Here is a 60,948-nt window from a genome sequence, read left to right as displayed (position 1 = left end):
TAACAAAATTGAACTAAAAGTAGATGTAGAGCAAAAGTTGAAATCCAGGCTCACTCTATGTCCTCCTGCTCCACCCACTTACATACCACTTGATTCCCTGCTGTGTCCCTGAACAACCAGAAAATCGATTGGATCTCTTGGCTTCTGGTTTCAACACCTAGAAAGAGCATATTTCTCCAATAATCTTTCAGAATACTCTGGTGAGTCTTCAGTGCCTCCAGGGCATGGTGATACCGAAGTATGATGGAGGTCAAACTATCGACTTCTGATTAGAGTATCTTCATTTTACGGCTTTTGTTTTAGGTTCAGGAGTACAAATGAAAGTTTGTTATATATGTAAATTGGTGTCATGGGAATTTGGTATACATATTATTTCATCACTCAGGTAATAAGCATAATACCTGATAAGTACTTTGTCACTTTTCGATTGGAGTGTTTTTAAAGTTCAAACCAAACACCCATGCCAAAACTGCGCCTAACAAAATCATCATCATATTCTTAATATCATTAAATACTCAATCCATGTTTAAATTATCCCAATTGTCTTAAAGACACATTTTTTCCAGTTATTTTGAATCAAAATTAGAATGAATTTTTTTTTTTTTTTTTTTTTGAGACAGAGTTTCACTCTTGTTACCCAGTCTGGAGTGCAATGGCGTGATCTCAGCTCACCTCAACCTCCGCCTCCTGGATTCAGGCAATTCTCCTGCCTCAGCCTCCTGAGTAGCTGGGATTACAGGCACACGCCACCATGCCCAGCTAATTTTTTGTATTTTTAGTGGAGATGGGGTTTCACCTTGTTGACCACGATGGTCTCTATCTAGAATGAATTTTTTTTAATAATGTGTTTTCAGAGTAATGATACCCTAAAAACCATTAATGGTAACCACTGATTTCTTATATATTTTATTTTTTTAGTATCTAGATATAAGCATACATTAAGCTTCTAAATCAGTTGCCTCAATATTCATTTTTATGTTAAAATGTTCTAACAGTAAACCAGTAGCAGCCATTTTAAATTGCTTCTTATGTGTCTTAGAGACAATCTGATTAACTGTTGACGGTATTCTAGCTTCCTGGAACGTTGAACAGCCTGAGGGTCATCTTATATATTTTCCATCCTAGACTTCAAATTAGCCATTTCTCTAAGAAACCCTCATTCTGTTTAGAGGGAAAAGGTTTCTTTTTAGAGAAAATTTGAGGAATAAGAATGTTCACAGCAACCAGGTTATAGGTTTTAGTGGTAATTAGGAGAAAAATTTTATTTCAAAGCAAATCTCTGATTCAAATTAAGATTAAGGGATTTTTATTTACCTTTTCAAACTTTAGAACTGTAATTCTTTTCTCATATGCTGGCAAACTGTTTTAATAACATTTAAATAATTACTTATCTTTACTATCTACTGTTTGCTTCTAGCCCTTCCTATTGATTTTGTTTTGCCTTTCTTCTTTCACATATCTTACCATACTATAAAATTTTTCTGAATCTTGTCAAATAAGTAAATACAATAAGGAAATTGACATAAATCATAAAGAAGTCACAAAGAAAGCATCATAGTGCATGTAAGTCAATACAGAATAAGAAATGTGGTCTGAGTACATATGGAAAGTGTGAAGTAACAGCCAGTTCCGCAAAACCAAAAACACATGAAAAGAACATAAACAGATATTAAATTTCCTTTTATAAGTGTCAGTAAGCATCCCTTTCTTAATGCATTTTAGAGTTAGTGAGAAGATAAGACATAAAGATAAAGTAAGAGAAGATGGTTAATTCAGAAATGCTGCAATTCATAATAATACTTCTAAATGATTACGTGCACATCTTTATATATATGTATATAGCAAAGATAGAGAGAACGAGAGAGAACTGCTAATTATGTTTCAGGGATTATTCTAAGCTCCTGGTACATGATTCCAGCTTCTTTAATTAAATTTTCCTAGCGTCCTATGAAAGTAATATTTTCTTCATCTATCAGATAACATAGTATCCAAAGTTCCAACAATACTGAAAACCAAAACAACAGCAACAAAATAATGAAGAGTAAAACAAAATAAACCAAAAAAGTCAAAAATTATAAATATATACACTATATATATATGGAATATATATATGTGGAATACATATATATTATCTACATATTTCATATACATGTAATTCTACAAATTTCAATGATGGTATAATCATCAATATAGAATAAAGAAAATTTTATTTTGAAAAGAATCATAGTTTCCATAATGTATACTGAAATAAAGTGTAACCCTAGTAAGTTCTTCATTAGAAGACTTATAATGATTTTAGAGAAAACTAAACATTTCTGTCTTAACAATACTGTTTCTCATATTCATTTAAAACATTTCATATTTATTTTTTAAAAGTTGGTGGCAAATTTTGAAATGTGTTCAATCCTACTCCTTAAAATTTAAGAAGCACGAAGTGAATCAAAAAAGGCTTGCTCATAACTACTGAGTTCCTTCTTCTCTTCACTCCAACACTGCACCGCTCCTGCGAACCCCCCACCTGCCACTAACTGGGAATCCTGAATCTGCTAATAACGTCTTCCCTAGGAGTGAATTTTGGAGCCAATCACTCTCCTGAGAGCTTCTTTCACATCTGTATTCCTCAGGCTGTAGATCAGGGGGTTCAGCATGGGAATCACGACCGTGTAGAATACGGTGGCCACTTTGTCAGCATCTCCACTGTTGCCTGAGCCGGGCCTGCAATAAACTGAAAGGAGTGTTCCATGGAAGACAGTGATGGCTGTGAGGTGGGAGGCACAGGTGGAGAAGGCTTTGCGCCTGCCCTCTGCAGAGCGCATCTTCAGGATGGTGGTGAGAATTAGCAGGTAGGAGGTGAGGATAATCATGATGGTAACACTCTCATTGAAAGTGGCCATCAGGAATAGGAGCGCCTCATTTATAGTAATATCAGAGCAAGCAAGACTTAAGAGAGGAGGTAGGTCACAGAAGAAGTGGTTAACCACATTGGATCTATAGAAGGGGATCCTAAGAGCTAAGCACAAGTGAATCAGAGAACACACCATCCCACAGAAGTAGCAGAAAGATACCAGCTCTACACGCAGCTTCTGAGACATGGTGACCAGGTACAGAAGGGGATTACAGATGGCCACAAAGCGGTCATAGGCCATCACGGCCAGAAGGAAGACTTCAGTGACCACACAAGTACAAAACAAGTAGAATTGCACCGTGCACCCCAGGAAGGAGATTGCTTTATCCTTGTTAAAGATAGTAGCCAACATCTTCGGCACAATTACTGAGGAGTAGCAGAAATCCACAAAGGACAAGTGGCTGAGGAAAAAGTACATGGGGGTGTGGAGCCGAGAGCTGACCTGAATCAGTGCAATCATGCCCAGATTGGCAAACACCGTGACTCCATAGATGAGAAGAAACAGCAGGAAGAGACAGACTCTCAACTCCAGGGTGTCTGATAGTCCAAGGAGAATGAACTCAGCCACGGTGGTGCAGTTTTCTTTTCCCATGTCTCCAATTTATATGAGAGTGGAGGAAAAAAACAAACTTAAAAATTATTCTCTATTATATAGCCTAAAATTTAGTTTTGGCTCTATCCTGTAAAAAGGTATCAGAAAAAGTAGAATAGTTAATTTTATCAGCAAAGAAGTTTTTTTATCAGAAAAACATTTTTATCAGAAAAACTTTTGTGAAATTTTAAAAAGTTCTGTCATTATATAATACAAGTGCATAAAATGGACAGTTTATTTCAAAGATCAAACAAATATATTAGCATTTATATTAACTTGTATAGTTCTTTTAATTAGTCTTTCACAATTGAGAGCTTTGCACAGAATAGTTAGGAATGAGGTCAAGTTATTTAATTAGTCGCCTTACTCTTTCAAATTCAAATCCTATTTTCTTAGCCAACTCCAAATATTGGAATCCTAGAAAATAACGTTTAGAATATATAATACCTCTCTGAATTTTTCACTGCAGTGGTAAGAAATACACTTATTTAAGGTATTTACAGTCAAGTGTTCATACTTGATTAATGTATTTTAGATGAAGAAACTCACTTTGTAATCTGTATTAGTATTTTCTCTATAAAATTAGCATCGTGATTTGGTTAATTACACTCTTCAATGTCAGCCATAGTTCGGGGAATTGGTACTCTTGAGGACAACTTACTGTAACTATGACTCTTCGGTCTTAAAAAATTTGTGTGTTAAATAAATTTACTTCCTTCAATCTGTTTGAAGACCTGATCAGAAATGTGCACAGGAAATTATTAAGAAAAATTCCCACTACCACATTGCAGTATTATTTGTAATACTAAAACTTAGAAATAGAATATCAAATAAGAGAAAGATTATCACAATTGTGGTATATATAATAAAAAAGCATGCAGTTATATAAAGAATAATTTAATCATTTTATTGAAATGATAATTTAGTCATTTCAATGATGTCGGTACATGACTGTGAAAAGGGATAAAATAGTTTAAAAACAGTCAGAATGCAGAGAAAAAAATTGCATATATTATAATAATGTATAAATTAAATATATACATCTGTTCCATATACACAAGCAAGTTGAATCGTATATTTAATCCTTACAACATCCAATAACATAAATATTTATTTAAGAAAATCTATTAACTTGTCTTACTTCTCCCAAAGCATCATTATTATGGAGTGAAATGGAGAAAGAGGGTGAAATTTTTTAAATTAGGCACACACACTTTTCAGACCTTTGACACACAGCAAGTGTAAAGTGAGAGTGAAAATCCTCTCATTCTTTCACTTCCTTACCCTTGATAGATTCATACATCATTGTAGAGGCACCAATCAAGCACTTCAGAAAGAAAAAATTCTGGACTAGAGACCAACCCAACCAGCTATTTTTCCCATTCTTCAAGTGATTTCAAAGATAGACAGCATGCATATCACTAAATGACAGACCGAAAATTTAAATAACTGTCCTGATGATATTTTCTCTCTTAAAATGACCAGAAGTGAGTTACAGATCTTTCCCTGAGTTCAAACTAGTACATACTTTGAAAGCCCTTTCCTATTTTAAAATCTAAAGAAAACAATCAAGCTGTTAATTGCACATAGAGCAGTGATTGTTTGTCAAGAGTGACTTTGATTCCAATGACATATTTGTCAATGTCTGCAGACATTTTTGGTCATTACAGGAGAAAGGCAGTGCTACTGACATACAGTGGGGATGCTGCTGAACTCTGCGATGCCCTCTACAAAGCACATGGGGGTCCCTGCCTGCAGCACACACAACAAAACGTTGTCTGGACCAACATTTCAATGCTGCCTTCATTGAGAAACCTGTCATAGAGAGGCATTTCAACATGCTTTTCAATAAGCCAAAGTAATTCCTCTTCTTTCTGCTTCAGAGGTGGTTCTCATGTCCCTGTCCCTCTATGAACAGTCCTATTCCTGTTACCTCTTGCTGTCACCCTCAGCATAAAGGCGACTTTGGAGATAATCTCCATACTGTCTTCATTAGGTTCCACGGACAGAGTTAGCGTGATAGAGGGGAAAGAGAAAGGGCTAGAGAAAACAAGCGTTCATCCCAATTTGTTCACACTGCTTTTCATCTCACACTAATAGTTGTTTTAAGATACTTAGTACTTAAGATATTAAACAGGTTTCACTTCCCACCAAATTGTGCCTTAATACACAATGAGAAGAATATTTTCATTAAGGAGTGCTCCAAGCATAGCATTTTAAAAAATATTTTCTGATTAAGAAAAAATTAAAACACAGATTTTAAAAATTATCTAATACTATTTTCTTTCTTTAGAATTCCTCATTTGGCAATGTATGATTATAATAAGTTACCTCCATGAGGAACAAAAGTCAGGCTTCTAGCTCCCGGAAAATGTCACTGTGTTCATTCTCAAAAATACAAACTGTAATTCAACCAGCTAACCTATCAGATAGACATTACTTCTCCTATTTCTGAAGACACTATGGTGTAAAATGCTATGTTTTATATTTTGTGTGTGTGTGTGTGTGTGTGTGTGTGTGTGTGTGTGTGTCCCTGGGGCCCATGATTCATAATTTTCCCAAAATAATCAATGATCTCTGTGGGATATAAACAAGATATCAAGGAAACCACGATATCCTGGGACTCCAACAATTATTGAGCACTATGGCATATAAATGGGGTGAGAAAAAATCCAATTTGGTACATATTATTGTAATCTAATACAATTATATTCAGAGTTCATGATGAATTGCAGAACATTGTATACCACATCCAAGCATTGTCTCTGTGAGCCAGTAATCACATTGCCATTATGAAATACATGAATAGGTCTTATAAACTTTGTCTTGTTATACTCAAAAACTCCTTCCTACAGGGCACAGAGTCTGAAACCCCACCAGAGATTCTCCAAATACCAGAAAGGGGTGGGAATAATGAATCTCTTTTACTAAGAATAATAATGGGTTACATTTACTGAGTACTTCCCGTGCCAGGTACTATTCTAAATAGAACTGTGAACACATGTTTTCTCAGAAAAATGGTTAACATCAGTACTATTGTCATTTCCCATTAACAAAATAAGGTTATGGAGACAGAGCAGGTGTAACTTGCCCACACTCACATACAGAATCCCTGGTAGAGACAGGCCAAATGCGGCTTTTTGCTTGTGCCATCTGTGCATCTGTAAGGAAGAGCAGAGCTCCAGGATAGTACTAGTGTGGGAGACGCCCTATTCAATGCTGGTGGTCATTAAATGGGAATATCTCAAGGATCTCCCCGAGCTCTGCTTCCTTCTTGACTAATACAACAATGTCAACCTGATCGAACCGTGTTCAAATCACAGTCTGTGTGCTCCTAGAGAAACCAAACATTTCAATCATTCCATGGATGTAATGAGTTACGATATATATGTGCTTTCCAAAATTGATCTGTGAATTCTCTGAAGTGGAGGAAGCTATCTGGGTCTCCTTTTGTACCTAATATTCTCACAACTGCTTTTCTCTCACTCTTGAAAAGCAAGGACTTTCTCTAATCAAGTCTCATCTTACTTACCATGTGGCTCACTCTGATGAGAAAAACAGAAGCAAAAATGAAAAGCCTAAACCTGAAATGCTGCTATCCCTGAGGCCTGAAGTTGTCTTTAATCAAAACACTTCAAACCCATAATATGATTTATTTCTCTATGGTGTTTTAAAATTTCTTTTCATAGAAAAGAAAGGCAGTTGGCATGTGTTCTAGCCGGTATAACCTTGGCCAGGCACGATGACTAGCAACTGTAATCCCAGAACATTGGGAGGCCAAGGTGAGCAGATTGCTTGTTGACCTCTGGAGTTTGAGAACAGCCAGGGAAACATGGTGAAACCCTGTCTCTACCAAAAAACACAAAAATTAAACAGGCCTGGCGGCATGAACCTGTAGTTCCTGCTACTTGGAAGATGAGATGAGAGATAGCTTGAGTCCAGGAGTTCCAGGCTTCAGTGTGCTGTATTTGTACCACTGTGCTCCAGCCTGGGTGGCAAGAGAGATCCTGTCTCATTAAAAAAAAACAAAAAAAAAACCATTGGCTATTGAATATGAGTATATGCATAATATATGCATATTGATGTGGTTTGGCTATGTCCCCACCCAAACCTCATCTTGAATTCCCAAGTGTTGTGGGAGGGACCCAGTGGGAGGTAATTAAATCATGATAGCAGTTCTTTCTGGTTCTGTTTTCACAGTAGCAAATAAGTCTCATGAGATCTGATGGTTCTATAAGGGCGAGTTTCCTTGCACAAGCTCTCTATTTGCCTGCTGCCACCCACGCAAGATGTGACTTGCTCCTCTTTGCCTTCCACTATGACTGTGAGGCTTTGCCAGCCATGTGGACTAACTATAAGTTCATTAAACCTCTTTCTTTTGTAAATTGTCTAGTCTCAGCTATGTCTTGATTGGCAGTGTGAAAATGAACCAATACAGTAAATTGGTACCAGTAGAGTGTGGCACTGCTGAAAAGATACCCAAAATGTGGAAGCAACTTTTGAACTAGGTAACAGGCAGATGTTGGAACAGTTTGGAGGGCTCAGTTTAGACAGGAAAATGTGGGAAAGTTTGGAGCTCCCTAGAGACTTATTAAATGGATTTCTCCAAAATACTGATAATGATATGGACAATGAAATCCAGGCTGAGGTGGTCTCAGATGGAGATGAAAAATGTGTCAGGAACTGGAGCAAAGGTGACTTTTGTTACATTTTAGCAAAGATACTGGTGGCATTTTGCCCCTGCCCTAGAGATTTGTGGAACTTTGAACTTGAGAGAGATGATTTAGTGTATTGGGAAGAAGAAATTTCGAAGCAGCAAATCATTCAAGAGGTGACTTGGGTGCTGTTAAAGACTTTCATTTTCAAAAGGGAAACAGAGCATTAAAGTATGGAAAATCTGCACTCTGACAATGGAATAGAAAAGAAAATCCCATTTTCTAAGGAGAAATTCAAGCCAACTGCAGAAATTCGCATAAGTAACAAGGAGCTGAATGCCATCACCAAGATAATTGGGGAAATGTCTCTAGGGCATGTCAAAGACCTTTGTGGTAGCCCCTCCCATCACAGGCTCAGAGGTTTAGGAGGGAAAAATAGCTTCATGGGCCAGGCCCAGATTCCCTCTGCTGTGTGCAGTCTAGGGACTTCATGCCCTGAGTGCCAGTTTCACCAGCCATGACTAAAAGGCGCCAAGGTACAGCTTGGCCTGTAGCTTCACAGGGTGGAAGCCCCAAGCTTTGGCAGCATCCATATTATGTTGAGCCTGCAGGGGCACAGAAGTCAAGAATTGATATTTGGGAATCTCCACTTCAATTTCAGAGGATATATGGAAATGCCTAGATGCCCAGAGAGAAGTTTGCTGTAGGGGTGGTGCCCTCATGGAGAACCACTGCTAGGGCAGTGGGGAAGGAAAATGTGGGGTCAGAGCCTTTATACAGTGTGCCTACGGGGGCACTGCCTAGTGGAGCTGTAAGAAAAGGGCAATTGTCTCCCAGACCCCAGAATGGTAGATCCACCAACAATTTGTACTATGTTCCTGGAAAAGCCATAGACACTCAGCACCAGCCCATGTAGGTAGCCAGGAGGGGCACTATACCCTGCAAAGCCACAGGGATGGAGCTGCTCAAGACCATGGGAAAGTACCTCTTGCATCAGCATGACCTGGATGTGAGACATGGAGTCAAAGGAGATGATTTTGGAGCTTTAAGATTTGACTGCCTTGCTGGACTTTGGATGTTTCTAGGGCCTAATGCCCCTTTATTTTGCCCAATTTATCCCATTGGGAATGGCTGTCTTTACACAATGCCTATTCCACCATTGTATCTAGGAAGTAATTAACTTGCTTTTGATTTTACAGACTCATAGGCTGAAGGGATTTGCTTTTTCTTGGATGAGACTTTGGACTGTGGACTTTTGAGTGAATGCTGAATTGAGTTAAGACTTTGGGGGACTGTTGGGAAGGCATGATTGATTTTGAAATGTGAGGGCATGAGATTTGGGAGGGGCTAGGGGCAAAATGATGTGGTTTGGCTGTGTCCCCACCCAAATTTCATCTTGTATTCACACGTGTTGTGGGAGGGACCAGGTGGGTGATAATTGAATCACAAGGGCTGGTCTTTTCCATGCTGTTCTGGTGATGGTGAATAAGTTTCTTGAGATTTGATGGTTCTAGAAGGGGAATTTCCCCTGCACAAGCTCTCTTTCTGCCTGCCTCCATCTATGTAAGGTGTGACTTGCTTCTTGCTTCTCCTTGCCTTGCAACATGATTGTGAGGCCTCCCCACCATGTTGAACAGTAAGTCCATTAAACCCCTTTTGTTTTTGAATTGCCCAGTCTCTGGTACATCTTTATTAGCAGCATAAAAATGAACTAATACACATGTATAGTATACTATATACACTCAGATATATGGTGGAATGAAAACTTTTGTTAAATACTTATTCATTTTGCTCTTAGTATACTACTAAACTATTATCACAAAATGCACCTTTCTTGAGAAGGAGTCATGATAGAAAAGCTGAAAATGGATCTATAAAAAAAATCATTGGCAGTACTGCCTTATATCATATAAACAACCCACTCACAAGAAAGCTGTTTAACTTATCTATTTGCCTTATGCTTAGAGCAATAGGAGGTGTCTTTAAATGTTGATTTAAACTTAAAATAGTTGAAATTAATGTCGTGGTCACTATCCATAAATTGTCATATAAATGAGAAGCATTAAGCTTTTGATGACGCATACTTAAACAACATGAGATAATGCCATAAGAATGAAATGTAGAATTACCAAGTTTTATTACAGTCAACAATTTTAAATTTAAAACAAATTTTATTATTATTTTAAATAAGTTTCTTCAATGTGGAATAACATAAGATAGTCAATTATTACATAATTAAACTTGGGGAAGTCTACACTATGTGCAAACCCTTCTTAAATTCTGGTAACCTTCTTGAGAAGCATGAAGGAAAACATCTCTTCCAGAATATATGTGTTTATTCTTCAAGATTTACTAAATATCTAATTTTTTAAATCTTTTTACTATATGCTTTAAGTTCTGGGGTACATGTGCAGATCATGCAGGTTTGTTACATAGGTATACACGTGCCATGTTTGCTGGATCCACCCCTAAATTTTTAAAACATTGTAATCTTTTTAAATTTTCTTGAGAAAAATATAATTATTGAGTAATATATTCAGTTATGAACTGTGAGTATGTCAATTATTACATAATTAAACTTGGGGAAGTCTACACTATGTGCAAACCCTTCTTAAATTCTGGTAACCTTCTTGAGAAGCATGAAGGAAAACATCTCTTCCAGAATATATGTGTTTATTCTTCAAGATTTACTAAATATCTAATTTTTTAAATCTTTTTACTATATGCTTTAAGTTCTGGGGTACATGTGCAGATCATGCAGGTTTGTTACATAGGTATACACGTGCCATGTTTGCTGGATCCACCCCTAAATTTTTAAAACATTGTAATCTTTTTAAATTTTCTTGAGAAAAATATAATTATTGAGTAATATATTCAGTTATGAACTGTATTTTTAGTATTTATAAATATAAATGAGGTTAAGTACTTATAATTATTTTATGTAAAAAATTACATAATACCTTCAACTTTCCTTGACTATTGAAAATTCATAAACTATATTCTTGGCATAATATGATTTATTATGTAAATCCTGTAATCAGTAATATAAATCAGAATTTTCAAAATAAATTAGTTTTTGCATCATATGTTCATAGTGTGATGTTAACTATCAATAGCCCTAACACTTAACATTTGTGCCTTTATTGTTAATTCCATATAGTGCTTTACAATTTGTCTAACTCCATAACAATAACTTTGAAATGCATCTTAATTAATTTTTAGAGAGTATGCTCTTTAACTCAGGGTGTGCTAATTACCAATCCTTCTTCTTTGCCTGAGAAATAAATTAGAACAGATTGTACAGATAATCTAGTTTATTCTTTATTCTGGAAGTGACAAAGTAGAAAAAAAACGGAAATTTTGACTTTTCCATTGATAAATATATAAAGATCAATCTACCCATCCATGACTAGAGCTCTGATCCTCAGAATCCTAGCCATGTATCCCTTTACCTGACCCCAAATCTGCCCCATGATCTAAGTATAGATACTAACATATGCCCTTCATTAATAACTATATTTCCATTAATAAGCCAACAAGAGACTCTGTGTATGAGAAATAGCCCAACAATAGTTAATTGCCATAAAGATATACTAGAAAGCAGCATCAAGATGAAACACATGAGAATGGGATTTAGGAAAATCTTCTCACCCAATAATAACTATAGTAAGACTCTGACTTGCAAACTTCCCTTTTCTTCAGGGTCCTCTCTGTCTCTCTCTATCGCCATCTCTATCTTCTCTCCCTTCAAGACACATTGGATTTTAATTGTGTCCTTCTACTACCTATGAAAGAGAAGGACTAAAAGCTTGAGGTAGTGCTGCAGTGTCAAGACATTTCATGAAACATTAATAGGAAAGGAATGTACCTTTTTTTTGAGACAGAGTGTTGCTCTGTCGCCCAAGCTGGAGTGCAATGATGGTGTGATGTCGGCTCACTGCAATCTCCACCTCCTGGATTCAAGTGATTCTCTTGCCTCAGCCTCCTGAATATCTGGAATTATAGGTGCCTGCCACTACGCCTGGCTAATTTTTTTTGTATTTTTGGTAAAGAAGTGTTTTCACCATAATGGCAGGGCTGGTCTCAAACTCCTGACCTCAGATATTCCTCCCTCTCAGCCTACCAAAGTGCTGGGATTACAAGTGTGAGTCACCGGGCCCAGCCAAATTACTCTAGTTATAGTGTCCAACACCTCTCAGATCCTATCATTTCTGTAATCGCTTTCCCTATCGTAATAAACACTATCTCTATTCACAACACCCAAGAAAGTTTTAGACCATCAAGGAAGATGTCAGGTTACGTCTAAGACCAAGACACTCAATGGTCCTCTCTTCCTATACTCACGAATTTGAGTATCAAAGACAATCTCAAAAGACAGTCTATCAGAAACCCAGATATTCTATTTAGCACATTTCCCAATATGGCATTTCACTTCTCCAAAGCATCTAAAATTTTATTTTAAAATAATGTTACATTTTACACAATGAGCTTTGTGTACCAAATGCAACTATTAAATAGCTATTAAAAGTTTCAGTATTTGATTCCAGGAAATATGGCAGATGAAATCTTCTTTTATGTAGTTTCCAACCCCTCTTCAAATGTGTAATTTTTGATCTTCGGGGTGACATGCATTTCCTGTTATACAATCCTAATTAAAGCTGGTCCCTTCCCTTGTTTTTTTCACTAGAGAGTCTATTTCATCTCTATTTATTTCCATTTACATAAATACTTGTCTATTCTGCCTTGACTTTTCCTTCAAAACTTAGCAGAAGCAAGGCGATACACATTCCTAATATTCTCAAAGTTCTATTTCCCCATCCCAGGTACCAGTTTTTCATGGGGAGATTGTTCTGGAGTAGGCCTTCTAATACAATGTTTTGCAGAAAGAGAGCACCTTCTGCTCTTTCCACATTCGCACATATTTTTCAAGACCTGTTGAGTCCTCGGGGTGCATTTTCCTCCTCTGAAGTTGTTATATAGATTAAAATGCATATCAATCGATCTTCAGAATCTCAAAACAAACCTGCTGATGGCAAAGGTCGGAAGTTTCCAGGCTGTGAGTGATACATCTATTCTTACATCTGCAGTTACAACCTAGGAGACATGAACCCTAGAGACTACCTATTGCCTCAGTCTTCTGAGGTCACAAAAAAGACGATTAAAGTTAATTACCATCTCTGATGTAATTCTAATATACTACAAAACCTGCAGAAAAAAACTTATAAGAGCATTAGCAACACTCCATATAAAACAATTTATATTTAAAAGTCCCCAGCCCTCTGATAACACCTATATATTTCTATACTTCTGAGAATATATGTAATTTTAAGATAATTGTTATCAGATACTGATTGAGTGACTTCATATGTTTAAATATTGTCAGAGTGCATGGTATTGAAGAAGAACCCACTAAAAGCTAAGAGGAGTGCAGGGTGATCTCTGGATCCCCTACAGAAATTGGCTCCAACATGGGGCCATCCTTTACTGGCTGGAACATTGCTATTCGTGAACAGCTGCAGCTGAGATCTGGGACCGCTAAGGAAAGGCCTACAGAGGGCGGCTTTTTTTTCTGTCATCTCGGTGGATCTCTGCTGTAGGGGCTGGTTGAGAAGAGTGATAAGACCCTGTCTTTTTCTCGCTCTAAATTGGAATCGGCAGGAGAAAACATTTGTGAACTAACTCTTCCATAAAAAGTGACTTTTGGTGTTCTTATGAATATTCTTCATTTCTATTTGATACTTTTGATCTCAGAAATAGTCTGTTTTCTTTTGTCTTTGTCTTTTTGTGTCATTTGTCATAAGGAGAGGAACCATAAGGTAGCACACACAGATATAGGTCAGTCTGAAAAGACTGAGGAATGGAGGCACATGATTTTAAGCAGCATTTTCTTTGTCCAAACATTCCAAGCTCTCACGGTTTTTTAAACTCAACCTTGTTCCTTGGATTTGTGCTTGGAAACTCCCATCCCAGGGTTGTCTGCCCAGTGTCACAGGTTATCAGGTCAAAGATGGAAGATGTCTCACATTCAGTGAGAGAGGAGAGACATGAGAGTGAATTTTTGGATCATGGAGGCTGCGCTGGCTGCACTCGCTCCAGGAACACCCCTGTAACCCTAGTAAAGGTTTATTCTAATCCCAGACAGTTACCTCCGGGTCTCTCCATAAAAAAGCTTGTTGGATTGAGTCACTGTTGGACTATACACACCAGTGAAGATCCTAATTATCAATGGAAAAAAGGCAGACATTCTGAATTAGAGACTTCTATATTTTAAAAAAATGTAGAGAACTCTCATTTTAAACAATTGGCCTATTGGTATTTATGGGAAGATCAGATAGAATGAGGAGCTCAGAAAAGTATATGACTAGTCTAAAAAAACTTCTCTTAACAAAATAAAAGAACAAACAGCAGACCTAGAGCAAAGTTGAAATCTGCTTCCACTATAAGTCCTCCCTGTCCACCCACTTACATCCCTTTTGATTCCCAGCTCTGTCCCTAACCAAGCAGAAAATCTGCTGGATCTCTGGACCTCTGGCTTGAACACCTGGAAGCAGCATTTTTCTCCAGTGACCTTACAGTTTCCTCTCTGGTGAACCATCAGTGCCTTCAGAGCATGGTGATTCTGCAGTACAGTGGAGGCCAAGAGGCTAAACAGTCAACTTCTGATTAGAGTGTTTTAATTTTTTAACTTTTATTTTACATTCAGGGGTACATGTGCAAGTTTGTTTTAAAGGCAAATTGGTATCACAGGAATTTGGTGCACAGATTATTTTATCACCCAGTTAGTAAACCTAATACCTGGTAGGTAGTTTTTTATTCCTTGATTGGAGTGTTTTACACATGCCAAAACTGCAGCTAATAAAATCATCGTTGTATTCTTAATGTCATTAAATACCCAATCCATATTTAAATTACTCCAGTTGTCTCAACAGCATATTTTTCCAAGTTAGTTTGGATCAAAAGTCAAACAGATATGGGTGTTATAGCCAGTTTATTAGGTAACCATTCTTTGTGTGAGAGCCTGTCTGTGTCTGTGCCTGTGTGTTTGTACATGTGTACCCGCATATGTGCATGTTAGGTAATTTTTTGTGGGGGGAAAATAATGATAATGCAGCACTCTGTATTTTGCCTGATCCTTCATTTTGTGTCATTTTATTTCTATCTGTATCAATTGTTTTAAACTAATGTTGACATGAATGATATTTATTAGCTTAGGTTCATTCTTTTAGTTTCTTTCAACAAAGCAAAAATTTTTCATAGAAGGTTCTGACTACTGTTCGTTGCAGTCAGTTGAGAAGCACTTAACTGGTTGGTGATAACTGTTTGTCCAACTTTTAGTGATGATCATTCTGATCTCTGGATTCAGGTTGTGTCAACTTAATTAGTTCATTGTAAAATTACCCACAAACATTTTGCCTAATAATTTCTTGTCTGTTGAAATCATTACCTTTATTCATTTTTTAAAATGTGGAGTTCTACAATTGTGATTGTCTATTTCATCCTTATACCCTTATGTTTTTATTTCTTCTGAACGTCACCTCATTAATTGGTAGGTGATGCTGAAATGCAATTCACATAGGAGAAAAGAGAATATATATATATATATATATACACACACACACATACACACACACATAATTTAGTTATCTGTTTTTAGAGTAATGAATTAGTACCTTAATAACCATTGAATAAACCATGAATAAACAATGGTTTATTCATTTTTTCTTTTTTAGTATCTAGCTTTAAACATATATGAGGACTTTAAATCAATTGTAATCAATATTCATTTTTATGTTTAAAAAATTTTTTCTGACTACAAACCCAGCGTCAGCCATTTCAAATTTCTTCTTATGCCTCTTTGAGACAATCTGATTAGCTGCTGATAGCATTCTAGCTTTCTGGAGCATTAAACTACCCAAAGCTCATCTTGCCTATTTTCTACCCTAGACTTCAAATTAGCCATTTCTCCAAGAAGCCCTAGTTTTGTTCACAGGGAAAAGGTTTCTTTTTAGAGAAAATTTGGGGAATGTTGCTTGAATTTTTATAGTATTTGTTACCAAATATTTGTGTTTATTTGGTCATTCATATAAAAGTTAGAAAAAAATTTTTGAAATATGGTTTCTCAGTGTTCCCAGATTCAATGTTTATTTTCATTCATTTTGTATAAACTGGACTAGACAAAACTTGTAGATATTTCTGGACCCGATAATACTGGGAATGCTACATTTTGAGTAAGAGTATTCAAGTTCAATCTACACATATTGAAATTACACCATCCATTGTTCTTTCCAAAGGACACAAATAGTTTCTGTTACCTCTCCTACAAATAGCCTCAGAAGTACTTGAGAATCCCAGATTTGGAGCCAACAGAGTTAAGTTCCTGTCTTAAATTAGCCACTTCGGCCATTCTAGGCTAGTTTCCTTAAGTTTTGATGGATCATCTATGGAACAGATACAATTGTGCTTGTCCTGTTTACTTCTCAACATAAGCGAGCTGTTGTAAGAGCAAGGCGTCTTAGTCAAAGAATTCACAGAACCCAAGGAATGGAGCTGTCAGAAAAGAAGTATTCCCCTGATAAATCACACGTTATATCCACAGTATCTCCTAAAAAGGACACAGTGCTTCAGTGACACACAACACAAATCACTTCAAAGGCAAGGCATTTATTGCCAGACACATTAACAAATGAAAAAACATCTTTTTTCTGGAGAATTATTGCCATTCTTCCAGTAACTTTATTCTCCATGTGGAATAAGCTATTATGCTTTGTAGTATGTTTGAGGATTTGTTTTTAGAAAACTTGAAGAAAACAATGCTTTGTGCATCAAAATTATGCAAAATTTATCCTAGAATTAAAACTCCTTGGCTTCTTCAAAGGATTTGAATTTATCAATTCACATGTCACAATTTCATGAAAACCTCATACAAATATATGCTCTAGATTTTAGAAACATTTTAGTCTCTGTTTGGGTTTTTCATTTGGATTGAAAACAACTTTTGAGATTGGTTCGGTGAAATGGAACTTTTGTGTGTGTTAATTTCCGGAAAGCATCCTTCACGTCTTTGTTTCTTAGGCTGTAGATCAGAGGGTTTAGCATGGGGTTGACAACTGTGTAAAATACAGAGGCCACTTTGACTGTTTGCCGAGAGTTTTTGGAGTCGGGTACACAGTAAAGGGAAAGGATAGTCCCGTGGAAGATGCTGATAGCAGTCAGGTGGGAGGCACAGGTGGAAAATGCTTTGTGCCGCCCACTGGCAGAATGTATTTTTAGTACCGTCACAAAAATAAAAACATAGGAAGTGAGGATGATCAGTAGTGTACTCACCTCATTGAAGGTGGCAAAGCCAAAAAGCAGCAGGTGAGGGATGAGTGTATCAGAGCTAGAGACAGCGATGAGAGCGGTATACTCACAAAAAAAATGGTTGATCACATTAGGTCCAGAAAAGTTTAGCCGGAGAGCATAACAGAGGAGTACAAAGGGGCCAAACATGCCCCAGAGATATGACCCAGCCACCAGCAGGGCACAGAGTCTCTGTGACATGGCCACTGTATAAAGCAGAGGATTGCAGATGGCCACAAAGCGGTCATAGGCCATCACTGCCAGCAAGAAAGACTCTGTCACCACAGCAGTGCAGGACAGGAAGTATTGCATCATGCAGCTAAAGTAGAGAATGCTTTTATCTGCCATTACCAAGTTCTCAAGCAGCTTGGGAGTGACAATGGAAGAGTAACAAAAATCAACAAAAGAGAGGTGACTCAGGAAAAAGTACATAGGAGTATGAAATTTTGGGTTAATCTTGATAATTACTATCATCCCAAGGTTTCCTACTATGGTGATCATATACATGAGCAGAAACACAAGGAAGAGAGGAATCTGAAGCTCTGGGTAATCTGTGAAACCTAAGAGGGCAAAGGTGGGCTCCACGCTCAGATTTCTTAAAATCATCACCATAATTCCTTTCAATGGGAGGAATTGTTCCTGCCAAAGCAAAATATGGGGTCATAATTATGTCATGACTTTCTATGACTGAAAGAAAAAATGAGAAGTAGCAGTTATTGGTTCGAGTTTTATCCAAGAAGAACATGCCTCATGCAGGTAGCTGCTACGTCTATACCAAACCAAGCTGAGTCTTTGAAGTCTCTTTGAATTTTTATTACACTTTCTGTTTTCATATGTATATATGTATACACAAACACACATATGTGTGCATATGTGTATATGTATACAGTAGTATATCCATTCATACAATAGCTAGTAACAAGACATATGACATGGGCATAACTTATAGGAAATTATTATACATATATATTATATATATAAACTAATAAAGATTCTGTGAAAATGTAAAATGTTTAATTCAAACAACAACATATATTGATGCTGTTTGTTTATATAGACAAATTGATTAAAATATTTAGAATATGTCTCTGTTCTAAGGATAAATGAAAATGTTGAAGAAATCAAGAAAAAGAGCACACTAATTCCACTTTTTACCAACTTATATTCTCTCCTTGAGTATCTTAGTTGCTGAGGAGTTTAGAAGCACATGGCCTACTTTTGACCTCTTAGTGGAGTGGGCATTTTATTGGGGTTTATGACTTAAGGGTTAGCTCAGGTATTGCATAAGTATCTTGCAAGAGTCTCAAGATTTATCCGGTGAAGGTTGTCTCAACCCTGACTGGTTCTCAATTGCATAAAAGTTTGCATACTAATTTAATATGAATATAAAGGAAATATGGATAAATATCCATTTCTTAGTAGCAAGTTTATACTATTCATCATGAGATAATTGTCAATGGATATGAGAACAAATATTCTCATTAATGTTGACCTCATTTTTTAATGATATTGGGATCAGAATTGAATAACACAGTGATTTAACATTTAAAAAATCAAAGGCCCCAGTTACCATATAAGAAAGACACTACTTTCAGTTTCATAGAAAACCCAGATAAACTTACCTACTACATACAAAGAATCAGGCTGCCACCCTCCTGTCTCTGCAGCCTGAGTATACCTGAGGCACCAAGACTCTTACATTTAACTTTATTGCCCAGGGACTCAAACTCTGGAGAATCACTAACAACTTACTCTTCCCAAGCATCAAAACAGGCAATTAAGGCAAATGCCAAGTCTCTGATGTCATATTTAGTGACTGGAATTTTTTTGAAATTACGCACACACAAAAAAATGCAGCATGAAATTAACTATCAGGCTTTGCTTACATATAATTAAAATTAGAATAACACTTTAAGTACTGCCTCATGTATTCCAAAATTTAGTGTGCCTCTTGGATTTTGGCCAAGTTACTCCAACTTGCTTACAAAATGACCCAAATGTTTATCCATTTGGAGTGGATCCCACAAGAGAAAACTTGTAACAAACTCATTAAGCAAGCAAAGTGATGTGCTATTTGTCCCGTATGGCGCAGCAGTATTATTATCCTTGAAGCATATTTATCAGGTAGAGCTGTTCAGGACTTTGGGTAGGCCTTTGTAATGAATTACATGGATTTTAAAGAAAAGCAGTAAGTCATTCTGTGCATAGCGGAATCTTGTGCAATGGAACCATTAAGAGTTGCTTTCTCTACTCGTGGAGTTAGACTGCTTGGCGGTAACTCATCTTACTCGCTTATTTTATGTCTATTTAGGCTGTTTCCATCTTTTGGTTATTATAAGCAATATGAAACTGAACATTGTTGAACATCTCTTCTGATGTGAATGTGCTTGAGCTTCTTCAGACCAGTTATTTGGCACAATGTTTCATGTCATAGGTTACACAGAAAACATTATTGTATAATATATAAGAATAAACTGAAAATAGTTTTCTCTTTTTCAAATTTTAGCACGATTTTATTTACTTTATTTTTCTAATTAATTTTTATAGTTATCTTTATATTATGGATATTAATATTTTGTCAGTTCAATGTATTCCAAAATTTTTCTCATGCTCAGATTTCTCCTTTCCATGTGCTAATGGCATACATTTTAATTTTAATGTAGTGCCATTTGTTTTGCTTTCTACATATTCAAAATGTTAGCCTACTCTGATATCCTAAAAATATTTTTCTTTATAGCCTTAAGAGAAGCCAATTCTTATAAGAATTCTTTATGGAATCATTAATATGGAAGGCAAGAATACATTGCTTAGAGAGATATTTCCACTAATGTTTTGCAAAGTTTTTACATATCTTTGATCCCTTTGCTTGTGAATTTTGCAAAATTATTACTGAACCCTAAAAAAATTGAGGCATTATACTTTAGAAATGCTGGTAGCATTGTATTATTTTAATATTTCCAATAAACAAAAATTATTAATAGATCCATGTCCAAAAACAATTTTGCTGATGTATACAAAATTATCCACCAGTATTCTGAAACTTAAACTTAATCCAAGCTGCACTAAACTTTTTTCCATCACGATGAACGAGAATCTGTCTAATCCAGAGATATTGTTAATAATTATATCCATAACGCTAATGTTTGGATTTCTGAGATTAGGTTATCCAAATAAACCAAAATTTTCCGAACTGCTAATTACAATATCGAAGAAACGTTTCAAGTTTTCTGAAATCTAAATTAAATTTGAAGGGAAAGGTTTCCAAATTGAACTTAACAGTTTTTAAAAACTAATCCCAAACCTAATGATGAGACATATTGTTAATAATGGAAGTACTGTTTTTGTAGTGCTGACAAATATAAAACAGTCAAAAAATTATGGAGTGTCCAGCTTTAACTGAATACTTAAAATCAGAAAAAGAAATGTTAGTACAATACAATACAATAATTAGCAGCACAAGCATTGATATAAAGAAGGATGGTCATCTTTGATTATATTACACCTGTTCTTTGGCTTTTAAAATATGAAATGGGAGCTAAATATTATCAACTTAGTCTGAAATTTTTCTTTCTTTCCATCTATACCTCATCCAGTATGTATTCATTGAAGGCTGAATTTTTAATGTACTTTTCTAAGCATTGGAAATACAAGAAAAAATAAAAACAGAACCTTTAGCCATCTTGGAGCTTATCTTTACTGAGAGAAAGAAATAACAAATTATTCCATGAATTTAAAATATCACCTGCAGCTATGAAAGAACATTAATTAGGTTAAGAGGACAGGGGTAACTGTCACATTATATTAGGTTGTCAAGGAAGGATTCTGTGAGAAGGTGCTATATGAATAGAAACATATACACTTTCATAGAAATATTCTTATTAAAATTTCTTTTAATGCTAAAATATTTTGAAGTATATTAACATCTGCAGCGATTCATTCACATTTTTGTACCTCATGCTACAAGTCTGTGAGTTCAGCATGGGGATTAACAAGGCATATATATATATATATATGTATGCTGATGTTACTGGCCCTTGGATCCTCTCTGAATATCGAAGATCTAAGAAAACATATATATATATTTATATATATAAATTATTTAATATTTATATATATAAATTATTTTTATATTTATATATAAATTATTTTTATATTTATATATATAAATATATATAAATTATTTTTATATTTATATATATAAATTATTTTTATATTTATATATATAAATATATATAAATTATTTTTATATTTATATATATAAATATATATAAATTATTTTTATATTTATATATATAAATTATTTTTATATTTATATATATAAATTATTTTTATATTTATATATATAAATATATATAAATTATTTTTATATTTATATATATAAATATATATAAATTATTTTTATATTTATATATAAATATATATGTCCATGTATATAGGATATATATAAAGAAAAAGTGTCCATATATATGTACATACATATATATAAAATGTTTCCTTAGAGCCTTGATATTCAGAGAGGATCCAAGGACCAGTAATACCTGCATCACTTGAAAGTTTGCTAGAAATCCAGAATCTGCACCAGAATGGACATTTATAAACAACCCTCTCAGGTGATTTGCATGTGTGTGAAGGTTTGAAAATCACTAACTTTGATTACCCTTGATATAATGGAAAGTCTAGTGATCTAGAAAGCTATCATAATGAATTAAAAATACATATATAAACATTTAATTTTACTCAGTTTTTTGTATTGTTCTTTATTGCCTTCTTCTTTTTTCTGTTCATAAACTAAAGATCAAAGACAATTTATCCTTTCTCCATATACAAGACAATATAGCAGTAAGTATGTAATAAACATTTATTATGAAGGATAATTACTGATAATGCTTAATTTGTCATATATGTGTTGAAAGAGAGAGGGTAATGTTTTGCATCCTTTAATAGCACAAAATTGTAGACACACACCAAGAAAACCACACAATCCAAGGTGAAATTAAAACTGAAAATTTTCATTTTATTCCCCACAGTGAACAAACTTTGGATCTCTTTATCTGGAAACTGTGTTATACAATAAATGAGTAATTGCTTAGAATTATGGTAAAGTTATCTGTGATTCATGGTGCACAGCTAAGAAAAATTAAGAATAAAAAGGTTTATTTTACATTTGGTGGTATACTTTATCGTATAAGATGAAGTTGAAAGCGGTTTGATGTGAACACAGTAACTCTGGGTTAACAACTGCTATTTAATCACTAAGGTGATATGAAGCAATAATACCAGGCTCACACAGTCCATATCCTGGGGAAACTTGTATAACACAAACCATGATTAGCAAGAGATAAACAGAGATAATATTTTGTCTTAAAAAGCAAAATATAGATTATATACTTATTTCTAAAATTTATCATAACTCAGTAAATAGAATTTATAGAATCAAGTTTAACGCACAAATTTGTGAGAATTGTGAGATTAACATTTTTAAAAATTTTCATCTTCTTGGTAATCTTTCAGGAACTTCACATAAAATCAAGATTTTTACTTGATATTCAGAGTTATGTTTCTCATCACTGCCTGTGAAAGCACAGGAGGAGGTTCGGGAGAAACGAACAAAGAATTTCGTAGGATCTTAGAGACCATGTCCCAGTTTGTCATTACTTATTCTTAAAAACGCACACTCCTATTCAGCTTTTAAGATTTCCTCTGTAACCCTGACATTCTCATTGCTAAACTAGAATTGAAGAATGTTTTTTAAAAAAACTACATACCATGGCAAAACATAAAACAAGAGATTTAGGTTTTATGATCTGATATTTACTTATATAAATTCCTTAAGGCTGCCACAAAAAATTACCAATAACTGGGAGTTTAAAACAAGTAAAATTACTTTCTTAGAGTTCTCTAGACAGAAGTCTGAATCAAGGTGCTAGCAGGACTATACTGCCTCCGAATGCAGTGGAGGAGAATCCTCCCTTGCTCCCTGGCTTGTAGCAGAAAAGCACCATCTCCCTCCATTTTCACATGACCTTCCTCCCTGTGTGTCTTCCTGTTGTCCTTCATTGTCTCTTAAAAGAACATCTTCATTAGATGTTCTTGGATTTAGGTCCCACTTTAATCCACTTAAGCTTATTATATTGACAAAGATCCTATTTCCAAACAATATTACTTCTGAGGTTCTGGGTGAACTTAAATAGCTTGGAAGACAACTTTCAACCCATACAACTTGTTATATTTTTGCTAAAAAAACAGGCGTGAATAAAAATCAAATGATCAAATAACTGGCTTCTTAAAATAGATTTTAAAATCTGATGGGTGAATCTATTAAATAATTTGAATTTTTCTTTACTGAAAGCATTGAACAAGCTTCAATATATACATGGAATTTATTTTTGGAACGTAAGTCTTTAACAAAATTGTGTTGAGTGATTCATTAAGTTTCTAACACTCTCTTTCAGGCCTTTGTTCCTGAGGCTATAGATTAAAGGGTTCAACATGGGGATGATGACTGTATACAGCACAGAACCTACTTTGACTACGAGCCAAAAGTTTTTAGAGTTGGGTTCACAATAAAGGAACAGGACAGTTCCGTGGAAAATGGTGATGGCAGTCAGGTGGGAAGCACAGGTAGAGAAAGCTTTTTGGCGCCCAACAGCAGAAGGCATCTTTATAACAGCAATAAAGATGAAAATATAGGTAGTGAGGATGACTCCCAAGCTGCTCACCTCATTGAATATTGCAATGACAAAACAAAGCACTTGACTGATGGAGGCGTCAGAGCAGGAGACAGAGACGATGACGGAGTGCTCACAGACAAAATTTTTGATGATGTTAGACCCACAAAAGGATAATGACAAGAGGAAATAGGTAAGTGTCAGGGAAGAGATTATATCCCATGTATAGGGCCCTGCCACTAGTGATACACAGAGCTTCTGGGACATGACAACGGTGAAGAGCAGAGGGTTGCACACCACCACATACTGATCACACGCCATCACTGCCAGCATGAATGTTTCTGCCACTGCACATATACAAGCCAAGAAGAATTGCATGATGATAATTTAACTATACCAGCTTCTGAACTTCATAAGACAGATATGATTCTTATTTATTTTTGTTTGCGTGCATATCTTCCAATGTCAAAATTGCCCATGTAGAATTAATTGTAATTATTTATTGGATAGTTAGTGTTTTATACTGAACAGCTCTTATCATAGTAGTTTTATGTTATTAGGTAAACTTCCCCATTGTAAACTGTTATTCTTCAGATCATATCAAAATCTAACATATTTCAAGATTTAAATTGAACTGAAAGTTGAGCTGAGCATACATATGTAAACGTATACTAACACAGAAACTTTTGTATAACAATATTCTGAATCAACAATTTAGTTTAAATGGTCTGAGATTTCATCCTTACAATATTTAAGACTTTAAAGTTATTTTACATTCTATAACATAATAATTTGGTAATGACTAACTTCCTAACTGTCTCTTTGACATCTTTGTTCCTGAGGCTATAGATTAAGGGATTCAGCATGGGGATGACCACTGTGTAGAAGACAGAGGCCACCTTGACCATGAGCCATGAACTTTTGGAGTTAGGAACACAATAGAGAAAAAAAGATGGTCCCATGGAAAATGGTAATGGCGGTCAGGTGGGAGGCACACGTGGAGAACGCCTTCTGGCGCCCCCCAGTGGAAGGCATCTTCATGACAGTGATAAAAATGAAAGCATAGGAGGTGAGAATGATCATCAGGCTGCTTATTTCATTGAATGTGGCAGAAACTAAAACTATTTTCTGGCTCGCGTAGGAGTCAGAATAAGAAACAGCAACAATGGCAGCATGCTCACAGAAAAAGTTATTAATGATATTATTTCCTCTGAAGGATAATTCCAGGAGAAAGTAGGTAAGTGTCAGAGAACAGACTATCCCCCAGGAGTATGATGCAGCCACCAACAAGGAGCAAAGCCTCTGGGACATTGCAACTGTGTAAAGTAGAGGGTTACACACCGCCACAAATCTGTCATAGGCCATCACTGCCAGCATAAATGTTTCTGTCACCACAAATATGCAGGCAAAGAAGAATTGCATGATGCATCCTGTGAAGGAGATGCTTCTGTCTTCCACAACCAAGTTCTCCAGCAGTTTGGGTGTAATGGTGGTGGAATAACAGAAATCAACAAAGGACAAGTGGCTGAGGAAAAAGTACATGAGGGTGTGGAGTTTGGGGTTGATCCTGATGACCAAGATCATGCCCAGGTTCCCCAGCACAGTGACTGTGTAGATGGTCAGGAAGACCAGGAACAGGGGCACCTGAAGGTCTGGATATTCTGAGAAGCCCAAGAGGATGAAGGTGACTCCAGCAGTCTGATTTTTTTGTATCCTATAAAAAAAAAAAAAAAGTAAAGTTGAACCAGAGAAATAGGAACCAATAAGTGCAACAGGAATCAGAAAGGAAGAAATATTGAGAGACTAAGTGGGTCTTTATTAAGAGTGTTGCTGAAAATTCTAGGTTTCTGCTGTTACATTATTTCAAAAGGTAGAGTACTTATATAAAAAATACAAGTTGACTAGGATTATTCTGTGAATGGAATAATAAAAAACAAAATTAAGACAGAAATAACAACAAAACAAGTTATACCTTCCTACATTTCAGACAATAAGATCCACTATCATCATAGATATCAGGCTTCATGAGAAGAGCCACTCTTACTTTGCATGAATCTGAGATAAGCGAGAATATTTATATGCGTTTCTACAGTTTCATTCCTGCCTGATTTGTAAAGCTATGAGACAGTTAACTTGCAACTCTTAACAAACAGTAAAATGTTAATATTCCTGGAAAATGGTAAATTTAATATTTTATTGGTGGTTTTATTTTTAATGCCCTTCTGATTTCTTGTAATCCGATACTCTCAACACATTCTGAAGCTGCGTTGCACCAATATGCTAATCTTTCTCATGCATGTTGAAGTAAACTTGAAAAATGTTTAATGTTATTCTTCATGGTTCATTATATCACTTACGAGGAGGTTATTGCAACAAAATATGTGATGTATGTTTCTGTAGTGATAAAGTAAGTGAAGCAATATTAAATGAGAAGTTCTTCATTTTCCAATGTGGCAAATCCCAAAAGCTAGGTAGGGGACAGACAATAATAAATGTGAAAGTACTGAATACGGCAAATAAATTTTAGTTTTTAGGAAAAATACATTCTGATTTAGATTTAAGTTTAAAGCTTTGCCAAGAATAAGTGTCAGGGAGACCCATCTCAAATGGGACACCATAATATTCTCTGAATATGCCTTGATGCCACTAGGCATTTCCTCAATGGTAAAATGTAATAATATATTCATGATTGGAAATTTAAATCAGTAGTATGGAAGCAGAAAGATTGCTAATGGATATAATGATTATTAGACATCATATGAAGCATATTAGATATAAAGTTTTATATTTATTAGAATTTATTAGAATTATAGCTAATCAGTGAGGTTTCAAAAAAACTTAAAGAATTATTGAAATGAGGCCTATGTAGGACACCTATGAACATGTGGACACATTTTTTAATACAAAAATTCAAAATTCATGTTTTGAATACAGAGAATCATTTTCCTGAACCCACATAATGGAAGTACTAGAATTTCATTTGTGGCTTTCGTCTAAATCACAGAACTATATTTTCCCCATTCTCCTTTATGTTTTTCCATTACACAATAGCTTTCTCTAGTTCTCATGCGAACTCATGTTCGAAAGCTACCTTCCAAAGGGACCAATGACTCAGCAATTTCCCTGAAACAATTATTCATAAAATCTTAACACTATGAAACTGGATTCTGGCTGTATTTTTTCAGTTGTGCTTAATTTGAAATATTTTTGCAGCATTGCAAGCATAATTTTCTGTAATTACTTTCACCTGAGTGTCAACTTTAATAATTTCAAATGCTGTTTTTTGCTGAATGCATGAAAACTACATTGTGGATCCTGAAATTTCAAAAACTGCTTAGAACTAGATATTCAATCTCATTACTACTAACACATTCTTCTCAAAGTCATGGTAGATGTATCAAGCTGTTATGGAACACATGCCCATTTACCTAAAGTCTGCTTTCTATCTATTCTCACTAGCATAATGCTTTATTTTACCATCTACTGTTATAAAGATTACACATTGTTTCTTCTCTGCATACACTGCAAACATTAGTGTTTATAACTCACAATTACCATAAATCATATCCTACCATTTATCATATTTGGCTATTAGTCTCACTTATCTCCTCAGAAAGCATAGGAAATTTAAAGATAATGCCAATTTTGTTTTATTCTTTTTTATTTGCCAAAGTATTGATTTTATTGAGGGGCACATGGTGGGAACCTAATGAGAGAAACAAAAACCAGAATTGATACTATTTGAAAGAGAGAAGGAATCTGGATATAATAACATAGGCCCTCCATGCCTTGAACTAAGTGTATCTGGAGGCACCTCAGCCTACACTTGTGTTTGTCTCATACTAAGATTACCAGAACTCAGTGTTTTCCTTCTACGATAAAATTTTAAAACACTAAATCAACTCACCTAAATACAGAGGCATTTGAATGATTCATCTACTGAAGGATCTTTGGCTGAAATTAATGAACTTCAATAATGCTCCTCCGTAGTACTTAATAGAAACAAATATGAAAAAAACAGAAGTGTCAACAGAATAGTTCACTGAAGAATTAAATGTTACTTTTTTCCCCAACCTCTTAAGAAAACTCAGCGATAGCAGAAATAAGGTCATATCTAGAAACTAAGTCCTAGCACCAAACTGTGTCACAAATATATGCCCCAAGGACCCTGGGGACTTTTGACACTGTAGAATATCACTGAAGCATTGCCTTGGAGGCTACAGTTGGAACAATTAAATATAACACTATCCCAAGTGGTATCTTGTTTGTATTAGAGTCTTTCTAATGCCCTTGACATATCAACTTCACTTAATTAATCTTAATACTGAATATACCTTGACTTTACATAGGTGTAAAATACAGGAATGTGAACAGAAAAAAATCAGCTATAAAACAATAGTCCAGAGATAGCTATTATTACCTCACATTAAATTTGTTTTCTTTTTTATGAAGGTATATTTATATTATTACATGTCCAAATACAAAGCTGCCTAAATAATGCTACATCATTTATTTATTCTTTGTGGCAAAATAAACTTCATTTGGTAGTCACATCATTGTTTCTTTTTTAATAGAAAACAATTTGTGTTGGCCTTTTTAAAATATGGCTATATTCAGATGTTTATGTTGACTATTGAATCTGAAAAAAAACTGAGTTATGTTTCTAAAAGTAAACCAGTTTATGAAAAATGCCACTTTTGGGGAAGGATGATGTATTCATTAATTCTGGTACTCTATATAGCATGCTTTTAAAAAATAAAGCTTATTTTTCTCTAATGCAACGTCAAAATGTATTCCTACACATTGGGCATCTCTGCTGCATGTAGTAATGCAGCTAACATGTTCCTGTTCTCTTGTGTTTCACCATTATCATGGTGTGTCCAAGGTTACAGTTGTATTTTGCATGTGAGGAAGCGGGAATCATGCAACGCCCCTTTAATGTGTCTTCAGAAAAAAAGCTCATTTCATTGCAGAGGATCTCCTAGACCACATGGGGAAATCAAGGGCAGAAGAGCTGATTATCAGTCTCAGACACAACACAACTAAGGAACTACAAGTAGAAAAGCAACAGGAATCTGTTCTTGAGGATATTTGCCTGTGGTTTCCTTTTCTTGGAGTGTCTTCATTGTCTTTGTTATCAACATGATGCCACTTCCATAAAATGAGTCTCAAAGTGTTCTCATTTCTTTAATTTTTGGCACGTTTTTAGAAAGATTTGTGTTTGTGCTTTTTATATGTTTTGTAAAATTCACAAATGAAACCATCTTGTTCTGTATTTCCTTTGTTGGGGGTTTTTGATTGCTGATTCAGTCTTATAATAGTTTTTGGTCTATTTAGAGTTTCTATTTATTCATGATTCAGTCATCATAGGTTGTATATTTCTAAAAATTTATTCATTTCTTATAAGTCCTCCAATTCATTGGCATACAATGGTTCATAGTAGTCAATTTGGATTCTTCTTAATTTCTATGGCATCAGTTGGTTAGATGCGATGTTTCCTCACTTGTTTCTGATTATATTTGAGTCTGCTCCTTTTTTTCTTGGTCCACCTATTATTTGTCATTTACATTTATATTTTTTTAAACCTGAGTTTTATTGATTTATTCTATTTTTTATGTTACTTATCTCATTTATTTCTGTTCTAACATTTATCATTTCCATCTTTTTGTTAACTTTGTGCTTCACATCCCATGTTCGTGGATTAGAAAATTTAATATTGTTAAAACGTTCATTCTACTCAACTATATATAAGGATTTAATAAAATGTTAATTAAGTACCTACATTTAGATTCCTATTTTTACAAAATAGAATAGAAAACTAAATTTTTTGTAAATATATGAAAGATCAATATAGCCAAAGGAAACAAGAAAAAAAGAGAAACGTGCTGGAGGCAACACTCTTCCTGATTTCAAAATATATTACAAAGTTGCAATAAGTAAAATAGTATTGCACTGCCATATAAATGCACAGATAGACCATTGGGCAGAATAGAAAGCCTAGACATAACCCACATACATACAGACAATGAACCTTTGACAAATGCACCAAGAATCATAATCAGAAAAAACAATAGTATCCTCAACAAATGGTGTCAGGATAACTGGATATCCACATGCAAAAGAATGAAATCAGATCCTCTTATGACATGATACACAAATATCAACTCAAAATAGATTAAAAGTTTAAATTTAGGGCCATTAACTCTAAAATGCCTACAAGAAAACATGGGGGAAATCTTTCAGACACTGTTTTTCTCAATTATTTCTTAAATACGCCAACAAAAAGAAAAGAATAACAGTGAAAATAAATCAGTGAGATTATATCACACTAAAAAGTTGCACAGCAAGAGAAACAATCAACAGAGTGAAAAGGCAACCTGTGAAATGGAAGAAAATATTTGCAAATCATATGTTTGATAAAAGTTAATATATAAAATACATAAGGAACTTCTACATTCAATAGCACCAGCCAAATGCCCAATTAAAACAGGCCTAGGACTTTAAAATAGATTTCTCCATAATGGACATACAGATGGTCAATATGTACATGAAAAGATAAAATCACTAATCATCTGGGAATTACAAGATGAAAAACACACAGATATCACCTCATACTTATTAGTGTTGCTATTATAAAAAAAATAATAATAATAATTAGTGTTGCAAGACTCTGGAGTTATAAGACCCTTGTACATTGTTGATGAAAATATAAAGTGTTACATCCACCATGGGTAGCCATTGAAAGATAAATGGATACAGAAAATCTTGTATATACATACAATGGAATACTATTCAGCCTTAAAAATAAGAGAATTCTGCTATATGTGACAACAGAAATAAACCTGGAGGGCCTTAGGCTAAATTAAATAAGTTAGCAACAGAAGTACAAATATGTTCCTGATAGCAACAGGAGGCAGAGAAATTCTCAGCAGACGGGCAGATCCTCAGAAAAACCCCACCTTCAAGCCTAAATAAAACCTGTGGCCCAAACTGAAAACTTCCATCCGTATTTGTCTGCTCTCTCCCAGTTGGTTCTTTCTGAATAATGTCTTTTTACCAATTGAATGTTATCTTTTCCAAAACTACCTATGGCTCACCCCGCTCCATCCTGTAGCTTTAAGATCCCAGACTCAGCTGGCAGAGGGGAAAAAGCGACTGAAACTCAGGAAGAAGTGGCTGGACATCAGAGAGAGGTGACTTTGACTTCAGAGAAAGTGGCTGAATAAAGCAACTTGACTTCGGAAAAGAGAGGTAGAGAGGTGGATTGACTTAAGGGGCAAGCCACCTTCCCTTCCCATCCCCTTTCCAGCTCCTCCCTCTCCACTGAGAGCTGCTTTCATCACTCAGTAAAATTCTCCACATTCACCATCCTTCAATTCATCCACATGACCTCATTTGTCTTGGGCACCAGGCAAAAATTCAGGATGCACCAGGTGTGGGCACCTAAAGGGTTTGTCACACTGGTCCTTTGCCCTCACTGGTGGAAGGCAGTTTCCTCATGTGACCAGGCAAAGGGCCCATTGAGCTGGTCACACACTGCTGTCTGCAAACAACAGAGCCAAGAGACCCTCTGGGGCCTGGGCACACCACCTGGATACTACTGTGGGGCCCACATTGAGTTTGCTCCTGACAGCACCAAAGCAGCTGGTTCTGCACTCGCTCGCTCCAGTTCCTGCACTTGTTCACTCTCATGCCCCCTTCAGCAAGGAGTTGAGCAGGGCAGGCTGAGTAAACAAGACACCCCTGTCATGAGACCTGTGAAGGGGTCAAGAAAATGTCCTACATTATTATGATTCTGCTTGTATGAAGTATCTAAAATAGGCAAACTCATAGAAACAGAGAGTAGAAAGGTGTTTGCCAGGGCCTAGGGGGAGGAGGAAATTGGGAGCTGCTGTTCAATGGGTCCACATTTTCAGTTATGCAAGATGAATTTGTTCTACAGATCTGTTGCACTATGTGATGTACAATGTATTTTAAAATAATTTATTATGTACTTAAAATTTTTCATTCTCAGCACACTGACACAAGAACAGAAATCCAAATGCCACACGTTCTCACCCATAAGTGGTTATTGAACAATAAGAACACATGAACACAGGGAGGGGAACATCACACACCGGAGCCTGTTGGGAGGTGAGAGAGATAGGGGAGGGGTAGCAGAGGATGGGACACTGGGGAAGGATAGCATTAGGAGAAATACCTAATGTAAATGATCAGGGATGGATGCGGCAAACAACCATGGCATGTATATACCTATGTAACAATCCTACATGATCTCCACATGTAGCCCAGAACTTAACAGATGATAAAAAAAAATTTTTAAGAGGGTTTTGCCCATGTTAAGTATTTTTACCACAGTAAGATTTTTCAAAAGCGATGTGAAAATTATTTAACATTAGGATTTTTGAAGGTTAAAGTAAATATTTATGGATACGGATTTCATAAGGCAAGACAATGCGAGCGAAGCATATCATTTGGAAAATATTTACATGACTATTTTGGAAATTAAAAATACAATTATCAGAAATAATAAAAGAAAAATTGACAATCTGCTAGTTTATTATGACATAAAATAGAGAAAATACATAGTTATTTGTGTTTAAATGAAATTTAGTGTGTTCTTAATTAGAAAGGTAGACCACAAAGTATAGTACTATTAGCAATACTCTAACCAAAGAAATCACAGATATATTTTTATTATTATATATAACCATCTATCTAAAAATAGTACCATGACCATCTTTATTTTAAATTATGTGAAGTAATATACATGGATATAGATACTATCTACTATGAATAATAAAGCACAAATATACAATTCTATACAAGGTAATAATTTTAATATTTGGTAGTTTTACATAAATATAATATGTTTGATTTATATTTCTATGTATTTTTTTTATGTTTTTCTTGTGTCATATGCTTCACCAGACCCTGAAAGGTGTTTCCAATGTCAAAAAGCTATTACAGAAACGTAATAAATTTTGTGACATTTATGAGGAACTGATACAACTTGTAGCAAAGACAGAGTATAGAGAACATAAACAAAGCTAGAGGGAACACTTCTAAACAGACATCTGAGAGTTCTGGAAAGCAATACATTAGTAAATGATGTGACAACAGGGAATGGTAAGTTTTGAAAAATAGTATTTTTGCCTTTTTAAAGAATTCATCATTTTTAAAACTAAGCAATCATAGTGTGTAAATTGAGATTTAATTTACATTTCCTTGAACACATATAACGTTGGAATATTTCGTGAGATTATTATCCATTCATATATTTTATAGAGTAATTGCATATTAGTCTGATTTAATTTCTTTATTAATGATTTGTAAAGTATATATGTGTGTGCATGTGTGTGTGTATATATATATATATATATAGTAATCGACAACTCTATATATTAATAAACACTCTCAGTCTATAGATAATTACTTCTAGTCTATGGGTGGTCTCTTCATTTTTTAATGATCTGTTTTGATGATAAGCAACTTCTAACTATTGATGAAGTCTCATTTGTTTATTTTCATATGGATAATCACCTGTTCTTTATTCCAGAAGCCTCAGCGTTTCAGTTGTTATGCTTAATTAATTTGATAATAAATAAATTAATTTTGTATGGAGTGAGGTAAAGGTTATTTTCCCCCATTCAATCACCCAGTTTTTTTCAGATACGTTTCCAAGGATCAACTGACTATGTTTCTTGGATTATATCTGGATTCTATTTTATTTATTCTATTATAGTCTCAGTTTGCCTGTCTGTATTCCTAAACCGCAATGGTTTGTTTCCTTTTGTTTACTAATAAATCTTCAATTCTTCCAATTTTTTTAAAAATATATTTTTTGATATTTCACATACTTTGCATTTCTGTATACATTATTACCCAAATCCAGAGTATCTGTTTTTCAAAACACATCATAAAGAGAATGAAAGATAAGTCACATACTCATAGATATATTTCAAATCACAAATTTGAGGGGGAAAAAGAGTTCTATTTTAAATAATAATCAAATCCCAATAAAAAGAAAAGGCATGGAATTAAAAATAGACACAATACTTGAATATAGACTTTACCAAACAAGTACAGATAGCCAATAATCACATTAAAATATATTCAACTTCATTACTTGTTAGATGAATGCAAACACAAATCATAGTGAGATAGCATTACATTTCTTTTTTCTTTTTTGAGACAGAGTCTCACTGTTGTTACCCAGACTGGAGTGAAGTGGCACAATCTCGGCTCACTGCAACCTCCGCCTCCTGGGTTCAAGCAATTCTCCTGCCTCAGCCTCCCGAGTAGTTGGGATTACAGGCGCGCACCACCATGCCCAGGTAATTTTTGTATTTTTAGTAGAGACGAGTTTCACCTTGTTGACCAGGATGGTCTCGATCTCTTGACCTCGTGATCCACCCACCTCAGCCTCCCAAAGGGCTGGGATTAAAGGCATGAGCCACCACGCCGCTTCTAAGATTGAAAATGATGCCCATAACATTATTTGCCCAAGATAGGGAACATTCAGAATTATCATACCCAGCTGGTAGGATTTTAAATCATGCAGCCACTTTAAAGATCATTTGGAAGTTTCTTAAAAAGGTAAACATACACCTACCATAGGATTTGGCTATCTTTCCTAAGTACTTGTAAAAGGATATGAAAGTGCTGTATGTGCCTTTACAAAGATTCTGACGGAAATGTTCATAGCCATCTTACTGTAATAGTCAAAAACTGGAAATCACTCAGGTTTCAGTCAATAGGTAAATGAATATATTGTAGTATATTCGTACGATAAGATACTACACAATAATAAAAAGACATGCAAATTAATTTCAAAAGAATGTTACTGAGAAAAAGCAGACAAAATGTATTTCATGCTGTATTATTTCACATGAAGAAAACACTAGAAAATACAAACTGTATCCCTTCTGTGGAGGGGATACTGTTGAGGCTCTAAGGGGGATCACTACAGTTTGTTCCAATGTATTGTTAGCAAAAGCCAAAAACTGGTTTCCTGAGAGTGGAGATTCCCTTAACGTTAAATCTATAACCCAGCTAGAAATCATGCTTTTTATTTGTTTGTTTTGGTGTGGCGTGGAAACCTAGTAAACCCACTGCCATTCACTGAGAAGTCCCTCCTTATGTTGCTGATCTGTAGCATAACACATCAAAAATAAATGAATCTGCTAGAAATTCTCAATTACATTCCTCTTTTCTATTTATTTATCTTTGCAAAACAGTATCATACTCAAGCCACTAGTCTTGAAATTCAGTCTCATATTTGGACAAAGTTTTAAAAGTTGTATTCAAGATCAACCTCTGTTTGAAATTCTGTTGCCTATAAACACTCTGGCTATCATTTAGGCTCCATTCAAGGACACAGAAATCGTGCTAGCCATTTTTAAAGATAAAACATTAGAGGAAATTATTCAACACTTGCTGATTTAACATGGAAGGGAGGGAGTTGGCAGAAAGGAAGAGAGAGAGGAAGAAAGGGAGGAAAGAAGGAGGGAAGGAGGGAGGGAGGGAGGGAGGAAGGGAGGGAAGGAAGGAAGGAAGGAAGGAAGGAAGGAAGGAAGGAAGGAAGGAAGGAAGGAAGGAAGGAAGGAAGGAAGGAAGGAAATAAATGAAGGGCAGGGACCGGAGCGGACCTCAGGGGACAGGAGGGAAGGGGAGAAAAATGAGCCTAGAAGTAACATGGGAATAACTACAGGTGGCAGATGCAATCCCTAGGTTTAGGGGGTGCTGATACTAACAGACCCTCACCAGGGAAGGAAAGGCCCTGTAGATGCAGGACTCTCCCTTCAGTGGAGGGGACACTGCTGGGGCTCTGAAGGAGATCACTACAGTTTATTCCAAAAAAACAGTCACCAATTTTAAACATTGTTCCAAAATGAAGGTCATCAGTGGGACTTCATCCACATGTATATAGTAAATAATGAGAACCAGGTAGCATCTGACAACACCTGCTCCAAATGGCTTTCTAATGTATCAACTGGCAGAACATAACAAGAAACCAGCTAACAAAAGAAAATTAGGTCATTCCCAGTTTTATTTCTACCTCTGTCTCTGACTCTGTAGTTACTGATTCAAATTCCTCTGAGAATAAAAAGTGTGTCCTCCCTTAAGTAAAACTCCAGTGACGCTGACTTTTGTGCTGTTGATATTCCATTAGCCAAGGAGAAGAAAGTGAATGAGCTCTCCCATTTATTATGATATTTCTTTCATTTATATTTGGCTATGCTGTTCATCGCAAATGGTTATTGAGTTTTAGTAAATAATTTTCTACATCTATTGAAATAATTAAATATTTTTCTATCTTTTGTTAATGTGGTCATTTACAATGGTAGAATACAAATGGTATTTCAGTCTTGCTTTCTAGAATTAAATCTCTCTTGCATACAAAATAGTAACATTTTAAATGAAAGAATTTGACTTTTATATTTGTAGTATTTTACAGATACATCTATGAGAGTAATTTGTTTGTAATTTTCTATTGTGGCAAATCTACCCTCATAAAATGCATTGGAAAGCATCCCCTCTTGTTCTATTATGTAAGGGAGTTTACATAAATTGATATTATTCTTTTTTTTTTTTTTTTTTTTTTTGAGACAGAGTTTCACTGTTGTTACCCAGGCTGGAGTGCAATGGCGCGATCTCGGCTCACCGCAACCTCCGCCTCCTAGGTTCAGGCAATTCTCCTGTCTCAGCCTCCTGAGTAGCTGGAATTACAGGCGTGTGCCACCATGCCCAGCTAATTTTTTTTTTTTTTTGTATTTTTAGTAGAGACGGTGTTTCACCGTGTTGACCAGGATGGTCTCGATCTCTTGACCTCGTGATCCACCTGAGAGGAAGGGTATAATTATTTATTAAGGCAATACTGGAATTTCAGCCATAGACAAATAGAAACAAAAACATATAGCAAAAATAACTAAAGAACTTTAAGATATTGCTTTGCTCAGCTAATTATAGTTTACAAATTATAATTTACCTAATATCTATCATGTAATTTTTTTCAAATAGAATTTTAAATCCAAGGACCTACAGAATGTGGCAAATATAGTTGATTTTATACTGTTCAGTTTCTCTAAATATATTTTTCTTTTTTCTTAAAATGTTTTTATTAACATGCACACAACCTATTAATGTACTTTACAGGAACATTTGCTTGAGTGTATATGAGCCCTGTTTGAAGAACAATTAGAAGTTATATAAATTATGCAATACTGTAGTTACATAATATGGTTTGTTATAAAATATTTTTATGTATTACTAAGTAATAAGATAAGTGGCTTAGGTTAAACAGTTTTATAATAAAGCTATATAGTACAGGAAATTGTCATTTTTATTTCAACATGAAGGGCAGGAATATTGGAACCATGATATATGGAAATTTACTAAGACCTTGTCCCAACATGAACAACGAACAGCAAGTAACAATCAACAAAAACGGTTATTTAGTTAAGCCAATTAAATGCATCATCAATTTACAGAAGACTTTTGTCAAACTAAGACCAAAGTTATCTGAAATAAGAAGGATAATTTCCCATTAACTGAAGTTCCCCAACAATTGAGATATACAGAAATATTAGGCAGAATGCTTCATGCCTTTCTATATCTATGCTCTTAGTCTTGTAACTTTTCAATTCTACGATAAGAGGTAGATATCCTTCCTCAGTCATTAACTTGGGGCCCAGCCATGTGATTCCCTTTGCCTAAAAGAATGTTAAAAGACATGACATGAATGGAAGCTTGAACTAGCATTTGTTGTTGTACATTGCCATTTGTGACTCTCCCATCAAGGGTGGAAGAAAATACTTCAGCTAGCTCAGTGGTTCACAGGATCACAGTCACATAGAGGCTGAGCTACTCAATTATTACGCAGGTCTATGAGTTCCCATTAGACATGTTAGACTAGGTAATACAGCCACAATGCACCTGCTGATATTAGCATAACTGCCAAATAAATAGATAAAATAATAATAATTACCTAATGTTATGTATCACTGACCTTTGTGGTATTTTGATATGGATCAACATATAACTTATATAGAAATAGATTGTCGAGAATGACAAATTCAGATTTCAGAATAGCTATTTCTAAAATATGTGGCTATTGTTGTTTTTGATATATTGTATACAATGAACAAATAAAATTTTATGTAAACCAATATAATTCTACCAAACAACATTCTGGACTTCGTGGGCAGACATATGCCTTATACACTCTTAGAATACACCAATGCACACTATGTGGAATTCAATAACTATTTCTTTTAAATTTAGTGTCTGAATACTGAACCTCTCTTAGTTTACTGTATTGCATTTGCTATATCCACCTTCATGGTAAGCTATAAATTTTCAGAACAAATCTACAAGACCATTCTCCAACAACTGAAAAAGAATACAAAGTTTACCTGGGCAGCAAAAGGAAAATGTACATTAACTCAGAAATCTTTACATAACAAATTCTGATTTAATGACAAGTTAGATCATTAGAGATTATATTGCTGTGTTACTTGTTAGCTAATCTACTAGAATTTAAACAGATGTCAAAAAACCACCTAACTGGGGTTAAATTAAACACAGGCACTGCTTTCCTGTTTGAAAAAGAAATTTGGATTGTTAGCAATTCTAGACTTTTGGGCAGTTCTGCACAATATTCTTGAATAGGAATATTCATCTTCTAGACTTTATGAGACATAGTAATTTGGTAAAGACTAACTTCCTAAATGTCTCTTTGACATCTTTGTTCCTGAGGCTATAGATTAAGGGATTCAGCATGGGGATGACCACTGTGTAGAAGACAGAGCCCACCTTGACCATAATCCACGAACTTTTGGAGTTAGGAACACAATAGAGAAAAAAGATGGTCCCATGGAAAATGGTAATGGCGGTCAGGTGGGAGGCACACGTGGAGAACGCCTTCTGGCGCCCCCCAGTGGAAGGCATCTTCATGACAGTGATAAAAATGAAAGCATAGGAGGTGAGAATGATCATCAGGCTGCTTATTTCATTGAATGTGGCAGAAACTAAAACGACCTTCTGACTCACATAGGGGTCAGAGCATGAAACAGCAACAATAGCAGCAGGCTCACACACAAAGTTATTAATGATATTGTTTCCTCTGAAGGATAATTCCAGGAGAAAGAAGGTAATTGTCAAGGAACAGACTATCCCCCAGGAGTATGATGCAGCCACCAACAAGGAGCAAAGCCTCTGGGACATTGCAACTGTGTAGAGTAGAGGGTTACACACTGCCACAAATCTGTCATAGGCCATCACTGCCAGCATGAATATTTCTGTCACCACAAATATGCCGGCAAAGGAGAACTGCATGATGCATCCTGTGAAGGAGATGCTTCTGTCTTCCACAACCAAGTTCTCCAGCAGTTTGGGTGTAACGGTGGTGGAATAACAGAAATCAACAAAGGACAAGTGGCTGAGGAAAAAGTACATGGGGGTGTGGAGTTTGGGGTTGATCCTGATGACCATGATTATGCCCAGGTTCCCCAGCACAGTGACCGTGTAGATGGTCAGGAAGACCAGGAACAGGGGCACCTGAAGGTCTGGATATTCTGAGAAGCCCAAGAGGACAAAGGTGACATCAGAAGTCTGATTTTCCTGGTCCCTGGGACAAAATAGAAAAGTTGATTCAGAGATGCAAGAAGTATTTGGACAAGGCTGAGTAAAATGAGGACAAGGCCTGAGTAAAATGAGGTTTAGAGCTTATCCATAGTGTCATGGAAAAGATTAGTTTTAACCATTACATTGTTTCAAACGCTAGAATATACTAATACCACAATTATACAGTGCATATTAATTGTTTGGTAATGTAATAATGGAATATGGGAATTGAGAGAGCAAGAACAAAAGTGCAGTTGGCTCCAGTGTATTTCAAACGATCTGGTTCAACAGCCTCAGAGGCAACTGGCTCCATGAGAAGGACCAGTCTAACTTCTGCATGAGTCAGAGTTTAGTGAAACGCTTATCACGGAGGAAGATAAGCATTGCCATTTTATTTCATTTCAATACAATGCTTATTTTGAGTTTCAGTAATTTTTCCACTTCCTCTATTAAATGATGAGAACTTGGAACTCAAAAAAAGAAATTTAATGACTCAGAAAAATGATCATCACATTTTGGTAACAGTTGTTTCTAGAGCTATTTCTGAATTTCCCTTTCCAATGACCTCCCTACATCTAATCACACATTTCTCTCCACATATTTTAGATCCTTGCTGTAGAATGTGAATAATGCACCTGATCAGCCACATTTATCTAATTATTGAATATTGTAAAAATCTGTTATTTATTCTTGATATATTTTAATATCAGACATTTTGAATAATTTGGACTGGAAACAATAATAATACATCCAGATACTTTTTGTTATTCTGAAGTACTTTCTGCCACATCATTCTCAGGTCATCAAAATTCCATCTAGCTCCAAACCTCCATGGATGAGACATCACTTCCAGAGGAATTACAATGGTTTTTATTTGGTTAGAAGGTTTTTGTTTGGTTTTGTTTGCATTGGATTGCTTACAATAGACACACAGATAATGTTTTCAATACTCTATGCTTATAATTCCTTCATCTTTTCCAACAATTTTATCTCAACTTGACTCATTCATCAGAACCATGGTCATAGTTTTAACTACGTCATTATCTGTTATGATAAACCCTGAAAATATCAATATTATGCAATATCTGTAATATAATATATATTTTATTCATGTTTTATTCTTTGCCATTTCAAGAAATTGTTGTTCCACAATAAAATAATATTAATGAGGAGAAATATGGAAGGCCAGGACATGGTAATCTTTATAATCTCAATAATCTTTATTGAATAAATGAATGTATATATGATCGAATAACTCTAGCCACATATTATACTTGTATTGGGGTATAAGTTTATAATACTACTAAAGAAGTTACACTTGCCTATTAAATCAAGGCCACATTGTAAACTCACAATGCCTGAGACACATCTTGAGTCCTAAAGATCAAGTAGCTATAGTGAAACCCCACGAGCTCTAAGCATCTTGAATTAGAATAAAACAAGAACAGTTAGCAGGGAAAATGAGGAATAACTAAACTGCAATTTTATGCCATTTAATCCAGAACCATGTCATGACTGCTTACTGAAAGCTAAAATAGTAGTCGGCATAGAAAGAACACCATTCCACACAGCAACCAGTAAAATTTCTAGGCTTTATCATTAGCTGAGATTAGATACTCTTCAGTTTACACTGAGTTGTTACAATGTTTAGCCTCCAGGACATACGGCATGCACTTATATTTTGCAGAAAACATAAGTGCGTGCAGCATATATATATATGACTATATATATATGACTATACATATATATATATATATAGTACTGTATAGGTTAGGGTTATATATGAAATTATATACATGTACATGTTACATATTCATGTGGGTTCTTTAACTGCTTCTTTAGATTCACTTCATTTGATATCTGTGATTTGATCTTCTACATTTATTGTTATTTTATAAACATATGATTCAGTTTAACAGAAAACCCATGGAGTGCAAATGTTCTAAATGAACATGCTTTTTCAAGCATTTTCCTAAATCTGTATTTTTTTCTAAGGATGTTCTAACACACTCTGAGCATCCTGGGCTTGAAAAGAAAATCATTTTCATCCAAGATAGGTATTTCTAAATATATATTCAACATACTGCTACCCACACATCCTTTCTTTGTGTGCCACTTTTCATCCCACTTTTTACACTTTATTTCTTTACCAAAAGACGTGGGGCCAAAGTTCACCATGTCCCATTTAGCCCCAGGAAGTGTTACCCTTGTTTAGCTGAATGAGGGCTCATGCTGCTGTGCACAGGCTTTCCCTCTTTTGTAGTGACACCCGACGTGACTTTCCAATTGTGCATTTACTCTGTACTGAGCACTGTAATAGGCATTTTAGAAATTCCGAAATTAGAAAATATTGGCCTTCACCTCAAAACTTTTTCTTCTAAAAATTATTTTGAGGAATAATGCATGTAATTGAAAATTACACACAATAGAATACAATTCTTACTACTTATTGAAACTAAAGTTTGTGAACATAAAAAGAAGTAGAAGAATATTCTGATCATAAGAATAAAAGTAATTCCTAGTAATACAGGCCAATTAATAAGAAATATGGTGAAAGGTAATGAATCAAACATTTACAGAACTCAGTGAGTATCACAGCAGTAAGATTTACACATGGGTTTACCTCCTGCAAACATTACCGGAACACACTGTTTTCCTCCTAAAGTTATATAAAGTAACAATTGAGTAACTCACTTAAGTGCAGAAGGAATTGATTTATTCATTTACTGAGGCTTCTTTGCAAAGATTAATAGACTCCCAAAAACTTCCTGTGGAGAATTCAACTTAAAAAAAAAAAAAAAAAGGCCAATCATAATAAAAGTGCCTGGAGTCTACACTATATTTCAATAGATGTTTCAAGAAAATGACTTTCTTCCCATAATTTGTTCAAAATAATCTCAGTGAAAATGGAGAGAAAATGAGACCAAAAGGCTGAATCCTAACGCCAACCTGTGTTACACTTATATCGGCCACCAAAGCCTTAGGGATGTTAATCCTAGAGAAATCATGGAAGTACTGCGCAGGAGGACACAAATAAAGCAATTAGATAAAACAGTGCCCCTGTGATATCCTGGCTGCATGTAATTTCTTGTAATGACTGGTGAATAATTTCATCATATACTTGAATCCTATGATCTTCTTTTAAATACGTTGACCCAGACAAAATATTTTGACTTAAAATACCTGGGAAATACAAAATGTACCCCCCAAAAATCAGCTATTGGGTAACAATCCAGAGATAACTATTGTCAATTTTTTTTATATATTTCTCGTTTTCTCATTCTTATGTGGGTATGTATACATTAGTGCCTATCTGATGCAAAGCTTATACAATAAACATCACAGCTATATTGTATATTATCCTTTTTAATATAACATTGTAGTGTGAGCTTAATTGTAGGTAATAAGTAGCTAGTCAACTTATATAAATACTTGTTCAACTTTCCTTTAAGTAAATGTGATCTGCATTATTTTTCTATTTATTAGATACGTATTTCAGTGATTCTCTAAATTCATTGTGAATTTCATTAGAAACAGATATGGAAAAAATCCTCAACAAAATATTAGAAGCTGTATTCAACAGCATATAGAAAGTTATTAAAATTAAACACATGGCAAGTAGAATTTATTCCTGGAATGTAAGTATAGTACAATTTACCACATCAAAATTAATCAGGGTAACACACCACATTAACAGTGTAAATGAAAAAAATGCATGATCTTCTCAATTGATACAGAAAAGGGATTTGATGAAAGTCCACACTCCTTCATTATTAAACACTAAAAAAAAACCTAATGGAAGAAAACATTCTCAACATATTAAGACCAGCCATATATAAAAAACCTACAGCTAATTAAAACTCAAACACGAAAGACTAAAAGATTTTCCTCAGAGTTCAGGAATAAGAACTCTTGCATTGAAAATAGTGTTCAAGGTTCTAGCCAGAGCAAATATGCAAGAAAAACTTTTGAAAGCATCCAAATTTGACAGAAAAAACTCAGAATTTTAGCAGATGACTTTTAATTTTTATTTTTATTTGTTTGAGATGGAGTTTTGCTCTTGTTGCCCAGGCTGGAGTGCAATGGCATCATCTCGGTTCACTGCAACATCTGCCTCCCAGGTTCAAGAGATTCTCCTGCCTCAGTCGTCCATACACATGGAATTGCAGGTTCCCACCACGATGCCTAGCTCATTTTTTGTATTTTTAGTAGAGTTGGTGTTTCACCATGTTAGCCAGGTTGGTCTTGAAGTCCTAATCTCAGGTGATCTACCTGCCTCAGTCTCCCAAAGTGCTGTAATTACAGGTGTGAGCTACCATGCCCAACCAACATATGTTATATATAGAAAATCCTAAAGTTTCCAAACACACTCACCCAAACATAACTCTTAGAACTAATAAACAAATCCAGCAATACTGCAGAATACAAATTACACATACAAAAATCTGTTGTATTTGTTACACTTGCAAAGAACAAGCCCTCTTAAAAACTTAAGAAAACAATATATTTGCATTTGCATCGAAAAGAATGAAATACTTAGGAATAAACTTAGCCAAACAGACAAAAGAATAATACACTGAAAAGTATAAAATGTTGCTGACAGAAATAAAGAGAATATAAATTGAAAAGTCATCTCATGTTCATAGATTTGAAGCCTTTATTTTTCAGATGCTAATACTCCCCATAGCAAATACAAATACAGTGAAAACTCTATCAATACCCCAATGATATTTTTATATAGAAAAATTCATTCTAAAACCTAGACAGAATTACATGAGACACTAAATAGCCAAAACACTCTTTAAAAAGAAAAACAAGTTGGGGGTTTTATACTTTCTGATTTCATACTTACCAGAAAGCTACAGTAATTAAAGCAGTGAAGTAATGGTATAAAGAATGAAAGAATAGACAATCTAGAAGTAAACATATGTATATATGCTCAATTGTATTACACAGGAGTGCCAAGGTCATGCGGTCGGAAGAGGAAGGTCTTTTTAACAGATGGTGTTGAGAAAACTAGCCTCCTGCAAGAGAATAAATTTAAGAACTTATCTTACACAATGAACAAAAAAATTAATTTAAAGTGGAACAAATACCTAAAGCTAAGAGTTAAAACTACAGAACTCTTAGGACATATTTCGTCAGTTGTCACATTGCTAAGCAATACCTGAGGCTCGGTAATTTATAAAGAAAAGAGGTTTAAGATGCTGGAGAGGATGTGGAGAAAAAGGAACACTTTTACACTGTTGGTGGGAGTGTAAATTAGTCCAACCATCGTGGGAGACAGTGTGGCGATTCCTCAAGGCCTTAGAAATAGAAATTCCATTTGACCCAGCAATCCCATTACTGGGTATATATCCAAAGGACTATAAATCGTTCTACTATAAGGACACATGTACACGAATGTTCATTGCAGCACTGTTTACAATAGCAAAGACCTGGAACCAACCCAAATGCCCATCGATGAAAGACTGGACTGGGAAAATGTGGCACATATACACCATGGAATATTATGCAGCAATCAGAAATGATGAGTTTGTGTCGTTTGTAGGGACATGGATGAATCTGGAGAACGTCATCCTCAGCAAACTGACACAAGAACAGAAAATGAAACACCGCATATTCTCACTCATAGGCGGGTGATGAAAAATGAGAACACATGGACACAGGGAGGGGAGTACTAAACACTGGGGTTTATTGGGGGGAAAAGGGGAGGGCCAGTAGGAGTGGGAGGTGGGGAGGGATAGCCTGGGGAGAAATGCCAAATGTGGGTGAAGGGGAGAAAGGAAGCAAAACACACTGCCATGTGTGTACCTATGCAACTGTATTGCATGCTCTGCACATGTACCCCCAAACCTAAAATGCAATAAAAAAAAAAAGAAAAGTGGTTTAATTGGCTCACGGTTCCTCCAGCTGTACGGGAAGCATAATGATGGCATCTTCTTGCCTTCTGAGGAGGTCTCAGGAAACTTACAATTTTGGTAGAAGACCAAAGGGAAGCAGGTATATCCTACATGGCTGGAGCAAGAGGAAGAGACGGTGGTGGGGGGTGCTACACGTTTTTAGATAAACAGATCTCATGAGACCTCACTCACTCACTGTCCCAAGAAGATCACCAAGAGGATGGTGTTAAATCATTCATAAGAACCCACTGAACCATTCATGAGAAACCACCCCCACGATTCAATCACCAACACCAGGTCCCACATCCAACACTAGGGACTACATGAGATTTTGTGAAAACACAAATCCAAAACTTTTCAGAGAAGACCTAGAATAAAAACTTCATGACATTGAATTTGTTAATTATTTATTGTATATCACACCAAAGGTATTTACCTATAAATATATAGGTAGAATAGGCTTCATCAAAATTAAAAACTTCAAAGAACACTCCCAACAGAGTGAAGTGGTAACCCAATATATAGGAGAAAATCTTTTGAAATCATATTTCTAAGAGATTAATATACAGAATATGTATTTTTTTAATTCCTATAAATCAAGAAAGCAAACACAGCCCAATTCAAAAATAGGTAAATAACTTGAATACACATAGCTTCAAAGAAGATATACATATGCCAGTAAGCATGTGGGAAGGTGTCAAAACCACAAGGAACAGCAACTCACTTACTCAAAATGAACAGATTCTAGAGTTCTGCTGTACAACATTGTGCTTTTAGTTATTTTACCACACTGTATACAATTAAAATCTGTTGAGGTTTTTGGTCTTATACAATAATAACACACAAAATAAACAAACAAATAAACAAAACAGTTAGCTACCACTTCACACCCATTAGGACAGCAAGTATGAAAAAGAAAAAACAAGAAACAAGTGGAAAATCACAAACTTTAGGGAGATGGAATGGACTGGACCCCTTGAGCATTACTGGTGAGAATGTAAAATGGTGAAGCTGCTCTGGAAAAACCTATGGTAGTTCCTCAAATAATTAAACATTAAAATACACATGACCCAGCAATGCCACTTCCAATATATACAAAATAATTGAAAGCAGAGATTCAAACGGATATTTGTACACCAATGTTCTTAACACTATATTATTCACAGTAGCTCAAAGGTAAAAACAACCCAAACATCCATGAGATGATTGAACATGCATGAGCCATGAAAACATGTAAATTAGTTCAACCATTGTGGAAGACAGTGTGGCGATTCCTCAAGGCCTTAGAAATAGAAATTCCATTTGACCCAGCAATCCCATTACTGGGTATATATCCAAAAGACTATAAATCGTTCTCCTATAAGGACACATGTACACGAATGTTCATTGCAGCACTGTTTACAATAGCAAAGACCTGGAATCAACCCAAATGCCCATTGATAATAGACTGGATTGGAAAAATGTGGCACATATACACCATGGAATATTATGCAGCAATCAGAAATGATGAGTTTGTGTCGTTTGTAGGGACATGGATGAATCTGGAAAACATCATCCTCAGCAAACTGACACAAGAACAGAAAATGAAACACCGCATATTCTCACTCATAGGCGGGTGATGAAAAATGAGAACACATGGACACAGAAAGGGGAGTACTAAACACTGGGGTCTATTGGGGGGAAAAGGGGAGGGCCAGTGGGAGGGGGAGGTGGGGAGGGATAGCCTGGGGAGAAATGCCAAATGTGGGTGAAGGGGAGAAGAAAAGCAAAGCACACTGCCATGTGTGTACCTACGCAACTGTCTTGCATGCTCTGTTCATGTACCCCAAAACCTATAATCCAATAAAAAATTAAAAAAAAAAGAAAACATGAAGCTAAGTGAAATAAGCCAGGTACAAAAGGCAAACATTGTAGGATACAATGTATATTTGGTACCTAGACACATCAAATTATAGAGACAAAAAAAGCACTGCTTACCAGGGACACAAGGATAAATAAATGCAGTTATTGGCTCTGCACAACAAAATCCTCTTTATGCCTGATGTTTGCAACAGAAGGCTTACGGGAAACACTAATTTCAATACAGGTAGATGATGGATGATGGATAAGAAGATAGATAGGAGATAGATTAACAGACATAGATACCTAAAAGGAAGAATCAAGCAATACAGAAACATATACGTATATTATGCATAAACCACAAATGCATATGTTAAGTACGCCTATATGTCACATACTCTGCATTTTGCATTTTCCTTTACATTTGCAAAGCTATATGTTTACAAATCAAACTTTTATACCATTTAATTCTCCAAGAATTTCTGAATGTATTCATAAACTTTTCAAAAATATTACAAATGGTTAACCAAAACTTGAATATTTTAATGATTTTTCCTGGAAAACTACCAAATTATATAAAAGGTTGACGAATAAATCTTGGTCCAATATTCTTTCTTGCACGAAGAAACGGTTTTTTAAAAATGTTATCGTAGTTTGATTTAATGAGAACAAAATATTTCACTTTTCATCAATATTACCAAGTCAACTCTTGTCTAATTGTTGTATCATTCTAAGCCAATTGTGATTCATAGAATTTGTTTTCATATAGTCTAATTGTACAAAATTCACCTAAATAGTAGCTGAGAGAATAAATTTTTGTTACAAGTGGCAAAAAATAGAATTCCCACTAGAGGGCAGAGTGATACCAGTAATAAGAATACAGTTGGTTTATGTATATATGAGCAGTCATCAAACATGACTATATTTTAACATATTAAAAACTATAAAGTCAACACAAATCAAAAAATATGCAAATATAATTCCATGAAGATGAAAGAAAAGCATAAATTAATAACAATATTAATAACAAGACATTTCATTTAAAAATGTAAAAGCTTGTCATTAAAAATAATACTGGAATAATGCAGACCACAATTGCAAAATTATTATAGAAGATACACATAGGACAATTACTAAAATAAATTTTATAGTATTTCATATCTATATCAATGAAATGATGATAAATAAAACATTCCATAGAAAAGACATAGAAAAAGGCTTGAAGCTAATAACAGCATTAAAAGTTATTCTTTCTATCCATCCATCCAAAAACCATTCAGATCAAAGAAAGTAAATAAATAAATCACACATATGTCCATCACTGTAAGACAGATGACCCTATAAAGGATCACAGACACATAGCGGCAGGGCTATCCAATCATTATGCAGGTCTATGAGTTCCCATTAAACACGTTAGACTAGATATTAGCCACAATGCACCAGCTGATATTAGCAGGACTACCAAATCAATTGACAAAGTAATAATAATTATCTAATGTTATATATCACTGACATTTGTGGTATTTCGTTATGGATCAATATATAATTCATACAAATCAAGATTGTCAGGAAGGACAAATTCAGATTTCAAAATACCTATTTCTGAAATACATGGCTATTTTCATTTTTTTATGTATTGGGTACAATGGCCAAATAAAATTTTATGTTAACCAATAAAATTTTACTAAACAACATTCTGGACTTTGTGGGCAGACTTATGCCTTATATATACTTAGAATACATCAATGCACCCTATATGGAAATCAACAAATATTTCTTTTAAACTTAGAAGCCTGAATGCTGAACATCTCTTACTTCACTGTATTGCATTTGCTATATCCACCTTCATGGTAAGCTATAAATTTTCAGAACAAATCTACAAGACCATTCTCCAACAACTGAAAAAGAATGGAAGGTTTACCGGGGCAGCAAAAGGAAAATGTATATTAACTCAGAAATCTTAACATGACAAATTTTGAGTTTAATGACAAGTTACATCATTAGAGATTATGTTGCTGTGTTACTTGTTAGCTAATCTACGACAATTTAAACAGATGTCAAATAACCATTAACTAGGGGTTAAATTAAACACATCCACTGCTTTGCTGTTTGAAAAAGGAATTTAGATTGTTAGCAATTCTAGAACTTTTGGGTCGTTCTGCACAATATTCTTGAACAGAAATAAATTCATCTTCTAGACTTTAACGTAAGACATAATAATATGGTAAAGACTAACTTCCTAACTGACTCTTTGACATCTTTGTTCCTGAGGCTATAGATCAAGGGGTTCAGCATGGGGATGACCACTGTGTAAAAGACAGAGCCCACCTTGACCATGAGCCATGAACTTTTGGAGTTAGAAACACAGTAGAGAAAAAAGATGGCCCCATGGAAAATGATAATGGCAGTCAGGTGGGAGGAACATGTGGAGCATGAGCCCCCCAGTGGAAGGCATCTTCATGACAGTGATAAAAATGAAAGCATAGGAGGTGAGAATGATCATCAGGCTGCTTATTTCATTAAATACGGCAGAAACAAAAATGATCTTCTGGCTCACATAGGGGTCAGAGCATGACACAGCAACAACGGCAGCAGGCTCACACACAAAGTTATTAATGGTATCATTTCCTCTGAAGGATAATTCCAGGAGAAAGTAGGTAAGTGTCAGAGAACAGACTATGCCCCAGGAGTATGATGCAGCCACCAACAAGGAGCAAAGCCTCTGGGACATTGCAACTGTGTAAAGTAGAGGGTTACACACTGCCACAAATCTGTCATAGGCCATCGCTGCCAGCATAAATGTTTCTGTCACCACAAATATGCCGGCAAAGAAGAACTGCATGATGCATCCTGTGAAGGAGATGCTTCTGTCTTCCACAGCCAAGTTCTCCCACAGTTTGGGTGTAAGGGTGGTGGAATAACAGAAATCAACAAAGGACAAGTGGCTGAGGAAAAAGTACATGGGGGTGTGGAGTTTGGGGTTGATCCTGATGACCATGATCATGCCCAGGTTCCCCAGCACAGTGACCATGTAGATGGTCAGGAAGACCAGGAACAGGGGCACCTGAAGGTCTGGATATTCTGAGAAGCCCAAGAGGATGAAGGTGACATTGGTAGTATGATTTTCTTGGTCCCTGGGACAAAATAGGAAAGTTGTTTCAAAGTCTTCTGTTTTCTTCTGAAGTCTTTATTTGAGATATTTAATAATTTATAGATGTGAAAAACATGTCAGACCATTCTAAAACCATATCCAAGGCACTGAAGCTGCCCAGGGCAGGTTATGAGGTTTGATTTTCATCCAAAGAATTAATGTGAAAGTCATTCAATGCATTTTATTTTTGTCTAGTCTATTTTCAACACTTCTAAGGAAATATTTTTTCAAACATTATTATACTTTTTTCCTAGATGTCTCCTCCAGTCTATGCAGCATTCTCACAATTACTTCTCTTATTTACACACAGAAGGTTTTCCATGAGATTCTCCTCTGAGCTTCCCTTCTCTGGCCCTACAGATATTCTTGAAGCCCTGATTTGAGATTCTTGCATTGGTGACTTTATAGCCCTTCTTCCTCATTCATTTGCTCAAAGGAATTCTCCTTTGAAGAAAAAAATGTCTACGTTGATCTTTCTCTCCTAGCTATTTCCAAAAAAAAAAAAAAAGAAACAATGTGTATAAAATATATTGGCCCTCTAGCTTGATGCAAACATTATTGAGGTGTATGTGTGCACATTGATAAAACCAAATTGGCTCATGTTCTATACACATTTTTAAGCTACTTTTCTAGTTTTCACAGTAGCATTACTCTTGAAAAATACAAACAAAAAAGAAATGTGTCTTTTCCTCTTTCCAATAATAATTACATCCAACATTTTAGAAAGTTTTAATATAATATTTGATCTTTGTATTTTTGCAAATTTGTATATTGTATGTATTTCATAATTTCACATAAATTTCTTATTCCTTAATTTTTAATTAATGTTAAAAATATTTCCCTGTGCATTGGAACAAAACTGGATAGAGAATGAATTTGACAAACTGACAGAAGCAGGCTTCAGAAGGTGGGTAATAACAAACTTCACACAGCTAAAGGAGCATGTTTTAACCCAATGCAAGGACTAAGAACATTGGAACAAGGTTAGACGAAATGCTAACTAGAAAAACCAGCCTAGAGAAGAATATAAATGACTTGATGGGACTGAAAAACACAACATGAGAACTTCATGAAGTATATACAAGTTTCAATAGCCAAATCGAACAAGTAGAAGAAAGGATATCAGAGACTGAAGATCAACTCAATGAAATAAAATGAGCAGGCAAGATTAGAGAAAAAGGAGTGAAAAGAAATGAACAAAGCCTCCAAAAAATATGGGATTATGTGAAAAGACCAAATCTAAATTTGATTGGTGTACCTGAATGTGACAGGGAGAATGAAACCAAGTTGGAAAACACTGTTCAGGATATTATCCAGGAGAACTTCCTCAACCTCAAAAAGCAGGCCAACATTCAAATTCAGGAAATACGGAGAACACCACAAAGATATTCCTCAAGAAGAGCAACCCCAAGGAACATAATCACCAGATTCACCAGGGTTAAAATGAAGTAAATAATGCTAAAGACAGCCAGAGAGAAAGGTCAAGTTACCCACAAGGGGAAGCCCATCAGACTCACTCTTGGCAGAAACCCTACAGGCCAGAAGAGAGTGGTGGACAATATTCAACATCCTAAAGAAACAAATTTAAAAACCAGAATTTCATATCCAGCCAAACTAAGCTTCATAAGTGAAGGAAAAATAAAATCCTTTATGGAAAAGCAATTGCTGAGAGATTTCGTCACCACCAGACCTGCCTTACTAGAGCTCCTGAAAGAAGCATTAAATAAGGAAAAGGACAACCAGTACCAGCCACTCCAAAAGCATATCAAATCGTAAAAACCATTGACACTGTGAAGAAACTGCATCAACCAATGGGCAAAACAACTAACTAGCATCAAAATGACACAATCAATTTCACACACAACAATATTAACCTTAAATGTAATGGGCTAACTGTCCCAATCAAAAGAAACAGACTGGCAAATTAGATAGAGTCAAGACCCATCAGTGTGCTGTATTCAAGAGATCCATCTCCTGTGCAAAGACACACATAAGCTTAAAATAAAGAGATGGAGGAATATTTACCAAGCAAATGGAGAGCAAAAAAAAATCGGGAGTTGCAATCCTAGTCTCTGATAAAACAGACTTTAAACCAACAAAGATCAAAAGAGACAAAGAAGGGCATAACATAATGGTAAAGAGATCAATGCAACAAGAAGAGCTAACAAACAAAAATATATATGCATCCAATACAGGAGCACCCGAATGCATGAAGCAAGTTTTTGATGACCTACAAAGAGACTTAGACTTCCACACAAAATAGTGGGAGACTTTAACACACCATGATCAATATTAGACAGATCAATGAGACAGAAAATTAACAAGGATATTCAGGACTTGAACTCAGATCTAGACAAAGTGGCCCTAATAGACATCTACAGAACTCTCCAACCCAAATCCACAGAATATATATTCTTCTCAGTGCCACATAACGCTTACTCTATAATTGACCACATAATTTGAAGTAAATCACTCCTCAGCAAATGCAAAAGAATGGAAATAATAACAAACACTCTCTCAGACCAAAGTACAGTCACATTAGAACTCAGGATTAAGACACTAACTCAGAACCACACAACTACATGGAAACTGAACAACCTGCTTCTGAATGACTACTGGATAAACAATGAAATGAAGGCAGAAATAAAGATATTCTTTGAAACAAATGAGAATGAAGACACAACATACCAGAATCTTTGGCACACATTTAAAGCAGTGTGTAGAGGGAAATTTATAGCACTAAATGCCCACATGAGAAACAAGGAAAGATCTAAAATTAACACTCTGACATCACAATGAAAAGAACTAGAGGAGTAAGATTAAACAAACTCAAAAGCTAGCAGAAGACAAGAAATAACTAGATCAAAGCAGAACTGAAGGAGATAGAGACACAAAAACCCCTTCAAAAATATTAACAAATCCAGAAGGTGGTTTTTTGAAAAGATCAACAAAATGGATAGACTGCTAGCCAGACTAATAAAAAAAGAGGAGAGAGAAGAATCAAACAGATTCAATAAAAAATCATAAAGGGGATATCACCACTGATTCCACAGAAATACAAACTATCATCAGAGATTACTACAAACACTTCTATGCACAAAAACCAGTAAATCAAGAAGAAATAGATGAATTCCTGGACACTTACACCTTCCCAAGATTAAATCAAGAAGAAGTTGAATCCTTGAATTGACCAATTACAAAGTCTAAAGTTAAGGAAGCAGTTAATAGCCTACCATCCAAAAAAAAAAAGTCCAGGGCCAGATAGGTTCACAGCTGAATTCTACCAGAGGTACAAAGAGGAGCTGGTACCATATCTTCTGAAATTATTCCAAATAATACAAAAAGAGAGAATCCTCCCTAACTCATTTTATGAAACCAACATCATCCTAATACCAAAACCTGGCAGAGACACAACTAAAAAATAAAATTTCAGGCCAATATCCATGATGAACATAGATGCAAAAATCTTCAATAAAATACTGGCAAACTGAATTCAACTGCACATCAAAAAGTTTATCCATCATGATCAAGTCGGCTTCATCCCTGAGATGCAAAACTGGTTCAACATACACAAATCTATAAACATAATCCATCACATAGACAGATGCAAAGACAAAAATCACATGATGATCTCAATAGATGCAGAGAAGGCCTCTGACAAAATTCTTTATGCTAAAATCTCTCAATAAACTAGAAAACAATAGACTGTATCTCAAAGTAATCAAAGCTGTTTATGACAAACCCACAGTCAATATCATACTGAATGGGCAAAAACTGGAAACATTCCCTTAGAAAACAGACACAAGAAAAGGATGCCCTCTCTCACCACTCCTATTCAACATAGTATTTGAAGTACTTGCCAGGGCAGTCAGGCAACAAAAAGAAATAAAGTGTATTCAGTTAGGAGAAGAAGAAGTCAAATTGTCTCTATTTGCAAACGACATGATTGTATATTTAGAAGAACCCATCATCTAAGCCCAAAATCTCCTTAAGATGATAAGCAACTTCAGCAAAATCTCAGGATACAAAATCAATGTGCAAAAATCGCAAGCATTCCTATACATCAATAATTGACAAACAGAGAGCCAAATCATGGGTGAACTCCCATTCACAATTGCTACAAAGAGAATAAAATACCTAGAAATACAACTAACAAGGGATGTGAAGGACCTCTTCAAGGAGAACTACAAACCACTGCTCAAAGAAATAAAACAGATGGGAAAACATTTCATGCTAATGGTTAGGGAAAATCAACATCATGAAAATGGCCATACTGACCAAAGTAATTTATAGATTCAATTCTGTCCCCATCAAGCTACTATTGACTTTCTTCACAGAACTGGAAAAAAAACACCTTAAACTTCATATGAAACCAAAAGAGAGCCCACATAGGCCAGACTATCCTAAGCAAAAAGAACAAAGATGGAGGCATTATGCTACCTGAATTCAAATTATACGACAAAACTACAGAAATCAAAATAGTATGGTACTGTTATTAAATCAGAGATATAGACCAATGGAACAGAACAGAGGCCTCTAAAGTAATGCCATGCATCTACAACCATCTGATCTTTGATAAACCTGACAAAAACAAGCAATGGCAAGAAGATTCCCTATTTAATAAATGGTGTTGGGGAAACTAGCTAGCTATATTCAGAAAACTGAAACTGGATCCCTTCTTTAGGCCTTATACAAAAATTAACTCCAGATGGATTAAAGATTTAAACATAAGACCTACCACCATAAAAACCCTAGAAGAAAACCTAGGCAATAGAATTCAGGACATAGTCACGGGCAAGGACTTCATGACTAAAGCATTAAAAGCAATGGCAACAAAAGCCAAAACAGATAAATGAGATCTAATTAAACTTAAGAACTTCTGCATGCAAAAGAAACTATCATTAGAGTGAACCAGCAACCAACAGAATGGGAAAAAATTTTTGCAATCTACCTATCTGACAAATAGCTAATAACCAGAATCTACAAAGAACATACAAATTTACAAGAAAAAAAACAAACAACCCAAGCAAAAAGTGGGCAGTGGATATGAACAGACACTTCTCAAAAGAAGACATTTATGCAGCCAACAAACATATGAAAAAATGCTCATCATGACTGGTCATTAGAGAAATGCAAATCAGAACCACATTGAGATACCACCTCATGCCAGTTAGAATGGCAATCATTAAAAAATCAGAAGACAACAGCTGCTGGAGAGGATGTGGAGAAATAGGAACACTGTTACACTGTTGGTGGGAATGTAAATTAGTTCAATCATTGTAGAAGACAGTGTGGTGATTCCTCAAGGATCTAGAACTAGAAATACCATTTGACTCAGCAATCCTATTACTGGGTATACACCCAAAGGATTATGAAACAGGCAATTGTAAAGTCACATGCACACATATGTTTATTGTGGCACTGTTTACAATAACAAAACCTGTGTTTTGTTATTGTAAAACAATAAATTGTGTTCAAACAAAAAATTGTGTTGAACAATTAGAACACATGGACACAGAGAGGGGAACATTACATACCAGGGCCTGTTGGAAGTTAGGGGGACTGGGGAAGGGGTAGCAGGGGAGGGGTTTTGGGGAGGGATAACATTAGGAGAAATGCCTAATGTCAATGATGGGATGGATGCAGCAAACCACCATGGCATGTGTATACCTATGTAACAAACCTGCACATTCTGCACATGTACCCCAGGACTTAAAAGTATATAACAGCAAAAGCACTGAGGTGAGCAAAGGCTTGCATAGTTTTAAGGACAGATGAAAAAAAAATATGACTGATGCACAATGAAGGAAGAGGCAAGGGACTCAAATGTGTTTGGAGGTAGAAACAAAGGCAAGATAAGAGAATCCTAGGACAAGGCAGAGTTTCCAAGACAAGGGAAGCTAGGGAAGGATATAAAGCAGGAGGATATCATAGTCTCTAAATTGCACAGAATCTGAATCATGAACCTGATTTTACAATTTTAAAAGCTTCCTCTCTGCCAGTGTGGTGGCTAATGCCTGTAATCCCAGCAGTTTGGGAGGCAGAGGCAGGGGAATCACTTGAGCTCAGGAGTTTGAGACCAGCCTGGGCAACAGGGTGAAACTCCATCCAACTGAAAATACAAAAATTAGCCAGGCATCATGGCACGTGCCTGTAGTCCCAGCTACTGGGGAGGCTGAGGCAGGAGAATTACCCAGGAGGTAGAGACTGCAGAGCCGAGATTGTGCCACTGCACACTGGCCTAGGTGACACAGAGAGCCTCTGTCTCAAAAAAAAAACCTTCCTTTGACAGAAAGTGAAGAATGGACAGTTTTAGCTCCCACACATTTCTGAAAGATTGACTTCTCCTTGCGGGAAACACATGATGTTCTCAGCATTGCAGTCATTTCCCAGACAAAGCCTCCCATTTCATCCAGAGTTTCTTCATGGCATTTTTCACCTCTGCATTCCTCAGCGTGTAGATCAAGGGATTTAACATGGGTGTGATGATTGACTCTGACACAGTCATTGCCTTGTCTATGGGGTAAGTGACCACAGGCCTCACGTACAGGAAAATGCAGGGGACAAAGAACAACACAACCACTGTGAGGTGGGAGCTGCAAGTAGAGAGGGCTTTGTGCCGCCCCTCAGAGCTGTAAGACTTCAGGGAGCATAGGATGACCGTGTAGGATGCGATTAAGATAAGGAAGATGGCCACACACATCATCCCACTGTTGAGGGTGACTAAGAGCCCCAGGTTGTGGGTGTCCATGCAGGCAAGTGTCAACAACTGAAACAAATCACATATAAAGTGATCTATGATATTAGGACCACAAAAGGGAATTTGATACATGAAGAGAAGTTGTATCATTGCATGCATAAATCCCCCCACCCAAGCCCCTCCTACCATCAGACAGCACACCCGTGGACTCATGATGGTCGTGTAGTGCAGGGGCCTACAGATGGCCACGTAGCGGTCATAAGCCATCACAGTGAGGAGGATGACCCCCACACCGCCGAAGAAATGCTCCAGGAAGAGCTGGGTCAGGCAGCCTTTGAGAGAGATGGTAGTGCTCTTGGAGAGGGAGTCTGCAATCACCTTGGGGGCAATGACAGATGAGAACGTGACATCCGAAAGGGACAAGAAGGTAAGAAAAAAGTACATGGGTGACCTCAGGCTCTGACTTGTGATCATAGTTACCACAATGAATAGATTCCCCAGCACTGTGGCTGCATACATGATGAGAAACACGGCAGAAAATATTCTCCGCAGCTCCGGGTCCTCTGTGAGACCCAGAAGAATGAATTCCGTCACGTTGTTTTGATTTTCCATTTATCAGGTGTTGATATGAATCCAGCTGAGAGTTGAAAATCCTAAATAAACAACATGTGATTTATAATTAGTGGCTAATTTGGCTTCCTGTATTTCCAGGACCTCAGGGAATTTGTTGTTGGTTTTTATTCATGTATTTTCCATCCAGGCATTTGACTTCTAAGAATGTGCTAAATAAATAATTTAAAAGATAGGCGCTTTATTTATGCAAGGTTTCCCTAAGCCTTTTCTTCTCCCTTTCTACATTGTGCTTTCGTGTGAAATAGGTTTTTTCCTCCTTCTTCTACCTTTATAATAATTATGATTAATAGATAAGTTTTTTAGCACCTATCTCACTTTGGGGGTAATTCCTTATTCCAGGCACTAGAATAATTCTATGGTTAGCTTTGTTTTACAGAAATAGGAACCTACTCTCATAGAGTTTAACGAACTTAAGCAAGGTCACATAGCTATTCAGTAGTGAAACTAGAATTTGAACCACATTTTCTGATGTCAGAATCAGTGCCCTCAGGTATCATTACAGCTTCTCTAGTAATTATACTGTGAGATTATCACTCACCAATCACTATGCTAAATATATTTCAATTATTATCCTGCTTTATCTTAAAAATAATGTGATGAAGTAGGTTATTCTTGTGCTTTTTCCCAAAAAAAAATCTTTATTCTTTCATAATTTTGTGCTTTCCTTCTAAATTTTAAATGATCATCGTATGCCTAAAAGTAGTTACTCTATAATCCCTGACTAATTTATTGTTCAGTAATAAAGATGATAAACCATCATGGGGTTCAGTAAAACTCCAGATCCCCCATATAACCGACTTGAACCTTGAATTAGCCTAAGTCATTTCTTTCAGTTTCCTAAATGGAACAAAGGATTTCTCAGCATAATGAGAAATTAGCTAAGCAATTAGCTTTTAGGCTAACGATGCTGCTGGGCACTATGCCAGGTTGTTAGCTGTATTATTTTATTTAAACCTCCTGATATCACATGAGGTAGGTACCTGTACTACTCCCATTGTAAAGAGAGACTGAAGCCCTTGGGAGTTAAATATCTCGCACCAGATTATGTAACTAGTTTGTGCTGGAGCTGCCATTTTGATCGCACAGCTCAGATTCATACCTAGTATGTATCACCACTTGATAAAAGAAGAATAGACTGTATTGCAGGGAGTCACTACTGCAAACAAGAGAAAAACCTGCAGTGAAGCATACCTCATATTACTAGGGACCATAAAGCAGACCTTGGACACCACATCTAAGAAATTTTGCACAAAACAAAGCTTCACACTGATATTTGGATTATACCTCTCTATGAATGCTGTGAAGTAACTGTTGCTTTTCAGTAGCCCACTCCACCCCTACTGCTTACACTGAGTGAGGAACAACCACAGGAAACTGTGGAAGTGCCATATATTATTTAACCTCAGCCTCTCCATTTTAGCCTAAGGACTGAGTTCTTTTTTTTTTTTAATGGAGAAAAATATAAAAATTTGTTGAAACACATTTTCTTTTTTTTTATTGCATTTTAGGTTTTGGGGTACAAGTGCAGAACATGCAAGACAGTTGCATAGGTACATACATGGCAGCGTGTCCTTTGTAGGGACATGGATGAATCTGGAGAACATCATTCTCAGCAAACTGACACAAGAACAGAAAATGAAATATCACATATTCTCACTCATAGGTGGGTGAGGAAAAATGAGAACACATGGACACAGGGAAGGGGGTACTACACACTGGGGTCTATTGGGGGGAATAGGGGAGGTTCTGAGTTCTTTTTTTGCAACAATCCTTGTAAAGTAAAATGAACGCTGGTTTGGGAGTCAATAAATGACAAGTAGATTTTATTGTGGTTTGCATCACTAACTTAATCTGTATTTGGGATGCTGCTGGCTTCTCTGAACCTCGGTTTTCTCATCTGCAGTATAAGGATGGTTCCCCAGATGAGTGTCCTCTTCAAACACAAGCACTCAGTTGCTATTGGTATTAATTGTTCATGTCTCTGTGTAAGATTTCCTTAGAGGGGTGGTTCATTTCATGTTCAGTAAAATGAAAGCCACTACTTCAGAACATGCCCCCGTGTGATTCACTACATTTATTCCACTGCCAGCCCCACTCCTGCCAGACTCACACCGCGTTATTTTTTCCATACTTGATTTTCTGTTCAAGGGGTATGTTCCTGAAGTCAGACACAGCAAACCTACCTATAAGTCCTAGGCAGGCTATGTACTGGCTTTGTAATCTCAATTTCCCCAATCCTCAATTTCTGCAGCAGCACAATTGGTAAAACAGAAGCCAGAGCTACCATGTTTGTATGGCTTACTACTTATGGGCAATGACTAAAGGGCTTTTTCTCATTTGATTGTCATGAACAACCATATGAAGTAAGTATTATGACTGGATTTTTTCAAAGCAGCAACTGAAGCTTGGAGAAATGGTATAGCTGCCTCACAGTGTCTTGCAGGCATCTGACTAACTCCAATGCACAGGCTGTCAACTGCCTTGTTTCACAGCTCCCAGTATTTTTGCCTCTTGGCTCACAGAACTGCTGTGAAGGCGAATGGAGGTGATACCCATAAAGGTTGGGAGTGCAGTATTTGTGTTAGTTTTCCTTATTATGTCACATGTCTGTAAAGTACAGGTTTGCCTGGTGCCTCTGTCTATGCCCTCAGCTAACCAGTTCCCCCCACTGCCCACCTCCACTTTCACCAGCCTGAATATTTATTCTACCTACTCAAAAGATGTGTTTTTGTGTATCATTATTTCATGTTTATTCCATGTTTCTCTGATTTCCATAAGCAGATGCTTAAGAATTGCTACTTCTTTCATATTTCTCAAAGTTCCTGAGAATGACAGGAATACTGAGGATGCAATGGGCATCAATCTTATTTATCAACTGGAAGGAAACTGCGGTGAGCAGTGGGGCATTGATAATGCTGGTGCCAGCCCATCCTCCG

At 35.8% G+C, this 60,948-nt stretch overlaps 6 protein-coding genes and 1 pseudogene across 6 annotated transcripts in view; all 7 read right to left on the bottom strand.

Annotated features, from left to right (window-relative positions):
* Positions 1–2,248: 2,248 nt before the first annotated feature.
* On the bottom strand, positions 2,249–3,595 carry OR5L1 (olfactory receptor, family 5, subfamily L, member 1). Its single transcript, XM_002755255.7, has one exon. It carries the CDS (start codon positions 3,495–3,497, stop codon positions 2,562–2,564), a length of 936 nt encoding a protein of 311 aa, XP_002755301.4. The 5' UTR covers positions 3,498–3,595; the 3' UTR covers positions 2,249–2,561.
* A 13,202-nt stretch (positions 3,596–16,797) lies between these two features.
* Positions 16,798–18,280, bottom strand: OR5D14 (olfactory receptor family 5 subfamily D member 14). The gene has a single exon (XM_002755327.6). The coding sequence runs from the start codon at positions 18,101–18,103 to the stop codon at positions 17,126–17,128; it is 978 nt and encodes a 325-aa protein (XP_002755373.1). The 5' UTR covers positions 18,104–18,280; the 3' UTR covers positions 16,798–17,125.
* Positions 18,281–23,892: 5,612 nt separating this feature from the next.
* LOC100405765 (olfactory receptor 5D13-like) lies at positions 23,893–24,537 on the bottom strand. The gene has a single exon (XM_002755326.1). It carries the CDS (start codon positions 24,535–24,537, stop codon positions 23,893–23,895), a length of 645 nt encoding a protein of 214 aa, XP_002755372.1.
* Positions 24,538–24,929: 392 nt separating this feature from the next.
* On the bottom strand, positions 24,930–28,095 carry LOC100405401 (olfactory receptor 5D13-like). Its single transcript, XM_009008193.3, is given in 3 exon segments — positions 24,930–25,109; positions 25,111–25,873; positions 28,067–28,095. Coding segments are annotated over 3 exon segments (972 nt in total).
* Positions 28,096–37,198: 9,103 nt separating this feature from the next.
* On the bottom strand, positions 37,199–41,456 carry LOC100405034 (olfactory receptor 5D13-like). Its single transcript, XM_078339142.1, has 2 exons — positions 41,452–41,456; positions 37,199–39,790 (listed from the first exon to the last, which is right to left on the bottom strand). The coding sequence occupies exons 1-2, from the start codon at positions 41,454–41,456 to the stop codon at positions 38,839–38,841; spliced, it is 957 nt and encodes a 318-aa protein (XP_078195268.1). The 3' UTR covers positions 37,199–38,838.
* An 8,090-nt stretch (positions 41,457–49,546) lies between these two features.
* Positions 49,547–51,073, bottom strand: LOC100404680 (olfactory receptor 5D13-like; annotated as a pseudogene).
* A 5,988-nt stretch (positions 51,074–57,061) lies between these two features.
* OR4C6 (olfactory receptor family 4 subfamily C member 6) overlaps positions 57,062–60,948 on the bottom strand; it is a 4,384-nt gene continuing 497 nt past the window's right edge. The window contains exon 2 of the mRNA XM_002755254.7: positions 57,062–58,032. Within this exon, the coding sequence (XP_002755300.4) occupies positions 57,062–57,991 (930 nt within the window). The 5' untranslated portion in view covers positions 57,992–58,032. The remainder of the gene's footprint in view (positions 58,033–60,948) is intronic.

This window comes from Callithrix jacchus, chromosome 10 (assembly GCF_049354715.1).
Source record: "Callithrix jacchus isolate 240 chromosome 10, calJac240_pri, whole genome shotgun sequence".
In the NCBI taxonomy this organism is placed as follows: Eukaryota; Metazoa; Chordata; class Mammalia; order Primates; family Cebidae; genus Callithrix; species Callithrix jacchus.
This window is presented reverse-complemented; position numbering and strand designations above follow the sequence as displayed.

Coding starts and splice junctions, on each gene's coding strand:
- OR5L1 (XM_002755255.7), bottom strand. CDS start 3,497: ATGGGAAAAGAAAACTGCACCACCGTGGCTGAGTTCATTCTCCTTGGA.
- OR5D14 (XM_002755327.6), bottom strand. CDS start 18,103: ATGGTGATGATTTTAAGAAATCTGAGCGTGGAGCCCACCTTTGCCCTC.
- LOC100405765 (XM_002755326.1), bottom strand. CDS start 24,537: ATGCAATTCTTCTTGGCTTGTATATGTGCAGTGGCAGAAACATTCATG.